The sequence below is a fragment of the Neoarius graeffei genome, chromosome 18 (genome assembly GCF_027579695.1).
Source record: "Neoarius graeffei isolate fNeoGra1 chromosome 18, fNeoGra1.pri, whole genome shotgun sequence".
NCBI classification, from domain to species: domain Eukaryota; kingdom Metazoa; phylum Chordata; class Actinopteri; order Siluriformes; family Ariidae; genus Neoarius; species Neoarius graeffei.
Window position 1 is genome coordinate 46,209,925 of NC_083586.1, and position 67,859 is coordinate 46,277,783.

The 67,859-nt window shown below is 41.5% G+C and overlaps 2 protein-coding genes across 2 annotated transcripts in view; both read right to left on the reverse strand.

Moving 5' to 3' along the window:
- Positions 1 to 11,250: 11,250 nt before the first annotated feature.
- Positions 11,251 to 59,906, reverse strand: rab3da (RAB3D, member RAS oncogene family, a). Its single transcript, XM_060898933.1, has 5 exons — positions 59,620 to 59,906; positions 50,053 to 50,289; positions 15,405 to 15,523; positions 14,356 to 14,480; positions 11,251 to 12,506 (listed from the first exon to the last, which is right to left on the reverse strand). Exons 2-5 carry the CDS (start codon positions 50,287 to 50,289, stop codon positions 12,319 to 12,321), a joined length of 669 nt encoding a protein of 222 aa, XP_060754916.1. The 5' UTR covers positions 59,620 to 59,906; the 3' UTR covers positions 11,251 to 12,318.
- Positions 59,907 to 65,273: 5,367 nt separating this feature from the next.
- The window catches only part of pld6 (phospholipase D family, member 6), a gene marked incomplete at its 5' end in the record, with an annotated part of 13,970 nt that continues 11,384 nt past the window's right edge, over positions 65,274 to 67,859 (reverse strand). The window contains 1 exon segment of the mRNA XM_060898292.1: positions 65,274 to 65,554. Coding sequence (XP_060754275.1) covers positions 65,274 to 65,554 — 281 coding nt within the window.

A 67,859-nucleotide genomic window follows, 5' to 3' on the forward strand; every position in this document is an offset into this window, starting at 1 on the left:
TTATTCAGAACTGAAAATCGTGAAAAGGGTTTGTTGCTTTTGATGTGTGCGTGATCATATGCCATCCGCTCCGAGCTTATGTGCCGGGGCTCAGCCCCGGACAGCCCCGGCCCAATTTAACCCCTGTCTGTAGGTGAGGTTTAGGACCTGGAAGTAAAAAGGATGAATAAAGTTTAAAAGGGGTTTTAAATTAAGTCCTGTTCTGAGCTCAACAGCTTTATGATGACAGCTAACCTGATGATCTTATCTTACGTATATATTTACTTAGTTTCCTGGTTTTTTTCATGGTTATTGAACTCCTGTTTATTGTCTTATGGCTGTAACAAAAGGAAACTGTCTCCTACAGATTCCATAAAACCATTAGAGCTAGTTGGACTTTGAGACTGTTTGCTAACACGAGGAAAACTGCATTTGAGAGTTTGTTCCTGGTACAATCAGGAAACAATACTGTACTGTATGTTCAATATAGGATGCTGCGAGACACTTTGGTGATTTCCTATTTCTGTCAGGACAAAAAATAATCCAGTAAAAGCCAGTATGTTCTCTAAACTAGCCAGCTCAGTACAATTACACTGTATACAAATACAAATGGCGGCATTACGAACACCATCATTATATAAAAAACACTGTCATAAAAGTATCATAAAATTGTGATAAATTATGTGACAGTATGCTTTTCTGAGATGCTTTTCTTCGAGTAGTGAACATATTTCACGAGTGAGTGAAGCAAACAAGTGAATTATTTTTCATCACAAGAAGATAAACTTCATATCTTCGCACCACAGTGTAATATTCTTTATATTATATGGACACATCTGCCAAAAAAAAGCAAGTTAATCAAAATAATTTTAATTTTGAACTGGTTTGCCATTTTGACAACGCGTGGCTAGTCAGCAGGAAAACACTGGGAGTGATGTCATCAGAGTGAGGATATTGGAAAATATGTTACTCAATGTCCCAGATGTAGTTTATATGAAAAATATGAGTGGTGTATTTCCCAGTAAAACACTCATGTCTATAAAATAAATAACTATTAGATGGATGGATAGTTTGGATACACCTCCTAATTCATCCATCCATTATCTGTAGCCGCTTATCCTGTCCTACAGGGTCGCAGGCAAAGCTGGAGCCTATCCCAGCTGACTACGGGCGAAAGGCGGGGTACACCCTGGACAAGTCGCCAGGTCATCACAGGGCCGACACATAGACACAGACAACCATTCACACTCATATTCACACCTACGGTCAATTTAGAGTCACCAGTTAACCTAACCTGCATGTCTTTGGACTGTGGGGGAAACCGGAGCACCCGGAGGAAACCCACGCGGACACGGGGAGAACATGCAAACTCCACACAGAAAGGCCCTCACCAGCCACTAGGCTCAAACCCAGGACCTTCTTGCTGTGAGGCAACAGTGCTAACCACTACACCACCATGCCGCCCAGTTCTCATTCAGTGATTTGTCTTTATGTTTATTAATTAAAAAAAAAAACTTTCATGTCTTAAAGTAATGATGGATGTTGTTTCTCTTTACTTAGTTGACCGGTTCTTGACATAATATGGATTACTACGTTTGTGGAATCGGGCTATTTACTGTATTTTTATTATTTACTATTTACTATTTGATCTCAAACGCATTAAGAAGGCAAGAAACTCGTTCACGAATTAACTTTTGACGAGGCACTCCTGTTAATTGAAAAGCATTCCAGTTGACTACCTCATGAAGCTGGTTAAGATAACGCCACTAGTGTACAAAGCGTCATACTTTGAAGAATCTAAAATATGAAACGTACAGTATATATTTCATATTTTAGAAATATAGACTTTTTTGTCGACAACAAAATTGTTCCATGTGTTATTTCATAGCCTTGAAATGTCTTCAGTATTGCACTACAATGTAGAAAACAGACAAAATACAGAAAAACCTATGAATGTGTCTTATAGCCAAGAAGTATTTGTATTTTTGAATGAATTTCAGCAGTAGCATTATTTCTCAGAATAATACTTTCCATTAACACTGATGTACAGTACATTAGAAATTGTTTCCTTCCTTATTCCTGCTCTTGGTCTGACCTTCTTAGCTTTTTTGCAGAACCCTGTGACCCACACTAAACTTCAGCAGCTTGATAATGCATGTTTATAATTTCCTGCTCAAGTAGTTTGACGTAGGTTTCGTAGATCATTAATTCATGACCTTGACATCTCAAAATAATATTTATAGATGGGGTGTAAAGAGACAACAGAGGAACATCCTTATTACACTAATTAAATAACAGTGAACTGCTGAATCACATGAGAGAGAGTGTGAGAGACCTGGGTATACAGTATGTCAACTGAAAATGAGTCCAACATAAGTGAAAGATGGAGAAAGAGATTAATGTAATCTCGATTCAGGCTTTCATTATTACACCTCTACATACTTGTTTATGTGGAAATATAAATTTAATAAAGAACATCCATATACCATACAAATAAGGACAGCAAAAATCTCAAATTATTGCAAACGAGTAAAAATGTTGCTTACAAAAGTTATAATTGTAGATAGTAGATTGGACATTGAAGGGGCCCAAATGGGATGTTATTTGATTGAACATATCAATATAATTCTGTAAATGTCCAACATTTTTGTGGCAGTTTAGTTTGCAAAACCATTCCTCTATTATTTATTAATCCTACATTTGAATGATGACTATATAAGATGAGTTTAATTATAGCACTTAGTATTTTACTATGTTGGACTTGTTTTTTTGTTAGTCTTACAGCAGCTCATACTGGATTCTGCTTCATTTAAAAGCTACAGCTAAATGTGTTAATTTAAAGAAAGATGTGTGAAAAAAATATAAAGGTGTCTGAAGTTCTTACCTGTTCACAGGTGAATTCACTGGTCCAGGTATGGAGCGTTATGTCTGGAGCGTTATGTGCTGTGATGAACTGGAACCAAAAGGCTGTTTTATCTCACTGGATCCAGAGGGAGGGGTGTGAGACAGCCCCCAACACACACTCATATGGTCAAAGTTCACATTAAAACACCAGTGACCAAGTAAGAAATAGTGAGTCATCAAAAAAAAGGCCAATTGTTTTACTTCTTCTGAAAATAACGGACGTTTTTCTGTAACAGTAGAATGTGCTTCAGAATGAGTGCATATTTATTAACACTGGGCTTTGAGAGTTGTTAAAAGAAAATATCAATGACATATGTAGAGTTTCGCAAGTACTGAAATTTGTTTTGTTTGCAGACGACACCAATATTTTTGTTACGGTGAGAATTTGCAGCAGACTTTGGAGACAATCACAACTGAAATAAATAAACTAAAACTATGGTTTGACAAAAATAAATTATCATTAAATCTAAGCAAAACAAAGATCATGTTGTTTGGGAGACACAAAATAGATTGTAATGTAGAATTGATAATAAACGATACTAAGATAGAAATGGTACAGGAAATTAAATTTCTTGGTGTTATTTTGGATCATTAACCCTCATCCTACCATGCTATTTTACACCTTAATCTTACCATGCGGGGTCCGTTTGGACCCCAATACTTTTCTTTAAAATTAAAGCTTATAAAGACAAAATCACCAGATAAGTTTTGTTCAGAACATCTTGTATTAATAACAGCAATACACTAAAGGGTCCAAGGCATAAAGAACACACTTAACCTTCATCCTACCAGCCAATTTTACATACACAAACTACCAGGCGGGGTCCGTATGGACCCCAGGAGGGAATACCTTGAAATCAATGCAGTAAGAACCAATTCAATGCAGCAAACAGACATAACTTTATTGAAGAACAAAATCCACTATGGCTGAATATCAATGATGTATTATAAATGCAATAACATTGCAATAATATTGCAATAACTAGCATACATGTAGCAAATTATAGCGCCACAAAAAAAATTGGCATTATATACATGATTTTTGCAGCTCATGCAGCTGTAAAACATTCTGGATTACAACTTAGGTCTTTTCTTACAGAATTTAAAACAAAAAAGTAATTGTAAAATAATTTAGGGCTTTTGTTTTGCAGCCTGTGCTTATTGCAGCAGTGGGGTCCACACGGACCCCAAGAAGGAATGCCTTGGTAGTTTCATTATGGAACATAAAAGAAATAAAAGAAGTTAACTTTCAGTGTGCTATTCAATTATAAAATGAAAGACAGATAAACTTTACTCTGGGGTCCGGTTGGACCCCAGTAACAAATTAATTATACCTTCACAATGCAAAAAGCTGATCTTCCGGTGCTTTAGTGTTTTAATTAAGATATAAATTCCGACAAATTCATAAAACGGTGAGGCAGTATGTCGCATATTTTTAAAATGGCAAACAAACATATAGGTGCGGGGTCCAGATGGACCCCACTTGGTAGGATGAAGGTTAAGTCTGCTGGAAACCTCATGTAGGATACGTACGAGCAAAACTGGCAAAGTGCTCGGCAATTCTGTGGAAAACTAAACATATTCTTGATTGCAAATCTTTGCGTACTCTATATTACTCGTTATTTTTGCCATATCTGACTTACTGTGTCAAAGTCTGGGGAAACACCTACAAAACCACTCTGCAGCCGATATGTACAATACAGAAAGCAATAAGGACAATAAACAAAACAGGATACAGAGATCACACAAACTCACTATTCATAAAATCACACATGTTGAAATTTATGGATCTGGTCAAATTCAGAACAGCACAAATAATGTACAAAGCGAGAAATAATCTATTGCCAAAAAATATACAAGGAATGTTTAGTGAGAGAGAGGGGGGATATAATCTAAGGGGGGACCTAAATTTAAAAAAAAACAAAGGTTTGAACAAATATGAAAAGCATGTGCGTATCGAGCTGTGGGGTGACTTTATGGAACAGGCTGGAGACAGAAATAAAACAAAGTGCAAATATAAATCTGTTTAAAAAAAGGTACAAAAAATATTTTTAAACAAGTATATGGAAGAGGAAGTATGTTAACAGAGGATGATGAGGGATAAATCTATAAATAGAATAGGGTTGATTGTTATATTAGAACTAACTTAGTATATGGTATATATGGTATATATTTATTTATGGGGATAGTTTATATATTTATATTTACAGGGATAGTTATGTAGTAGATATTTATTTTTGTAATGCGCCTTGTTTTTGAGCCTGTGTTTCTTGTGTTTTGGGCTTTTATTAGGTTTTTTTGTGCTGAATTGTGAAGGCATTACAGTGGAGTAGGAACACCCATACCCCTGCTTTTTTATGTAGGTATCTAATCAATCAATCCCTTGACACAATGCATAAACTCTTGCAGATACAAATCAAGAGCTTCAGTTAATATTCACTTCAAACATCAGAATGGGAAACAGTGTGATCTCAAAGGGTGACTTTCTTTCACTGTGGCATGGGTGCTGGTTTGAGCCAGATGGACTGGTTTGAGTATTTCAGAAACTGCTGATCTCCTGCAGTTTTCACACACAACAGTCTCTCCATAGAATGGTGCAAAAAAACAACAACATTGAGTTAGCGAAAGTTCTGTGGGTGGAAACAAACGCCTTACTGATAAGAGAGGTCAGAGGAAAATGGCCAGATTGGTTTGAGCTGCCAGGAAGGATATAGTAACTCATAGCAACTCTTTACAACCATGGTGAGCAGAAAAGCATCTCAGCACGCAATAACAGAAGACCACATTGGGTTCCTCTGCTGCCAGCCAAGAACAGGACTCATCTCATCTCATTATCTCTAGCCGCTTTATCCTGTTCTACAGGGTCGCAGGCAAGCTGGAGCCTATCCCGGCTGACTACAGGCGAAAGGCAGGGTACACCCTGGACAAGTCGCCAGGTCATCACAGGGCTGACACATAGACACAGACAACCATTCACACCTACGGTCAATTTAGAGTCACCAGTTAACCTAACCTGCATGTCTTTGGACTGTGGGGGAAACTGGAGCACCCGGAGGAAACCCATGTGGACAACATGCAAACTCTACACAGAAAGGCCCTCGCCGGCCACGGGGCTCGAACCCAGACTTTCTTGCTGTAAGGCGACAGCGCTAACCACTACACCACCGTGCCGCCCCAAGAACAGGACTCTTCAAATCAAAAACAAGTTCCTATTCAAGTGACTGGTGCGTGTAGACAAATAAAAGTCTTATTTTGTTATTTTCAAATTCAAAATATCAAAAACTGTTCATTCAGTTTGACATGGCTCAACGCAAAATGGATAAATACATTTTGTACGTTCAACTTAAAGTATGAAGTTGATGCAGTTTAACTGGATTTCATGTAATAAAATTGACCTTAAGGAAATACAATACAGACGTTATCATAAACAGCAAATGAGAATGACGTTACTTATTTAAGTCACCTTTAAGGAAACATCTATAGTTGTTGTTTCCTGTACTGAAGACACATGACACAGGAATTTGCAGTCATGCGTCATATAGTTGTAAACTCTCCTCTGAAGTTGCAATTTATCAGTGGGACTCTTTGATAACTCAAGTAATGCAACTATATTTAGCATTATCTAATAATGATTGATGGAAAAAGTTAATGAATAAAAGACTGGCTAGTGATTCTGCAATCCTCCTCCTCTCCTGACGTTCTGAGGTTCAAGGTTCCTTCTTCAACACACTTTTATGCCTTATATTTTTATTTTTAAAAATGATGAGCAGGACAGAAAAAAAGGGATGGCAAGTTTTGCCTTGGTTTGTTGTTTAATTGATTTGACATTCCATATACTGATACTGGATACGATGTGTAAGTTCCTTTGATTTTGACCTCATTTTGTGTACAGAATATTTCATGAAGCCTGGATCTTATGGGAGCTACAATACCTGAACTGAACCTCCATCCATTATCCATAACCACTTATCCTGTGCAGGGTAGCAGGAGCCTATTCCAGCTGACTATGGGCGAGAGGCGGGGTATACCCTGGACAAGTCACCAGATCGTCGCAGGGCCGACATATAGAAATAAACAACCATTCACACTCACGGTCACACTTACAGTCAATTTAGAGCCACCAATTAGCCTAACCTGCATGTCTTTGGACTGTGGGGGAAACTAGAGCACCCAGAGGAAACCCATGCAGACACGGGGAGAACATGCAAACTCCACACAGAAAGGCCCCTGTCGGTCACCAGGTTCAAACCCAGAACCTTCTTGCTGTGAGATGATGGTGCTAATCACTACACCACCATGCCACCTGAACTGAACCTATACATCTCAGTAAGCTTTACCTGCATTACAGCTTTTCAATAATTTAAATGGACCTGAAACATTACTATGGGTTCTTAGTAAATACATCTAACAGAAGCATGCTCCATCACATAGAGATCTTTTAGTATTCTTCCCTGAATTGTGAAATGGATTAAGTTGATAAAAAAGAAATAAGTCTGAACCAAAGTAACTGATCATTTAACAGGCTTAAAATAAACCAACGAGTATAGAAATGCACACAATGCTGTAGCACTGATGTGTTAACTTCACCATGATCTGTTTGTTTGAACATTTGAGAGTAGACTGATCACAGTCAGAAAATTGCCAGTGCAGTGATTAGCTCGTCCGCCCATAGGCCAGGCCGGATGAGCTTATGTGATCACGCGTTGTCCATCCGTCCACAATTTACAAAATTCGCTACGCATCCTACAGGATTTATCGGATTTCGATCAAACTCACATATAATGTTCCCCAGGTGGGTGGGGGTGGGGTTTAAAGCTGTCAAAATGGTGGTGCCACCTGTCATATTTATGATTTTGTGGGCATCTGAAGTTTCTGGGTGACTTGTCATATTAAACGCTACTCTTTGTAAACTGTTGGGACATTTTCACTGAAACTCACTCAAAAGACTCTAAAGACACATTCCAACAAGAGTTGTTCACCGGGTGGCGCTACCTATCATGAATGAGGCTCCAGAGGGGTCACATGCAATTTCACAAAAATCACTACTCCTCCTACAGGAGTAATCACATTTTGATCAAACTCATACTGAATGTTCCACAGGTTGGTATATATAAAAGTTCTCAAGATGGTGGTAGGGGCAGCACGGTGGTGTAGTGGTTAGCACTGTCGCCTCACAGCAAGAAGGTCCTGGGTTTGAGCCCAGCGGCCGACGAGGGCCTTTCTGTGTGGAGTTTGCATGCTGTGTCCATGTGGGTTTCCTCTGGGTGCTCCAGTTTCCCCCACGGTCCAAAGACATGCGGATTAGGTTAACTGATGACTCTAAATTGACCGTAGGTGTGAGTGTGAATGGTTGTCTGTGTCTATGTGTTAGCCCTGCAATGACCTGGTGACTTGTCCAGGGTGTACCCTGCCTCTTGCCCATAGTCAGCTGGGATGGGCTCCAGCTTGCCTGCGACCCTGTAGGACAGGATAAGTGGCTACAGATAATGGATGGATGGATGGATGGATGGATGGATGGATGGATGGATGGATGAAGATGGTGGCGCCACCTGCCATATTTAACATTTTATGGCTGTTTGAAAATTTTGAGTGACTCGTCACATATTCCAACAAGAATTGTTCACCAGGTGGCGCCACCTGTTATGGATGCAGCTACACGGGGTCATATGCAATTTCACAAAAATCGTTACTCCTTCTACAGGATTGATCGGATTTCAAACTCACACTCAACAACAGGGGCCAGTATGTGCTACAGCCTCACTGAGGCTTTTTTTTTTTGCAGTGATTGTAGGTGTGTTAATATGTCACCAATATATGAAAACCAATCAACTTCTGATATGCAAATCGATATGCAAATCTATCACTGATTTTCATACTTCAGAATTTGTAATTTGTTAGGATATTTTTTTTCTTTTGTGAAAGTGCTACAATTAAGCAATGTATTATTCAATATGGAAAAACAACTTTTTAAAATATTGTTTTGGTTTCCTTGAACACGACTGGGCTGATTTCAGGAAACATATGGTATTATGATACTGGGCATGAAAAAAACCTTTTATGACAATCACAGTAAATACTTCATAACACGGTTATGATTCAAGGAAGAGAGTAGAGTGGTCATAGTGGGAAGTTTGTCAGTGCAGTAGGGCAGCCATGGTCTAAAAACTCGAGTTTGTTGATGGTGTAGTGGCTGCTGCTTTATGTCCTGGGGCTCCCTCATGTCTGTGTTACCTTCTGGCTCTCCCCTTTTAGTTATGCTGTCATAGTTAGTTGCCGGAGTCCCTGGTTGTACTCGGTGCAATATACTGTTCCTACTTATTCAGGTGACATTGGGCATACCTAACAACCTGTGTTTTCTCTCCCTCTCCCCTCCCCCCCAAATCTGTCCCTCTGAGTTACATATTGGTCCTGGGATCGAGACGCTGACCTCTTCTGCTCCTCGGACCTGCCTGATCCATCCTGGTGCCCTGTGTCTGGTTGGAGTCTCATCGCATCGCTCCTGTAGAGGACGGCCCCATGAGGACAGTTGAAAGTCACACTTGGAAGACACTCTGGACTCTTACAGTAATGCTTTTATGGCTGAGGACTACAGTTGACTTGCTAACTTTAGGACTGCTGTTGTCATGAACAGTTTTGCACTCGAGTTTCCATCAATGAAGAGTTACAACATCAACGAAACGGACTTCATGTTAAAACTGTTAATGTTATAGTCATGCTGTCTGTTGTTGCCCAAATGAGGATGGGTTCCCTTTTGAGTCTGGTTCCTCTCGAGGTTTCTTCCTCGTGTCGTCTGAGGGAGTTTTTCCTTGCCACCATCCGTCGCCACAGGCTTGCTCATTGGGGATAGATTAGGGACAAAATTAGCTCATGTTTAAAGTTGTTCAAATTCTGTAAAGCTGCTTTGCGACAATGTTTATTGTTAAAAGCGCTATACTAATAAACTTGACTTGACTAAAGGTTAGAGAAGCAGCTTTGGGACCAAAAGGTCACTGGTTTGATTCCCTGGACCAGCAGGGCTGGCTGAAGTGCCCTTGAGTAAGGCATCTAACCCCAGGCTGCTCTAGGTATGTTTTATGTCACTCTGAACATCAGCTAAATGCCTGTAATGTAATAATACCATCATATACAAGACAATTCTATAAAGTAAAGTTTTCCAGCAGATCACACAGCTTTGTATTTCCTCCATCCCAACATACTCTAATATCACTCTTCACTTTATTAATTTATAAGTAGCATAACATGAATAACATAAGATGAGCTTGAGCAAGAAAACATTTAACCACATCTCGATACAGAGACACACAGCAACTACATTCAGTGTCCACAAGGAGGCGTAACAGCTTTAAAAACACAGTATGAGCTGTCTAAGCTGAAATTTCTTGAACATTCTGTATCTGATCACAATAAGTATCTGATCCAGTGACTTAATTTGATAAGAGCAAACTCTATCATCTTTGTGGAGAAAATCGAATTCTTTTTCTACATTCAGTCTCTGTGGTATTGATATGACATCAGCCAGGTGTAAAATTGAATCTTTGGTTTGGAAATCTGAACACAACCTCCAGTTTCCTGCAATTTCTCAGATGCTGTAGCCTGAAAACTGCTGTGGTGTAACACTGCATGGATGTGTGGAGTATGACTGTGTGTATAATGGGACTAACCGGTCTCTATTGGCTCAGTGGTTCTCAACTGGTGGGTTGAAAGCAGGCATGAGCTTCTTATTTCTGTTCATATTTTAAACCTGAAACATGATATTAAACCATCTTGGGTCGATAATAACATTTTATTGAGCCAAATTGTGTTTTGTTTTTCTTTAAATGCACACTTACTGTATAGACACAGCAGTTTGGTAGCTTTTCACAACATGGCTTCCAAGCAAACATATTTTTATGGCAATTTACAGCAATTTTTATAACAGAGAAAACATTTATAAAATTTTGACAGCGTTCTATTTAAAATATCCCAGAATATAGTGAAAAGCAGAAATTCAGGTCTCTGTGGGACACCCGGAATATAACCAAAAATGGGGAAAAATAATCATGTGGGCCATTAAGATTTAACCAATCAGGACGGAATGGTGTCTTTACTTTCTTGTCAATCAATTAGTCATGTAGCTTGACAATTTCGAAAGTCTGAATGTGTTCTATCATAGGGGATGTGGCTTTAGTGGGATCACTGAAGGGAGGGGTTGTATTTGTTCACATGATCTCATCTCATTATCTGTAGCCGCTTTATCCTTCTACAGGGTCGCAGGCAAGCTGGAGCCTATCCCAGCTGACTACGGGCGAAAGGCGGGGTACACCCTGGACAAGTCGCCAGGTCATCACAGGGCTGACACATAGACACAGACAACCATTCACACTCACATTCACACCTACGCTCAATTTAGAGTCACCAGTTAACCTAACCTGCATGTCTTTGGACTGTGGGGGAAACCGGAGCACCCGGAGGAAACCCACGTGGACACGGGGAGAACATGCAAACTCCGCACAGAAAGGCCCTCGCCGGCCACGGGGCTCGAACCCGGACCTTCTTGCTGTGAGGCGACGGCGCTAACCACTACACCACCGTGCCGCCCTTGTTCACATGATTTGAGTTCGAAAACATCTAACTTTTCTAATTTATCCCAAAATCATTTGAAATAAAAAAAAATAAAAGCATGAAACCCACTTAGCTTTAGTCTCATTTAGCTTTAAGTTTAAGTATCAGGAACAAAGAGATTTCCCAGCTATTCAATCAGTACAGAAATTATTATTATTATGCCTTCAATAATGCAGTCTTTGTGGGTCAAATATTAATCTTACATGTTTATGTAGCTTTTTAGACCTTATTATATTTTACCTTGTTTCCTGTTTTAGTGCATGATGGGTGCAGCCTTTTACTGCAGTATCCGTTGTGTGAAATAAACTAGAAGGCCGAAAAGGTTGCATTTGGGTCAGGACTTAATGAAAAAGGACAAATGTTGGTCCTGAGGTAAGTCCAGCTGAGAACCACTGTGACAGGTTGATGCCTAATTTTGTAGTGTACAGCTGTGTGCGTATGTGTGTGTACATGTACTACACATTTACTCTATACACTTTGTTGCATTACTACTAAGTGGTCTATCCATAGAGTGTGGCTGTGTTGGACTAGGCGCGTGTGTGTGCGTGTGTGTGTGTGTGTGTGTGTGTGTGTACATACTACTGAAGACCAAATGTCCCTACAAGGATAGCAAAATCTGGCCATTTTGATCATGTGGGGACATTTGGATGGATTTTACACAAGGAAATTACTGTTGTGTTTTTAATTAAAAAACAAAAGTTTCCTTTTCATTACTGAGGTTAGGGTTAGGTTCAGGTGCAGGCACAGCATTAATTAACTCCAATAATAATTATGTCAATGGAAGGTCCTCACAAGGATAGTATGTGTGAGAGAGAGAGAGAGAGCGAACAATCATTAACACGAACAGCCATTTTGGTTAGTAGGGGGCGTGTCCTCGAGGCTGGGTTCTTTGTGATTGGCCATCAGGCATGGCTGTCCATCCATGTTCTCATTCATCTTGTCACAGATGATGTCAACAAGCCGCTCGAAAACCTGTTTTACATTAATGTTGTCTTTAGCGCTCGCCTCAAAAAACTGGAACCCTGTACAAACACACACACACACATTTTATATATATATATATATATATATATATATATATATATATATATATATATATATATATATATAAACCACATAGATCAGAATAGTGAAGGGCCTTTGTCTCCCTCTTTCTTTTGCAAACTGCAACATAAAAGAAATTATTTGAATGTCTCACATCTGTCTGCTGTGCTGGTGTTAAATCTATCTCATGACTCATCTTTGATCCTAAAACTCCTCTTGGCTTAGATACTCACCTCATCAGCAGTATTCTCTTTCTTAGCCATAGAGCATAACCACTCCTTTGCCAAACAGAACTCCGCAATGCAGACAAGTAAAATGTGTTAAAAAAAAAACACACACACAGAGAGAAAAAGACAGGGAGGGAGAGAATGAGAGGGAGAGAGAAGGAGTATGTTTCGAAATATGAAGGGATGGTATGGATTGCAATTCTGTCAAGCAGGAAAATTTCTGCATTTTATTTTGGAAATATTTAAAACTTTCCTTTGACATCATGGGTTTGTAAAGTAATCGTAAAATTCTCATAAAATTCTCACTGAAGCCCTTTATACACTACCGTTCAAAAGTTTGGGGTCACCCAGACAATTTTGTGTTTTCCATGAAAAGTCACACTTTTATTTCCCACCATAAGTTGTAAAATGAATAGAAAATATAGTCAAGACATTTTTCTGGCCATTTTGAGCATTTAATCGACTCCACAAATGTGATGCTCCAGAAACTCAATCTGCTCAAAGGAAGGTCAGTTTTATAGCTTCTCTAAAGAGCTCAACTGTTTTCAGCTGTGCTAACATGATTGTACAAGGGTTTTCTAATCATCCATTAGCCTTCTGAGGCAATGAGCAAACACATTGTACCATTAGAACACTGGGGCCAAGTTTACATTAGACCGTATCTGTCTCGTTTTCTTCGCGGATGCACTGTCCGTTTACATTAAAACGCCTGGAAATGCCGGGAAACGGGAATCCGCCAGGGTCCACGTATTCAATCCAGATCGTGTCTGGTCCGGTGCTGTGTAAACATTGAGAATACGCGGATACGCTGTGCTGAGCTCTAGCTGGCGTCGTCATTGGACAACGTCACTGTGACATCCACCTTCCTGATTCGCTGGCGTTGGTCATGTGACGCGACTGCTGAAAAACGGCACGGATTTCCGCCTTGTATCACCTTTCATTAAAGAGTATAAAAGTATGAAAATACTGCAAATACTGATGCAAATACTGCCCATTGTGTAGTTATGATTGTCTTTAGGCTTGCCATCCTTCCACTTGCAAGTGGTAAGTGGCGCACATGCCCGATATGCACTGAGATCTCACACACAGCGGCTCAGTCCCAAATCACTGCTCGTGCGCTTCACTCGCGCGCTCTGTGAGCTGCGCAGGGCCGGAGTGCGCACCCTCCAGAGGGCACTCGCTGTTTAGGGCGGAGTGATTTGGAGCGCAGGATGCCTGCGGAGCCGAGCGTATCCGTGTATTGGTGTTGCTGTGTGCACGCGAATCGTGTATTGGCGTTGCTGTGTGCACGCTAATCGTTTTAAAAACATTAATCTGATGAGCCGCTGATACGGTCTAATGCAAACCCCACCTGGAGTGATAGTTGTTGGAAATGGGCCTCTATACACCTATGGAGATATTGCACCAAAAAACAGACATTTGCAGCTAGAATAGTCATTTACCACATTAGCAATGTATAGAGTGGATTTCTGATTAGTTTAAAGTGATCTTCATTGAAAAGAACAGTGCTTTTCTTTCAAAAATAAGGACATTTCAAAGTGACCCCAAACTTTTGAACAGTAGTGTACTTTATACTTCTGTGTTGGTGTGTGAAACTCACCCAACTCATTAGCTAGTTTCTGTCCATCTTCTGTGGCCACCAGTCTGTCGTCCTCCAGGTCACACTTATTTCCAACCAGAATAACTTGAGAATTGTCCCATGAGTATGTCTTAATCTGAGTTGCCCTGAGACACATGCACACACATGTAAGATTAATTAAATCTACAAAATGGAATTGTCATGAATGTTTCACAATATGCGATTATATAAAATATAGTGTCTGTAAAACAGCTGACTTTTTTCCAGCTGCTTCAGTTTCTGCACCACTTTTGTGTTTCAATACAGCATCTACAATATGTACTGTACAGTACAACAATACAACATGTTAATGCCTCATTATTCCAGGTGTTGATCTTTTTGCCTGACTGATTAAAGGGGCCACGCCCACTTCAGTGGTTCTGACGGACACAGAGGCCACGCCTACTCCATGAGAACTGATAGATACTAAGGCCATATCTCTTCCAGTTGGACTAACAGGTACACAGGCCATGCCTCCTTCAGTGGTACCGACCAGTACAGAGAGTACTTTATGGCCAAAACTATGTGGACACCTGATCACCATACTCATATGTGCTTGTTGAACATACCAATACAAAACCACGGGCATTAATATGGAGTTGGTCCCTACATTGCTGTTATAATAACCTCCACTCTTCTGGGAAGGCTTTCCACTGGATTTTGGACTGTGACTGAGGCTTGTGACCCTGGGGGATCCTGCACTGGGGTGCAGTCATTGTTCCAGGTGTTCAGTACAGGACACTCGAGTTCCTCCACTCCAATCTTGGCAAACCATGTCTTCATGGCGCTTGCTTTGTGCACAGGAGCATTGTCATGCTGGAACAGGTTTGAGCTTTTAGTTCCAACGAAGGGAAATCTTAATGCTACAGCATACAAAGACATTCCAGACAATTCTGCGATTCAAATTTGCAGTAGCAGTTTGACAAAAACACACATGTGGGTGTGATGGTCAGGTGTCCACATGCTTTTGGCCATATATTCTATCACTAATAAAATTAGTGTTTGTAATTAGAGCACATAAATGGACTCACCAGTCCTGTACAGCGTAGAAAGACTCCTGGTTGGTGATGTCATACATGAGCAGGAAGCCCATGGCTCCTCTGTAGTAGGCTGTAGTGATGGTGCGATATCTCTCCTGACCTGCCGTGTCCTACAGACCACCAACACACAAACACAACTGAAGACAAATTTAATGTGTACTGTAATCTGAAAAAAGATTTACCGTTAACAGTAAGCCATACTGTTATAACTATTGACATGGAAAAAAAAACATTATTTTAAGTGTGCTATACCGTGAAAATGTGCTTTAAAGGTCTTAGGCAATGGTTGGAGATGAAACGTAGAATATCAAGTTTATTGTCTAGAAGAACGACCTAAAAAGTGAATTCAATCTTCCTAGTGTCTAATTTGCACCCTAAAATTAAATAAAATGGGTAAAAATATACTGTTTTGCCCAATTTCCGAAGGTTTGTTTACATCTCACTTATGCGCACTTTCACTGCCAGGGGACCGTCGTCATGACGTCATTCAAGCCAAACAGACCGGGAGCAGCTCTGTGTTTACCTGTGAACCGAGCACACGTGTACGGACTTTGGTTGTGAGAGGTTGTGTAAAATGTCTGAAAGTGATAGCGATTTTGAAGTAGGAACTCTCCAAATTAAATATCGAGAGGTGAAACCATATATGTATGAACCTATGGCTGTTGCGAAGCAATCGGTGAATGTGGCTCACTGGTTTGACCGTGCAGCCTCGGAATCGGACAGCGACTCGGCCGACTCTGATCGCGGTGACGCCGGACCTCAACAAGACTCGCACTCCAACGATTTATCCTGGTAGTTATGATAAATTCTTACTTTCGTCATAATACTAAATAAGAGCCCTTTTGAAGAATAATTAAACCGCCCTCCCTAGTGGATATAGGGAACGATTACTGGACAGTGCGCCGGTAGGCCACATTAGCCTGCCATCTGCGGCATTATACTATTTATAGCCAACTCTAAGCGAGGAAATATCCCTTTGTCTCATTTCCACAATGATTGTACAGGATCCCTCAGGATTCTTGACTTGTCAATTGCAAGCAAAAGTAAAAATGTTTGCCTCCAATCTTCTCCTTTTTGCTTGAGCATTGCTGCTCCGTTTCTTCTTTGACTGCTTGATTTTGTTTCACTCACACAATCCACTCTCTCCGCCTCGTCTCCTCTTCCGTAAAAAGCCAACCCTCAGGCTTCACGCGCACAATCCACTCTCTCCGCCTCGTCTTCTCTTTCGGAAAAAGCCAACCTACTCGCTCCGCCTCTTCTCCTTTTTCGGAAAAAGCCAACCCTCTCGCTCTGCCTCTTCTCCTCTTTCGGAAAAAGCCAACCTACTCGCTCCGCCTCTTCTCCTTTTTCAGAAAAAGCCAACCCTCTTGCTCTGCCTCTTCTCCTCTTTCGGAAAAAGCCAACCCACTCACTCCGCCTCTTCTCCTTTTTCAGAAAAAGCCAATCCTCTCGCTCTGCCTCTTCTCTTCTTCCAGAAAAAGCCAATCCACTCTCTCCGCCTCTTCTCCTTTCTTGGTAAAAGGTAAAAACTTCTTCCTGAACCGGTCCCGTTGTTACAGTTCACTGCACAACAATAAGGCATGGTTTTTCTTTGGAAGTTCCTGAACGCACATCTGCACTCAAGCTGAACGGCAATGCAAATAAATGGAAGTGGGCTCAACTCAAGCAGTTTGTTTGTCTTGAATGACGTCACGCGCCGAGTGGTCATGAAACTCGCCGAACAGAAATTCGCCGCGATCCGTACTAACTTATTTTAATTATTACTTATTAACAACACTTCTTGGGACCAGAAAAAAATTACAGAAGGTTTTTAACATATAAAGTTTCAAATGTGCATAAATTGAAAACCGTTGCCTATGACCTTTAAAGTTTTTAAAAACAGGGTGACCTAATTTCTAAGGAGGTGAAAACAGAGAAAAATATTGTTGTAAGCAAAGTACTGAACAAAGAGCAAACCTCTTAAAAAGAATCAGTGTGATTAAAGGTAGAATCCGGGATTTTGGCAGAAGTTAGCTGAAGTTGTCTTGAAACTCAAAATACAAACAAATACAAAACCTCCTTTCAGAGGTTCCCTCCAAAACTATATCCTCAAACCACTTGAATGCTAGTGCGAGAGAAAGAGCATTCTATTGACAAGCATCTTCAGATGCTCCTTGTCCTGATTGGTTGAATGTCTACATTTTTCCCCAAAGTTATTAATGGATAGTTTTAAAACAGCCTGAAATGCCACAAAGACATATTTATTTTCCTCTGAGCAGAGATTTTGTTGACAGCTTCTGGGATATGAGAATAACATCATCAAATATTACAAATGTTGCACTTAAAAATTACTTAGTGCACCTTTAATCAAAATATTTGACAGTAACACTTGGGTGTTGAAGCACCCAATGGCGTCCAAGTTTCTGATGGTTTGAGCTTATGCTGAAAAATTCTGAAGTTCGTCATTATTTTGTGCAACACACCAATTCCACTGGCAGCAAACCAGCTCCAGAGCATGATGCTACCACCACCATGCTTAACAGTGGGTGCAGTGTTCCTCTGTACCTCTGGTCCTTGTGGCCAAACAACTCAAACTTTGTCTCATCTGACCATAAAACTTTCCTTCAGAAGGCTTTTTCTTTGCCCATGTGGTCAGCCACAAACTTTAGTCTAGCTTGAAGCTGTCGATTTTGGAGCAGGAACTTCTTTCTTGGACGGCAGCCTTTCAGTCCACGATGATATAAAACACGCTTGACTGTAGACAGTGTTCCAGAAGCTTCCAGTTCATCTGGACTAATTTTCTCTCAGCTGAGGCTGACAGTTTGAGTCTTCTTCCAGCAAAGTGGCTTGGCAAAGTGGCTCCACCTCCCAGTAACTTGTACTTATGTACAATTCTTTGAACTGATGATCACAGAATCTGCAGTTGTTTAGAAATGGCTCCAAGAGGCATTCCTGAGATGTGTAAATGATCTATGATCCTCTTTCTCAGATCTGCACTGAGCTCCTTGGACTTTCCCATTGTACTGTGGGTCGGTCAATCCAATGAGTGCTGTCAAACAACCCCTTTTTTATGTTGGCACAGAGAAGCTACCAGCTGTAGTTAATCAGGTTCGCTAACAGGAAGTTAAGAGGCCTTGACCTTGGCAAGTTAAAAGACATTCTGGAAATTTCAACACCACTGAATTAATAATTAAAGTGGGTGTATGTAAATTTTTAACCAGATGTGTATAATTTTCTACTAAAGATGTATGCTGTACAATCATTCTGCCCCAGAAAAAGAACAGTTCAAAGACATAATTGGAAGTCCAATATTACTATGACATTCGTGTCCATGATGATACAGTAATGTCTAGGTGTAAACTTCTGATTACAACTGTATATATCTTTAATGTGCTGTTTGCAGATGTAACCATCATATAGTCTGTTATTTTAGGGGAACACTAACTCTGAAAGACAGATTCTCTTTCAGTCAGGGTTGAAGAACCGTTCTGAGAAAGGTTATCATGTATTTTTTATAACGTTCTACCCCAGACATAAACTCTGCAGCTTATCAAGACGCATGGATTGTTTTGGCTAAAAATGTCTGGAGAAATGGCAAACTATTGTACCGTTCTATTTGCTTGTTAAGACCTACATAAGGCCGTATTTCCGGGTCCGAGCTTTGTCTTCTCGACATGCCGCAGTGCTGTGTTCCTTCCTGTTTCAACAGATGATTCCAAAAAACTATGCAATTGTAATTCTACCACTTTCCTTGCAATGAGATTATAAGATTGATGAGATTAATTGATGTCCTCCGACATCATATGATTGACAACCTGGGAGAAAAGTAATTAAAGCAAGCTGAAAAAGTTGCTAGAAGTCACTATGGGAGGTGACTTGCATACAAATTATTCATCATAATCAATGGCATATCAAATTGCAAACAAGGGTATATGAATAAGGAAGGTGTTCACTTATAATATTTATGTTATTCCACAAAATCGAGTCGTACATGAGCTGATTGCCGACGAGGTGCGTAGCAAGATTGAGTGGAATAATTGTTTTATTCTATTCACATTCACTGAATGTTGAGAAACAGACCATTTTTATATTTTGCAAATTCAATAAATAAAAACTTTATGCAAAACACCTGGCAAAATCATTTCCACTTAGAATGTAAACAAACTGGTGAAATGACAGGAGCAACGTGTGAAAAATGCTATAATAATAATTCTTGGGGAAAATAGTTCTTACCATCAAATACTTTCATTCCATATTTTGTTGCTTTTTTAATTTTTTGGCGATTTGTTTTTGAATAGAATTTTTATTTCTCGGTTGGTTTAGCAACACACTCCGCCATTTTGTTTTTCTCTACTCACGGTATATGATCTGATAGCCTAGTAGCCAATCAGATCGCACAATTGCTCATATCCAGTGAATGTGGATAGAATAAAATAGAAAATAGTTTTGTATGAATAGAAAATAATAGATTATTGTTTATTTCTTTATTTATTTCTTATAGAAGGAAATCATGCTTGGTCATAACACTATGAACAAAACTTTCACGCACTGACATGATCTTAATCTTCCTCTCAGGAACGCAGACAAAAAGAGGGAGCGACAGTGAATAGCGCTGAAGGACAAATACTCACTTTTATTACATGTAATATCTCCAAAAAGAGTTTAAAATGAAGAATGAAGAGGAGAAAGCATGGGATAAACAGTGATGATCAGTTATTGGTTGTGGGAGGACCATGGTTATCAGTGACTGGTCTCAAGTGGAAGTCAGGTGTTGCACACCGATGGTGAATCAAGTGAATGTGGTTTCTGAACTCGTATAACAGCGGCTGTGATGTGAGTTTGAGAGTGGTATGGAATTCAAGACAATTGCTAATGCGTGCTGAAAAAGTCACTAGATTTGTCGCTAGGCTCTTTTTTGAATTAAAGTCACCAAATCTAGCAATAAAGTCACTAATGGCCCTTTTCCACTACCCTTTTTCAGCTCACTTCAGCCCGACACGGCTCGCGTTTCGACTATCTCAGAGCAGCACGACTCAGCTCGCTTCAGCCCTGCTTAGCACCCAAAACTCGCACCGTTTTGGAGTGGGGCTGAAGCGAGCCAAACCGAGCCGAGTGGGGCTAGGGGCGTGAGCAGACACTCCCCTGTGCACTGATTGGTGAGGAGGAGTGTCCTCACATGCCCACACACGCCCCGCGAGCACGCTGGGATCTGTAAACACCGTAAACCCAGAAGAAGAAGAATTACGAGAATTTCTGAAGCCTTATGCGCCTCGCCTCATCTATACGCTCTTGCCAGTATCTGTTCGCGTTGTCGGTGACAACAAGCCACAGCACCAAGACCAGCAACATTAACGACTCCATGTCCTCCATGTTTATTGTTTACTCTCCGGGTTGTGAGACTACCGCTTAAAAGGTCACTGATGTCACTGTTTGCGCCGCCTAACGACATCACGTGACGTCCACCCACTTTCGCTAACTCCACCCAATGTGTCCACCCACTTCCAGCCAGCACGGTTCAGCGCGGTTGTAGTCGAAATGCAACTCCAACAGCCCCGCTCAGCTCGACTCAGCCCAACTCAGCACGGCACGGCTCAGCCCGACTCAGCCGCGTTGGTAGTGGAAAAGCGGCATAAGTTGGCAACAGTGAAGCAGCATTTGGACCCTTAAATGGCTATTCACGTCAGACTTAACAAGAAGATATCAGAACAAACAGGATGCCCGCCTTCATGGTATAAAGAAGCCTGAGTGGTAACAGTTGCACCTTTAAATGATGAAAAAAAAGCACTTCTTGCTTCTATTATGTTGTATATAATAATAGTCGACAGATATTATTTTGCAATCAAGCAGAGAAGAAATCGTTTAAATTTCAAGTGCCTCTGAATTCAAAAAGTGATTTTAAATGATTAATTCATTTTTTTAGTTCAATTATATAGATTGGTATTCAGGTCAAATTTGTAAACCCTTATATTTCTTTGATATTTAAAGTCTTTCTCAGTACGTCCTTTTGCTAATGCCCAGGTCAGACGGCAGGCTGCAACTAGTTTTCAACTACTTGTTTCTACCTGCGATAACAACATTGCAGGTACACGCAAGACTAGTTTTGCGTCGACGCACGACGACACAGATAATGGCAGTGTTGCAGAGGGTCTTTAGCAGAGACAGGTTGATGCAAGTGGATCACGATCTGTTCGCATTTCAGCTGCGATTTGTTTCCAATCAGTGCAAATAGCATGTTGAGGCAGGCGGTCGTGCAATGCTTGAGCAACCAATTGCGGGTTGAAAAAAGCATGATCGAGTCCAGAAATGCAGCCCCGCAACAGGAAAGAGCTCTCAGCTCAAAGAACACAGTTCAGAAGTTTAAAAGTTCAAAGCGTTTCCGCGTCAGGAAAACAACGCGCTCACAGTCCCAATAAAAGATGTCCACAGAAGAGCGAAATACTCCACAGCATGCAGCAAAGCAACAAAATAATAAATTACAAAAACCAGGGTAAAAAAGGGGCGAAAAACCATATCCTGAGGCGAAGATAATCTCATCTCATTATCTGTAGCCGCTTTATCCTGTTCTACAGGGTCGCAGGCAAGCTGGAGCCTATCCCAGCTGACTACAGGCGAAAGGCGGGGTACACCCTGGACAAGTCGCCAGGTCATCACAGGGCTGACACATAGACACAGACAACCATTCACACCTACGGTCAATTTAGAGTCACCAGTTAACCTAACCTGCATGTCTTTGGACTGTGGGGGAAACCGGAGCACCCGGAGGAAACCCACGCGGACACGGGGAGAACATGCAAACTCCACACAGAAAGGCCCTCGCCGGCCACGGGGCTCGAACCCAGACCTTCTTGCTGTGAGACGACAGCGCTAACCACTACACCACCGTGACGCCCCAGGCGAAGATAATCCTGCACCAAATGAATATCCGAGCGGTACAATATAAAGTCGTGGATGAGCTGATGAGAGACAGGTGTGCTGGCCGCAGCGCGGGGAAAGCTCGGGGAAAACCGGGGAATGGGGTGAAAGATTGCATCAGGACCTAGATGTTCGTGGCTGGCTCTTGACAAGATTCAGCTTAAAAACTCTGCGTCTCGCAATACGTCTGACCACAACGAAGGATTTGACGCAAAACGCCTGCGTCCACCTGCAGTCGCCACCCGACCGATCGCAGGTCGCAGCATGCGTCTTTCTGCCGTCTGACCTGGGCATAAGCTAGAAAATGTAGCAAGTATTTGTGGCAAACAAAACGGTTTTGGCTATGATGGTATACTTATTAACAGGTGAGGTTCCTGTTGAATAAATTGCGGAGAAAGTGACAAGATTTCAGATCCTGTTCATGTCGACTTTTGAGAAATGTGAGCAAGTTTACAACAGTGGACTAGTCAGATAGCTAACAGGGATAACAAGGAGACATGTGGGCATTTCCAAAATGCACATTCATAGATACTGGTATATTTAAATTGTAAATGTATAAAGATTTTTTTATGTGCATTTTTTTTATATTATATGGACACGAGTGTTTTACTGGAAAATACGTCATTTGTATTTTTCATACGAGCTACATCCGGGACATGGAGAACCAAAACAGTGACACAAATCTCTATATGTCGCTCGTGAGGAAATCAATGAATTGTTTTGATAAATTTGGGTACTTTTTGTTTGTGAATGTGTCTATATATATATATATATATATATATATATATATATATATATATATATAAAAAAGAACATCACGTGTTGGCTTGAAGATATGAAGTTTATCTTCACGTGTTGAAAAAATTTCATTTTTCATACAAAATGCATTGTGGATCTGAGTGACATATTTCTTTATATATGTGTATATATACACACACACACACATAAAACATGAGATTAATTAAATGTTTGTTAATTTTGTACCTGGGGCGGCACGGTGGTGTAGTGGTTAGCGCTGTTGCCTCACAGCAAGAAGGTCCGGGTTCGAGCCCCGTGGCCGGCGAGGGCCTTTCTCTGCGGAGTTTGCATGTTGTCCGCGTGGGTTTCCTCCGGGTGCTCCGGTTTCCCCCACAGTCCAAAGACATGCAGGTTAGGTTAACTGGTGACTCTAAATTGAGCGTAGGTGTGAATGTGAGTGTGAATGGTTGTCTGTGTCTATGTGTCAGCCCTGTGATGACCTGGCGACTTGTCCAGGGTGTACCCCGCCTTTCGCCCGTAGTCAGCTGGGATAGGCTCCAGCTTGCCTGCGACCCTGTAGAACAGGATAAAGCGGCTACAGATAATGAGATGAGATGAGAGTTTTGTACCCATCAAATAAAATACTTTAACCTGTAGACTGAGCTTACTGCATCCTACGCCAACGGTCTCAGTGGCTGGAACTTGAGACAAAACTATATATAATAATAATTTATTTCATGCGATTTTATTTATTCAGTTTTAATAAAACAAGTGTCCCATTCTTTGTGTCTCCAATTCTGCAAACTGCTGAATCAAGATGTGTCAAAAATTCCAGTGAAACATAAATGATTTTATCAAAACAGAGATATCACCATCAGATACACTTGGTCTGAAGCTCTTTACAGCGTTATGCTGCCTTGTGATAGAATATTTGACTCCGTTTTTGAGCAAGTTTTATTAACATCAATAAGCACACTCCAGAAGAGCAGCAACTGGAGAACTGCAGTAACCAGGCAACTCCTTTTAGTTTCTGTGAAATTGTACAACTGTAGAATGGCTTGACCTTGCATATGGTGTGTGTGTGCTATTGGGTGTCAGACAAAACACACAAAAGACCCCCATCCCCTTCTTTCAACAGAGATAAGCTCAGCCAGCTGTTTACACACACACACACACACACACACACACACACACACGACCAGCAGCCTAAGGCCAAGTTTACATTAGACCGTATCTGTCTCGTTTTCTTCGTGGATGCACTGTCCGTTTACATTAAAACGCCTGGAAACGCCGGGAAACGGGAATCCGCCAGCGTCCACGTATTCAATCCAGATCGTGTCTGGTCCGGTGCTGTGTAAACATTGAGAATACGTGGATACGCTGTGCTGAGCTCTAGCTGGCGTCGTCATTGGACAACGTCACTGTGACATCCACCTTCCTGATTCGCTGGCGTTGGTCATGTGACGCGACTGCTGAAAAACGGCGCGGACTTCCGCCTTGTATCACCTTTCATTAAAGAGTATAAAAGTATAAAAATACTGCAAATACTGATGCAAATACTGCCCATTGTGTAGTTATGATTGTCTTTAGGCTTGCCATCCTTCCACTTGCAAGTGGTAAGTGATATGCACTGGGATCACACACACACAGCGGCTCAGTCCTGAATCACTGCTTGTTCACTTCACTCGTGCGCTCTGTGAGCTGCGCAAGGCCGGAGTGCGCACCCTCCAGAGGACACTCGCTGTTCAGGGCGGAGTGATTTGGAGCGCAGGATGCCTGCAGAGCCGAGCGTATCCGTGTATTGGTGTTGCTGTGAGCACGCAAATCGTGTATTGGTGTTGCTGTGTGCGCACTAATCGTTTTAAAAACGTTAATCTGATGATCCGCTGATACGGTCTAATGTAAACATGGGCTAAGGTGGGGTTTACATTAGACCGTATCAGCGGATCATCAGATTAACGTTTTTAAAACGATTAGCGCGCACACAGCAACACCAATACACGATTCGCGTGCACACAGCAACGCCAATACACGGATACGCTCGGCTCCGCAGGCATCCTGCGCTCCAAATCACTCCGCCCTGAACAGCGAGTGCCCTCTGAAGGGTGCGCACTCCAGCCTTGCGCAGCTCACAGAGCGCACGAGTGAAGCGCACGAGCAGTGATTTGGGACTGAGCCACTGTGTGTGTGATCTCAGTGCATATCGGGCATGCGCATCACTTACCACTTGCAAGTGGAAGGATGGCAAGCCTAAAGACAATCATAACTACACAATGGGCAGTATTTGCATCAGTATTTGCAGTATTTTCATACTTTTATACTCTTTAATGAAAGGTGATACAAGGCGGAAGTCCGCGCCGTTTTTCAGCAGTCGCGTCACATGACCAACGCCGGCGAATCAGGAAGGTGGATGTCACAGTGACGTTGTCCAATGACGACGCCAGCTAGAGCTCAGCACAGCGTATCCGCGTATTCTCAATGTTTACACAGCACCGGACCAGACACGATCTGGATTGAATACGTGGACGCTGGCGGATTCCCGTTTCCCGGCGTTTTAATGTAAACGGACAGTGCATCCGCGAAGAAAACGAGACCGATACGGTCTAATGTAAACTTGGCCTAAAGAAAAACCTTGATGTCTAGGATTCGTCCACTTTGATACGTTTATGTTCATTTGTGCATTATATAAAGGTAACAAAAAGCCATCTCTTTCCAGTAACACTCATTACATCACACTGTGCTTCATTCAGAAAATATTTTTTTGCAGTTTGTTGTAAATCTCTACCACATATTACAATACTAGTAGACATTTTATATCTTTAGATGTAAAAATATAAAGCTTTGGTTCAAGGAATGAAATGCGACCCTTGACCTGGATTTTAATGTGGTTATAATGTCAATTGCCTGTTAACATTTAATGGTAAACTGCAAAGCTAGAAATTAATACAAACAATGAATGATTAACAAAATGTGATCGACGAAAATACTTAGAAAGTGTGTAGAAAGTGGAACAAAAAGATTTTCTGACAGGTTAAACATTATCAGTTCATTTGTTTACAAACATGAGAATTACTTCCTCATTTACATAAGCACTGACGTCGATATATTTATATAAAAGATATTTTGTACTAAATATAAGTCTACGTACAGTGGTGCTTGAAAGTTTGTGAACCCTTTAGAATTTTCTGTATTTCTGACCTAAAACATCATCAGATTTTCACACAAGTCCTAAAAGTAGATAAAGAGAACCCAGTTAAACAAATGAGACAAAAATATTATACTTGGTCATTTATTTATTGAGGAAAATGATCCAACGAGCAGCAATGCTCTTTTTGGAGAGCAGTGGCTTTCTCCTTGCAACCCTGCCATGCACACCATTGTTGTTCAGTGTTCTCCTGATGGTGGATTCATGAACATTAGCCAATGTTGAGAGGCCTTCAGTTGCTTAGAAGTTACCCTGGGGTCCTTTGTGACCTCGCCAACTATTACACGCCTTGCTCTTGGAGTGATCTTTGTTGGTCGACCACTCCTGGGGAGGGTAACAATGGTCTTGAATTTCCTCCATTTGTACAGAATCTGTCTGACTGTGGATTGGTGGAGTCCAAACTCTTTAGAGATGGTTTTGTAACCTTTTCCAGCCTGATGAGCATCAACAACGCTTTTTCTGAGGTCCTCCGAAATCTCCTTTGTTCGTGCCATGATACACTTCCACAAACATGTGTTGTGAAGATCAGACTTTGATAGATCCCTGTTCTTTAAATAAAACAGGGTGCCCACTCACACCTGATTGTCATCCCATTGATTGAAAACACCTGACCTCTAATTTCACCTTCAAATTAACTGCTAATCCTAGAGGTTCACATACTTTTGCCACTCACAGATATGCAATATTGTATCATTTTCCTCAATAAATAAATGACCAAGTCTAACATTTTTGTCTCATTTGTTTAACTGGGTTCTCTTTATCTACTTTTAGGACTTGTGTGAAAATCTGATGATGTTTTAGGTCATATTTATGCAGAAATATAGAAAATCCTAAAGGGTTCACAAACTTTCAAGCACCACTGTAAAACAAATTTTAAATAAAAACTATGTATTGTTCACTTAAAACCACATACTGATTATTTTTTAATAAATAATCATCTGGATGTCGATAATTGTGGAACAGTGTCGATAACTATGGACAAAAGTGATAATAATTGTGAGACGGTGTCATGTGATCTGATACACTAAGTAATCGGGAATCAACTTTTTTTTCCCAGTGGAAGTTTGAGTAATTATTCATGCACAATTTACGTATTGAAAGTCTTTTCTACTTTTGCAATGGCCAAAAGATCATTAAGGTTTCGATAACTGTAGCCGCCGCTCTATTTAACATACATACAGTGGTGCTTGAAAGTTTGTGAACCCTTTAGAATTTTCTATATTTCTGCATAAATATGACCTAAAACATCATCAGATTTTCACACAAGTCCTAAAAGTAGATAAAGAGAACCCAGTTAAACAAATGAGACAAAAATATTATACTTGGTCATTTATTTATTGAGGAAAATGATCCAATATTACATATCTGTGAGTGGCAAAAGTATGTGAACCTTTGCTTTCAGTATCTGGTGTGACCCCCTTGTGCAGCAATAACTGCAACTAAATGTTTCCAGTAACTGTTGATCAGTCAGGTTTAATTTAACACAGTTAAACTGAAGGGCGGCATGGTGGTGTAGTGGTTAGCGCTGTCGCCTCACAGCAAGAAGGTCCGAGTTCGAGCCCTGTGGCCGGCGAGGGCCTTTCTGTGCGGAGTTTGCATGTTCTCCCCGTGTCCGCGTGGGTTTCCTCCGGGTGCTCCGGTTTCCCCCACAGTCCAAAGACATGCAGGTTAGGTTAACTGGTGACTCTAAATTGACTGTAGGTGTGAATGTGAGTGTGAATGGTTGTCTGTATGTGTCAGCCCTGTGATGACCTGGCGACTTGTCCAGGGTGTACCCCGCCTTTCGCCCGTAGTCAGCTGGGATAGGCTCCAGCTTGCCTGCGACCCTTTAGGACAGGATAAGTGGCTACAGATAATGGAAGGTAGCAATGGGGCTACATGAACCTGAGGGCTATATATTTAACCAGGCTTGTAGTACTCAAGTCCAAGACTCAGACTCAAGTCCGACTCGTGTCCTAATTTTAAGGACTCATGGCTTGACTTGGACTTGAGCACTGATGACTTGGACTCAGACTCATGCATTAACTGCATTCGGGCTCGTAAATTGGAGACGAGGACTCAGATTTTTTCTTTATTTTTTGTAACATGCCATAATTATTTGGAATAATATTTATAATATTTCTCATCTCATCTCATTATCTCTAGCCGCTTTATCCTGATCTACAGGGTCGCAGGCAAGCTGGAGCCTATCCCAGCTGACTACGGGCGAAAGGCGGGGTACACCCTGGACAAGTCGCCAGGTCATCACAGGGCTGACACATAGACACAGAAAACCATTCACACTCGCATTCACACCTACGGTCAATTTAGAGTCACCAGTTAACCTAACCTGCATGTCTTTGGACTGTGGGGGAAATCGGAGCACCCGGAGGAAACCCTCACGGACAACATGCAAACTCCGCACAGAAAGGCCCCTGTCGGCCACTGGGCTTGAACGCAGGACCTTCTTGCTGTGAGGCGACCGCGCTAACCACTACACCACCGTGCCGCCCTTACAAGAATAATAATTCTTGAAAAATAAAAAAGATAAGTTCTTAACATCAAATACTTTCATTCCATATTTTTTTTTGGGGGGGGGTTGTTTTCAAGTAGAGTTTTTATTTTGTCCTCAGTTGGTTCAGCAACACGCTCTGCCATTTTGTTTTTCTCTACTCACGGTACATGAGCCGATAGCCTAGTAGTAGAGTAGCCAATCAGAACATGCGATTGTTCATATCCAGTGAATGTGGATAGAATAAAACAGTCATTCCATTCAATCTTGTCATACATGGCTTATAGCCAACTCGGCGCTACACACCTTATTGGCTATCAGCTCATGTACAACTCAAGTTCATGAAATAACTATTAAATGCCTCAGTTGTGGAAAGAATGATGTTAGCATTCACTATGTTTACATGCACACTAATATTCAATAGTTATTCCAAATACAGGTAGTCGTTGACTTAGGACTGCGTTTGGTTACGACTGACCAGTCGTAAACCGATCGGGTCGTAAGTCGGCCCATGTTAAATGAACGTAAGTATATTGTGATGTGTAATGATATTGTAATCATCTTAAAGTCTTATTTTATCAACATTTTCTTATTTCATTACCTTGGCTCATTATTTGGTTTAAGTCAAACACTGCATCCTACACTGCGTACAGTGCAATTCGTTTAATATGTGCAAAACAAAAAATATGAAATACAGGTGTGAAAAATAGAAAACATTTTAGTTTGAAACATACCAAAATACAAATGTAAAACATAGCAAAATACAAAACTTAGTGACCGCTGGCATCACTGGTGCTTGGCTGTGGGTCGTCTACGTCATCATCAGCTGTTGCAGCGCTCGGGCTGGCGGGAGGATTTGCTCGTTTCATAAACCAGGAGCTGGGGCGGAAACTGTATGACGGAGCATGAGAGAGACTGCGCATGTGCCTGGAGCTGGGGCGGAAACTGTTGTACGCGACGAGAGGCTGCCGGGAGCTGGGGCGGAAACTGTTGTACGCGGCGAGAGGCGCTGCCGGGAGCTGGGGCGGAAACTGCTGTACGTGGCGAGGGGCTGCCGGGAGCTGGGGCGGAAACTGTTGTACGCGGCGAGAGGCGTTACCGGGAGCTGGGGCGGAAACTGTCATACGCTCAGCTAGCTCAGCTGGGAAACACTTGCCAGTCATAACCAGACGGTCATAAAGTCGATCGGTCGTAAGTCGCATTGGTCGTAAGTCGACGACTACCTGTATGACAATATCTGGAATTTGATACAGGTCATGTAAACGGCATATGCCTTTTGATTTTGTGCATTTGGTCTTATTTTGAATTTAGCATTTTTCAAATAAGACATGGGACATGCTGATACTGTTCAGGTTTTAGGAAGTTTATTTGGACATGTATACAGTGCATTCAGAATATACATCTCAACTGAGGTTTTTTTTTTTTTATGGCAGTTTGTGAGTCTTGTGCTCCTGACTGTTTCCAGTTAAATCTGCGTCATACACAAACCAACATGGGGCATTTTACTGTAATTGGAGTACACATGGCTGCATGTACAGTAAACGGAAATTTTAGTGGAATATTTATTTTCATTAGCCATGTAAAGGGCTTAGTTAGAACATTGTCTTTTTCGGAATAAAGGCCAAAAAAAAAAAAAAAACCGGAATATTTTGTGCATGCAAATGTAATAATTCATTTTTGCACAAATCCTGAAATCCCAGTTGTGTCAACCCATAAAAAGATGTGAACTACATACAAGTACAGATTAAAAAATAAGTAAATAAAGCAGGATGTAGCCCACATTCATAATACATTTACCACATCAGACCAAAAAAAAAAAAGCTATCTTTTGAATACATCATATCTAGCCTTTCAATCCAGTAAGTGCTCATGTCTACACTGAATAAAACAACTAATCGTGGGGTTGTTAAAATTCATGTTGTTTGAATTCATTTCAAATTAATTCTGGGGTGGCACGGTGGTGTAGTGGTTAGCGCTGTCGCTTCACAGCAAGAAGGTCCTGGGTTCGAGCCCTGTGGCCGGCGAGGGCCTTTCTGTGCGGAGTTTGCATGTTGTCCGCGTGGGTTTCCTCCGGGTGCTCCGGTTTCCCCCACAGTCCAAAGACATGCAGGTTAGGTTAACTGGTGACTCTAAATTGACCGTAGGTGTGAGTGTGAATGGTTGTCTGTGTCTATGTGTCAGCCCTGTGATGACCTGGCGACTTGTCCAGGGTGTACCCCGCCTTTCGCCCGTAGTCAGCTGGGATAGGCTCCAGCTTGCCTGCGACCCTGTAGAAGGATAAAGCGGCTACAGATAATGAGATGAGATGAGATTAATTCTGTAAATACAGGCTATCCCTTTCCAAAGTATGTCATGGTCCTACCTGTGGGCTTCTCTCTTCAGGTACATCTCCACTCAGCATTACCAGCCACGCCCGCACTCACTTCCTCTTATTAACTTTCAGTGACTGTCATTGGCTGTCGCTGATCACCTGCTTCCCCCTGGGTGTATTTAAGCTGCAGTTCTCCCTAGCCTCAGTGTCAGAGTGTCTGCAACTCTCAGCCTGATAACCTGCTCTGTGTTCCTACTACTCTTACTCATGAAGATTTCCTGTTCTGTCTGACTCTGTCTGCTCTCCAGCCCTGGTAACCTGATCTGCCTTCTGTTCTGTTGACTCTGCCTCTTGCCTGCTCCTCCTGTACCTTCGCCTGATCTCCAGCTCGCTCAGCCCTACAGCCACACCTCTCTGACTACACCTGGTCTTGTCTCATCTCTGCTGCTAAGCAGGGTTGGGCCTGGTCAGTACTTGGATGGGAGACCTCAGATGTCACCACCAGCCATCCCTGCCTCTCTGTTCTCCTGCCACTGGACTTCATCCACACACATTCTTTCAACTCCCCTTTCCCCTATTATTAATAAACTGTGGTTTGAGTGCATTTGATTTCCTCTCCTGTCTGTTCCGTGACAAAGTAATTAAATTACAAGTGAAATTAGGATGTTTAAAAGAAAGTAAAGCATATTTGAGCTTGTATTTACGGGGCGGCCTTGAGCGAGGTACCGAACCCCTGACTGCTCCCCGGGCGATCTAGTGTGGCTGCACGCTGCTCTGAGTGTGTGTGTGTTCACTGCTTCAGATGGGTTAAATGCAGAGGATGAATTTCACTGTGCTTGAAGTGTGCATGTGACAAATAAAGGTTTCTTCTTCTTCATAGACAGATTTCCATGACTTTCCATTAGCCTTGTAGGCTTCCTTGTAAAGAAGCATACCCGATAACTTATTTTTGCGACACTGTTCCTTTAAGTCTGGTTGAAAACTCAGGAATCGCAATGGCAATACAGTTTAGCACAGCATTCCTAAATTCCACTGATATCCAGGTGAAATTCCACACTCCGTGGACATGTGTGCGGTTAAGTATTATTGTGTTACATGTACTGTAGTGTAATGTGCAATGTTTACTTTCTGCCACAATAGTACAGCTAAACCCAAGTCAAACTCAATTCTTCCTTTCAAATGTCTCCTCCCTTAAGTAAACCAGAAAGCAGACAGACACACACACACAAAATGAGGGTAAGCAGGAAGAGATAAACACAAATTCACTTCGCTCTCAAATGTGGATTATGTTTAAACACTATCGTCACACATGAGCTTATATCATCAGAAAGCTCTGAAAAGTAACTCAGTCCATGTATACTGACTCTCCAACAAGTCTCCGGATTCTCCACACCCTCAAGACAAGTGATGTCTGAGTCATAAGCGTGTCGTTTTTTCGATTCTGTGCTCAGGGTTTGGTCTGTCTGGGGTTTTGCATGTTCTCCCACCTCAAAAATACAGACTGGTAGCGCTATATTACCACTAGGCGTGTATGTGTGTACACGATGTCCTTAGGGTGACCACCGACATGAGTCTGTAAGTTAGGACACTTGTGTCCAAAAGTGAGGACAAAGGCCCTAAAGTTAGGACACCGTCGCGTTACGGGGGGGGGGTAAGAAAAACTTATAAAAAAACGTATGAAGTCAATATATATTTATTAACTTGGAACACCTATCAAAAAGAGAAATGTGGAAAATGATGGTCAAGACCATGTCAACAAGAAACATCACTGTAAAGTCACTGTAAAGAGTTGTGTCCATCTATAGACACTGAAAAAACAGTCTTTGCCATGCCGTAGGCCAACATATTTATTCACTTGAAAATGACCATCAAAAAGAAAAAAAAAAGAAAAATCGAAAAATGAGTCAAGAAACATGTAGGCCTCCTGTCATTTAGCCTACTATACTGGCCTTGGCTTATCCACAGGAACTAAACTAAAAACTAGTGCTGTCAAGCGATTAAAATATTTAATCGCGATTAATGTCGCGACAGTCATAGTTAACTCGCGATTAATCGCAATTTAATCGTACATTTTTGTCACATAAAAAAACATTGTAATTCTCTTATCAGCATAAAAAAGTGAATGGGCTTGCTTTGTACCAATGTTTTTTTTTTTTATTGCAAAGCATAACACGTCTTGACACAGCCACTGCAAAGTGAAACCTAAGCCGAGCACCGGCGCGAGGCTAGCAAGAGAACCAGGAGTGAAATGATCTACTGTTTGAGTTAGTCTACAACTAAAGAGAGAGAGATAGGTTACACAGTGACGGTAGGCTTGACATGCTTGATTATAATATAAAGTACACTATTATATTAAGTTTAAGTTGTTCGTTGATAAATATTGCATTGAATCTGATCTTTACTGTTTCAGCTCACTTAACACATTTTGTACTTTTACACTTTCTGCCTGTTGATGCGTCGCGCTGTCCAATCAGAGACGGCCAAATTTGCATATTACAGGAAGGATTTCTGGGATAGCATTGAGTTTACAGTTCAGAGGGATCTGGCTTCTTTAGACGCTGTCTTCTTAAAACTGAATAAATATTTAAAAAGAGCCAAATGAGCCAGTCTTTTGAACGGCTCTTTTCAAAGAACGGATCACAAAGATGCGGATCCCATCAAAGAGCCATAAATCCCATCTCTACTAGCGCGCCCTGCCCGCGCTGGTTCTTGGGGGGGGGGGGGACTCTGGTTGTGCGGGGCGTGGCATTACAGTCTAGCTGCTATCGGTTTTCTAACCAAAGTCTCTGTTCCAAGTTCCTGGCAGTTTCAAAAGCTTATGAAAAACCTACATCATGCCACAGAGCGTTAATCTGGCGATAAAAAAATTATCGCCGTTAAAATTGAGTCAATTTAACGCGTTAATAATGCGACATTTTTGACAGCACTACTAAAAACAAAACATTGTTGTGTTCATTTATGCTCATCCAAAAAATATCAAAAAGAAAAACATGAAAAATGACAGTCAACCATGTCATTTACATTTGGCCTATAACCTTGGCAATACATTTGGCATTCCCTCTGTGGCGGTCTGTGTCCGCGTGTCTGTCTATCGCACCTTTCCCTCTGCTCCCCACATCAATGTCAATGCGACAGAGCTTGCAGAAGGCGAAGTGTTCTCCTCTTGCCGACAAAACGATGCTCTAAGCATCAAGCATTTTTAAAGGATGTCTTTCGTTTCGGCATGAGTATTGTTCAACAGCATGCGTGCCAACATTCATAGGTTTTTCCATACAAACATTCGCACTGCGCGCGCAGCTCGGAGGAGCAAAAATCAGTCAATCGTGTGAGCGCAGCTTTTGAGTGACAGCAGCTTCCAGACAATCAGAGGCTGCAGAGGCTCCATCAGCTGCGTGCACAGCGCGAATGTTTGTATATGTCTGTGAAGATTCTCAATCATCCAGGTCATAGTAAACTGTGGGTGGTAGAAATGGGCAACTGGACTTGCTTGAAGATCCTTGAAAACGTTTCACCTCTCGAAGGAAGCCTTTTGGACGAGAGGTGAAACGTTTTCAAGAATCTTCAAGCAAGTCCAGTTGCCCATTTCTACCACCCACAGAATGTTTGTATACGAGAAATCCCTGTAGGCTATCTTTGCCTGTATGTCATCGCAGAATAGCAAGTGTAAATAATGGGCGGGGATTTGTGACGATTGATGCAACGGTGGCGGCTGAGGGTCCGAAATGAGGACAAAATGTAAAAAGTGAGGACGCGTGACAGACGTCCGGACAGACGGCTCTAAAACCGGACTGTCCGGACGAAATCCGGACGAATGGTCACCCTAGATGTCCTGCAGTAGACTGGTATCCCATCCAGGGTGTGTCCTTGCTATGCACCCAGCCTTCCTGGGACCAACTCTGGGTCTACTGCAAGCCTGACCAGAATAAAACAGTCACTGAAGATGAATGAATCCATCAATCAATCACTCAGGAAAAGAACAAATAAATGAACAAATGAAGTAAGGAATGAACAAACAGTTACTTTCATTGGGCTGTTGTCACTCTGATGTTATTTGTCTCTTTTGGATGTGCTGTTGTTTTCCTTATGGGTGTAGCCTGTTCACTACTGTTTGACATTTCAATAAGAAACAAGTGTTGCCAGGCAAAACAAACCTCGCCTGGTAGCACTTACTGTATAATGAATATGAAGGAAGATATCGTGAAAAAAAAATAGGTACCCTATGGGTCCATATGGCTACTGCTTATAAATAAAATTGTTTTCTGATCCCATGTCCATACAGTAAATATAGCATATATATATATTTACTCTATGAGTCAGTAGCCACAAAAATGAAGCGTAATCCAAAAATGAACGATTTAAAAATTACAGAAGTAAAATATACCAAGTGTCTGTACTTTATATTATTCTACTCTTACCTCTTACAGTTTTCGAAACTGAAACCTCTGAACCGAGGCTGACATACACTACCGTTCAAAAGTTTGGTGTCACTTTGAAATGTCCTTATTTTTGAAAGAAAAGCACTGTTCTTTTCAATGACGATCACTTTAAACTAATCAGAAATCCACTCTATACATTGCTAATGTGGTAAATGACTATTCTAGCTGCAAATGTCTGGTTTTTGGTGCAATATCTCCATAGGTGTATAGAGGCCCATTTCCAGCAACTCTCACTCCAGTGTTCTAATGGTACAATGTGTTTGCTCATTGCCTCAGAAGGCTAATGGATGATTAGAAAACCCTTGTACAATCATGTTAGCACAGCTGAAAACAGTTGAGCTCTTTAGAGAAGCTATAAAACTGACCTTCCTTTGAGCAGATTGAGTTTCTGGAGCATCGCATTTGTGGGGTCGATTAAATGCTCAAAATGGCCAGAAAAATGTCTCGACTATATTTTCTATTCATTTTACAACTTATGGTGGTAAATAAAAGTGTGACTTTTCATGGAAAACACAAAATTGTCTGGGTGGCCCCAAACATTTGAACGGTAGTGTACACACACTGTCGCCATGACCCAAACTCTTATTTCCCAGAAATGGCCCGGCGCTAGAGCTCAGTGGAACGCACTTTCCCTTGGTAATAAGCATAAACGTCTGAAAGCGATTTCTTTAGTCTAGTCCATTTATTTCAAATGGTGAACCGAATTGTATACACTCACCGGCCATTTTAATTGGAACATGTGTATGCGCATGCGCAGTGCGCAATCATTACACTTACATTCTTACAGCACGATGACATAGTGGCTAGCGCCTCTATATGAGGTAGTAGCCACAACAAAAACGATTGTGACCTTTTTTGGTGACCTTGACTGGATGATGCTCAAAATTTTGGAGGTTCTATTTGAGACCAATGCCCATCCATCCTGAAAGTTTCATGAAGATTGATCCAGCTGTTTTCCCGTAATATCGTTTACAAAAAACAAAGAAACCCGACAGAAAACAATACCTCACCCCCTGGTGGACTCCGTCCTGGGGCGAGGTAATTATAACAGTTATTATCCACATTCACTGGATATGAGCAATTGCATGCTCTGATTGGCTACTCTACTACTAGGCTATCAGCTCATATACAGTGAGTAGAGAAAAACAAAATAGCGGAGCATGTTGCTGAACCAACCGAGGATAAAATAAAAACTCTACTCAAAAACAAAACTGCAAAAATACAAAAAAGCAACAAAATATGGAATGGAAGTATCTGATGGTAAGAATTTTTTTAAATTATTATTTTTCAAGAATTATTATAATAGCAATTTTCACAAATAGAATAGAATACCTTTATTGTCACTGCACAAACGTTCAACGAAATTTAGTTCATCATAGGAGAGCAAAGCCACTGCATATGTGCACACCACCGCTCTTGGGCATTTCAAACCAAGGCTGTCCTATGTTAACCTAACTGCATGTCTTTGGTACTTATCATTTGCTCCTGTCATTTTTCCGATTTGTTTACATGCTTCATCTTTAAGCGTTAAAATTTGTTGAATTTTTTTTAGACTGGTTCAAAAGCTCAAAAAAAATTGAAAATTACAGAACTGAAATGTCCAAGGAAGAATTAAATAAATGTCTAAAGCTATTCTATACCATGGTACGACAGCAAGACGGCACTTTCTACAAAAAACAACAGCACTAAAGTCAATTTGTTGGATGTTTTGTATAAAGTTTTAATTTATTGAATTTGCAAAAAATAAAAATAAAAATGCTCTGTTTCTCAAAATCCAGTGAATGTGGGTATAATAAAACAATTATTCCACTCAATCTTGTCATACATATACGACTCAATTTCGTGGAAAAACTTAATTATTCTATCCACATTCACTGGATATGAGCAATCGCGCACTCTGATTGGCTACTCTACTACTAGGCTATATATACTGCGAGTAGAGAAAAACAAAATGGCGGCGTGTGTTGCTGAACCAACCGAGGACAAAATAAAACTCTACTCAAAAACAAAACTCCAAAAATTGTTGTCAGGTATTTAAAAGAAATAGCTAAAGGAATTTAAAAGGAATAGCTAAAGGAATTTAAAAGGAATAGCTAAAATAATATATCTAATATATTAAAATAATAACCCCCCCCACCCCCCAATATCTCCTGTTCCACACTCTAGCCCAGTCGGTGGTGGTAATGCATCTTTAAGTTGGTTTACCAACCGCCAAAAAAAACCCTAAAGAAGAAGAAGAAAATGCAAAAAAATACAAAAAAGCAACAGAATATGAAATAGAAGTATTTGATGTTAAGAATGTATCTTTTTTATTTTTCAAGAATTATAATTCTAGCAGTTTTCACAAATTGCTACTGTCATTTCGCCGGTTTGTTTACATACTAAGCAGAAATTATTTTGTTGGACGTTTTGTATAAAGTTTTTATTTATCAACTTTGCAAAAAATAAAAATACAAATGCTCTGTTTCTCAAAATCCAGTGAAAGTGGACAGAATAAAACAGTTATTCCACTCAATCTTGTTGTACATGGATTATAGCCAAATCAGTGCTACGCGCCTCATCGGCTATCAGCTCATGTACAACTTGATTTTGTGGAATAACTGTTATTATTTTTTTCGTGGTCCAAATCCTGCGCTTTGATTGGCTGGCGAGCGGGTCCGTATCCTACGGTACGGACCCCGGTTACGGACCCCGGTTACGGACCTCTGGCGACTCGCTCGTTCACAATAACAACAAACATAGTAGCAATTTTTGTCAACATTTATTTTCACATTTCTCAGGAGAATAGCATTCATTTTACAGCATGGATAGCGATAAAGACAGTCTTCACAACGAAAGCGAGTTTTACTACCCTGAGGAAGACGAAATAAAAGAAAACATTTCAGGAGAAAGCTAAAAACCTGTAACTGTTGTTAACGCCGAGCAAAAACATGGCTGAATCCTGAATGACTCAATTTTGTATAAATAGGGGACTACATAGGTGGCAAAATGTAGTTTTTTTCCTGCCATGGAAGTGCACTTGTATACCGAGGAGGAAGCAATTTGCATTACAGCTGTGAATGAGGATTCAAAATGGTGGCTCGGCTCGGTTTTCCCTTTTGGGCGCTCTCATTTTCTGTTAGAATTTGGTAAAGAAAAAATTAAATATATTATTTACCAGCTTAAGGTCGGTCCGTATGGTGAAATACCGTGACCTCGGCCTTGAATACTGACCTCGCTCAGTACTTTCAAGACCTCAGTCACGGTATTTCACGATATGGACCTCGCAGCTGGTAAATAACGTGTGGAGTTTGCATGTTCTCCCCGTGTCCGCATGGGTTTCCTCCGGGTGCGCCGGTTTCCCCCACAGTCCAAAGACATGCAGGTTAGGTTAACTGGTGACTCTAAATTGACCGTAGGTGTGAATGTGAGTGTGAATGGTTGTCTGTGTCTATGTGTCAGCCCTGTGATGACCTGGCGACTTGTCCAGGGTGTACCCCGCCTTTCGCCTGTAGTCAGCTGGGATAGGCTCCAGCTTGCCTGCGACCCTGTAGAACAGGATAAAGCGGCTAGATATAATGAGATTTATATATATATATATATATATATATATATATATATATATATATATATGTGTGTGTGCATTAATATCTACATCTGAAGTCTGCTTATAGCTGGAATTGCAGTACTGTGTCACAAATTTACACTGGGTGGTGCCTGGTGGATAGCTAGTGCGTTAAAAACTGTTGTTAGGTTAATATGCATTTCTTATATCTTTGGGGAAAAATATATAAGAATTTTATGTGTTATAATAAGTATTATGAATTTTACATGTCTCACTCCAGTAGGTGTTTATCTCAGCACTGACTCTCTGTCCACTCTCAGTACTGCATACTGAAATTAAGGTCGATGTTTCCGCGTGCATGACTCTGCACTTTATAGTGCGCTACCTCAAAAGGGCACTGTGGACCAGTTTCACTCAACAGCTCAAGGCTGTCTCGCTTTAATCAGCCACATCAGGTTTCCTTCCTGCTGCACAGAGAAGCTGTAGGCAAGATATGCTTTCATGCTGCTCTGAAATCAGGCCTTTCTGTTTAAATAGCTCCGTGCTGGCTTGATAAGGAAGCCTGTTAAATGGGAGCACAATGTAAGATAAGGTATGCTATGGTCACTCATGGATCACACGTTCACATCTGTCTGCCATGTTCAGATGACAAACACACAAACTCTGGAAAAAAGTCGTTAAAGCTAGTTATCTAACTAATGTTTAGAAACCACTGCAATACTTATTTAAACATCTCATCATCTCTAGCCGCTTTATCCTGTTCTACAGGGTCGCAGGCAAGCTGGAGCCTATCCCAGCTGACTACGGGCGAAAGGCGGGGTACACCCTGGACAAGTCGCCAGGTCATCACAGGGCTGACACATAGACACAGACAACCATTCACACTCACATTCACACCTACGCTCAATTTAGAGTCACCAGTTAACCTAACCTGCATGTCTTTGGACTGTGGGGGAAACCGGAGCACCCGGAGGAAACCCACGCGGACACGGGGAGAACATGCAAACTCCGCACAGAAAGGCCCTCGCCGGCCACGGGGCTCGAACCCGGACCTTCTTGCTGTGAGGCGACACCGCTAACCACTACACCACCGTGCCGCCCCGTCCTCAAAAGTTATTTAAGTGATTGTTAAATGGCTGTGAATGAAAATCTTGACAGAAAATTAGCCATTTGTGCTGGTTGTGACATTACTGTATTTATACATTCATGAAATTAACTGCACATCATTAAAGGCAAGGAACATCTTTTTTTTTTAATTCAACCCATACATGTCAAGTTATACGGTTTTCCTGTATTTTGTACGGTAAAATGCGATTTTTTTGGCTAATACGGCGTACACTGATTTTTATATGGGAAAATTACGTTTTGTATCAGAGATTTTTCCGTTACTCCGAGAAGATTTTCTTAGCATCCACCATTTATTTTTTCAAACACACGTGCCCGATGAAACGAAACTATTTTCGATTTATGTGGTTTTATAGTTGCACGTGGTTTTCTCGGTCATTTAAGTACATCGGCTCGGACTGCCCAGACTTCTGTGACGGCTGCAGAAGTTATGTTCTGCCAATTTCTCGTGGAACACACTGTGGCAGACCATTTTTCGCAGCTAGCGAAAAAAAAAAAGTTCCCCAATTCAAAGACCGCACAGGTAAGCATTTGTGATTTATCTATTTATTTATTTATTTATTTATATATTTTTAAATTTTTTACTGTTTGCATGTAGGAAAGCTTCCTCAATTATCATGATAATTTAGGGAGGCGATACTGGGAATCACCGTTTATACAATGGCAACTGTAGTTACCCAGCAATTTCTGGTTTCGCTTCCCTAAACATTTTATTTGCTGATAGACATTATATGTAGACGCAGATGACCAACACCCGTTCCTACCATCAGTCGTCAGTAAACTGGAAAAGTATTGAATGAAGAGTAATGGTGGTAATGACCGTTGGTAACCTGTCTCGAAAATGTGTAGTAGGGGATGGAAGCAATTTAACACCATCTACATGTTTGCCGTGCTCTGATTTTCTTTTATTGACCAGGAAAATAATAGATGTATATTGGGGAAAGGTCTTCGATGTAAAAACTGCTCTGGATGTTGCCAGGTTGCCAATGCTGAAACAACTTTTTACTGCTTTGCTGTGCCTCCGACAGAGCAATGCAGATAGTGAGAGGGCTTTTTCATTGGTTAGGAAAATTCATACTGAGGACAGAAAAAATCTGGCTGTAGACACATTAACTGCATATCTGCAGATTAAAATGAACTGTGATGAGGAGCTACAACTGCTACCCAAGCAGTGATATTATAGCTAGTGCCAAATCTGCAACATCTTTGTACAGCAAAGAACACTCCAAAAAAATTTTAATTCTTGTTATAAATTACTGGGAAGATTTTCAATTTAACTTCATAATTTATTAATATTTTCACTTATCCTTGTTTACATAATATACTTGAAAAAATTTCAGTCATCTTTAGTTGGATCTACAGTGGTGCTTGAAAGTTTGTGAACCCTTTAGAATTTTCTATATTTCTGCATAAATATGACCTAAAACATCATCAGATTTTCACACAAGTCCTAAAAGTAGATAAAGAGAACCCAGTTAAAAAATTGAAACAAAAGTATTATACTTGGTCATTTATTTATTGAGGAAAATGATCCAATATTACATATCTGTGAGTGGCAAAAGTATGTGAACCTTTGCTTTCAGTATCTGGTGTGACCCCCTTGTGCAACAACAACTGCAACTAAACGTTTCCGGTAACTGTTGATCAGTCCTGCACACCGGCTTGGAGGAATTTTAGCCCATTCCTCCATACAGAACAGCTTCACCTCTGGGATGTTGGTGGGTTTCCTCACATGAACTGCTCGCTTCAGGTCCTTCCACAACATTTCGATTGGATTAAGGTCAGGACTTTGACTTGGCCATTCCAAAGCATTAACTTTATTCTTCTTTAACCATTCTTTGGTAGAACGACTTGTGCACTTAGGGTCGTTGTCTTGCTGCATGACCCACCTTCTCTTGAGATTCAGTTCATGGACAGATGTCCTGACATTTTCCTTTAGAATTTACTGGTATAATTCAGAATTCATTGTTCCATCAATGATGGCAAGCCGTCCTGCCCCAGATGCAGCAAAACAGGCCCAAACCATGATACTACCACCACCATGTTTCACAGATGGGATAAGGTTCTTATGCTGGAATGCAATGTTTTCCTTTCTCCAAACATAACACTTCTCATTTAAACCAAAAAGTTCTATTTTGGTCTCATCCGTCCACAAAACATTTTTTCAATAGCCTTCTGGCTTGTCCACCTGATCTTTAGCAAACTGCAGATGAACAGCAGTGTTCTTTTTGGAGAGCAGTGGCTTTCTCCGTGCAACCCTGCCATGCACACCATTGTTGTTCAGTGTTCTCCTGATGGTGGACTCATGAACATTAGCCAATGTGAGAGAGGCCTTCAGTTGCTTAGAAGTTACCCTGGGGTCCTTTGTGACCTCGCCGACTATTACACGCCTTGCTCTTGGAGTGATCTTTGTTGGTCGGCCACTCCTAGGGAGGGTAACAACGGTCTTGAATTTCCTCCATTTGTACACAATCTGTCTGACTGTGGATTGGTGGAGTCCAAACTCTTTAGAGATGGTTTTGTAACCTTTTCCAGCCTGATGAGCATCAACAACGCTTTTTCTGAGGTCCTCAGAAATCTCCTTTGTTCGGGCCATGATACACTTCCACAAACATGTGTTGTGAAGATCAGACTTTGATAGATCCCTGTTCTTTAAATAAAACAGGCTGCCCACTCTCACCTGATTGTCATCCCATTGATTTGAAAACACCTGACTCTAATTTCACCTTCAAATTAACTGCTAATCCTAGAGGTTCACATACTTTTGCCACTCACAGATATGTAATATTGGATCATTTTCCAAATTAAACAAATGACCAAGTATAATATTTTTGTCTCATGTGTTTAACTGGGCTCTCTTCATCTACTTTTAGGACTTGTGTGAAAATCAGATGATGTTTTAGGTCATATTTATGCAGAAATATAGAAAATTCTAAAGGGTTCACAAACTTTTAAGCACCACTGTAACACTGCTTGTGGTGTCAACACTTTTTTTCTCAAATGGAACTTTTACTAACTGTGACATGATTACATATAATTTATTACATGTAACCTACTATTTTAATTAACATACCTACTTAGTACTACTGTTATATTTCAAGTAATTTTCTTTGGCGGAATGTACAGTAATATTGTCGGTGATGTCAACACTTGTCAAATAGAACTTTGTGTAATTTTTATGAACTATTTAATATTAATACATTTTATTTGCAAAATTTACATCAATAATTCTGGTATTACTGATACAATGTATATTAAATAATTAAGTTTATAGTTCAGTCATTCTCTTTAGTTGATAATTGTTTACTTGACTGGACATATAGTCCTTTTTAATTCAGTTGTTTTCTCTGGGATCTAAAATTTCTTTTTATTCACTACATGCTTATTTGATCCCTTTAACTTGATGCAATGTGGGCGGCACGGTGGTGTAGTGGTTAGCGCTGTCACCTCACAGCAAGAAGGTCCTGGGTTCGAGCCCCGGGGCCGGCGAGGGCCTTTCTGTGCGGAGTTTGCATGTTCTCTTCGTGTCTGCGTGGGTTTCCTCCGGGTGCTCCGGTTTCCCCCACAGTCCAAAGACATGCAGGTTAGGTTAACTGGTGACTCTAAATTGACCGTAGGTGTGAATGTGAGTGTGAATGGTTGTCTGTGTCTATGTGTCAGCCCTGTGATGACCTGGCGACTTGTCCAGGGTGTACCCCGCCTTTCGCCCGTAGTCAGCTGGGATAGGCTCCAGCTTGCCTGCGACCCTGTAGAAGGATAAAGCGGCTAGAGATAATGAGATGAGAACTTGATGCAATGTGATAATACACCTATTACAGTAGAAGTGTATAATGTGGAATAAAACAATCGGTGCTTTGGATTAGGTATATATTGGAATTTTTCTCGTGTATAAGGGCTCATGGGTGTATGTAAGGGAAAAGTACAGATTTTATAAAGGCATGGGTAACTAAAGGTTGACATGTATGTCAACCACTAAAACCTCCTGTACAGTATTTTGGAATCAAATGAAGAGATCTGAGGTAATTCTGAGAGCTTTCTGAATGAAATTGACAGATAGTTACATGACAGTGTGTAGGAGCCTATAATAAATTATAAATCTCCCTGACTACTACTACAAGGAATTAAAGAAAAAGATGAACATCAACAACTTTATTTATCACACGTACACTCAAGCACAGTGAAATTCCTTTCTGCATTTAACCCATCTGAAGCAGTGAACACACACACACACACACACACACACACACACACACACACACACACACACGTGAGCAATGAGTACACACACATACCCAGAGTAGTGGGTAGCCATCCTACAGCACCCGGGGAGCAGTTGGGGGTTAGGTACCGTGCTCAAGGGCACTTCAGCCCAACTTCAGGCCATGGCTGCCCCATGTTAACCTAACCGCATGTCTTTGGACTGTGGGGGAAACCGGAGCACTCAGAGGAAACCCACGCAGACACAGGGAGAACATGCAAACTCCACACAGAAAGGTCCCCGTCAGCCGCTGGGCTCGAACCCAGAACCTTCTTACTGTGAGGTGACAGTGCTAACCACTACACCACCGAGTATACAATTAACAGTTATTCCATGAAATCGAGTCGTACATGAGCTGATAGCCAACGAGGAGCGTAGCGCCGAGTTGGCTATAATCCATGTATGATGAGATTGAGTGGAATAACTGTTTTATTCTATCCACATTCACTGGATTTTGAGAAACAGAGCATTTTTATTTTTAGCAAATTTGATAAATAAAAACCTGCGATGACCCGGCGACTTGTCCAGGGTGTATGCCACCTCTCGCCCATAGTCAGCTGGGATAGGCTCCAGCTTGCCTGCGACCCTGTAGAACAGGATAAGCGGCTACAGATAATAGATGGATGGATAAATAAAAACTTTATACAAAACGTCCAACAAAATAATTTCTGCTTAGAATGTAAACAAACCGGCGAAATGGCAGGAGCAATTTGTGAAAAACGCTGGAATAATAATTCTTGAAAAATAAATATAAAAAGATACATTCTTACCATCAAATACTTTCATTCCATATTTTGTTACTTTTTTTGTGGTTTTGTTTTTGAGTAGAGTTTTTATTTCGTCCTCCATTGGTTCAGCAACACGCTCCGACATTTTGTTTTTCTCTACTCACGGTATATGAGCTGATATCCTCGTAGTAGAGTAGCCAATCAGAGCATGTGACTGCTCATATCCAGTGAATGTGGATAGAATAATATGCAGTATATGCCTCAGTGTTCATATTCCTAACACAACTGATATGTGATCATTAATTTTCAAGCCATGAGTTCAATCATTGACCGTAGGTGTGAATGTGAGTGTGAATGGTTGTCTGTGTCTATGTGTCAGCCCTGTGATGACCTGGCGACTTGTCCAGGGTGTACCCCGCCTTTCGCCCGTAGTCAGCTGGGATAGGCTCCAGCTTGCCTGCGACCCTGTAGAAGGATAAAGCGGCTAGAGATAATGAGATGAGATGAGATGAGATGAGATGAGATGAGATGAGATGAGTTTAATCATTTCCACAAACACATTTATATGTTTTTGTGTCTTATACATTACAAAGAAATAGAACAGCACTAACGGGTACATTACTACACTGATGAAACCTTGGCTATACTCACACACACTAAATATGCTAAATAATTAATTGACAGAAGATGGCCAATTTCCCTTCTGTGTATTGATTACATTAGTGAATCAGCGCACACATACAGACAGGCCAGTCAGGATTTCTTACTGCCAGAAGCACTAACACATCTCAACCAGACAGCCTAAAGAGCCTGAACCTCCCCCCGAAGACGTGACTGTTGTTTATCTCTGTGTCTGTTTCACGATAGTACAGACTGACTAAACCTAGCCGTGTCTCCGTTTGAGATTAATTCCCCAAATCTGCTTAGTCACTCCCATCCTGCTCTCTTACACCAATAACACTTTCAGTATTTTAGTATTTTAGTTTAATGATTTATAACGACTTCTCTCACTTACTTTGTGCACCCTAAAATTAAATACAGATATCAGACATTAAGACAATATGAGAGTAACCATAACACACTGTATTCTATAGTGTGTATTTGTGAGTGAAAGTGGCTCAGTGCTTTCAGTTAATGACAGCTGGTTTGCCGGAGGGAGAGCTGAAACATGAACTGATGTTCTTGGTTAATATTATTCTTCTCCACCTGTGAGCATTGTAGTCAGAAATCATAACACGTTTATAGACGAGCAAAAGTCATTCCATTCTGATGAAAGAGTAGAGAAGAATTTTCTGTTTTAAGTCACTGATAAATTGTGCACAAAATGACCAGGCTAACATGAAGTTTTATGGAAATGCAGCATTTATGACAGAATCAGGCTACATGCCACCCTTCCTTCACTGGGACTTACGCATACGGAAGCCACGCCTCCTTCACTGGGACTTACACATATGGAAGCCACACCTCCTTCACTGGGACTTACGCATACGGAAGCCACGCCTCCACACCTCCTTCACTGGGACTTACACATACAGAAGCCACGCCTCCTTCACTGGGACTTACACATGCAGAAGCCACGCCTCCTTCACTGGGACTTACACATATGGAAGCCACACCTCCTTCACTGGGACTTACACATATGGAAGCCACCCTTCCTTCACTAGGACTTACACATATCATATGGAAGCCACACCTCCTTCACTGGGACTTACACATACAGAAGCCACGCCTCCTTCACTGGGACTTACACATATGGAAGCCACGCCTCCTTCACTGGGACTTACACATACAGAAGCCACGCCTTCTTCACTGGGACTTATGCATACGGAAGCCACGTCTCCTTCACTGGGACTTACACATATGGAAGCCACACCTCCTGCACTGGGACTTACACATACAGAAGCCACGCCTCCTTCACTGGGACTTATGCATACAGAAGCCATGCCTCCTTCACTGGGACTTATGCATATGGAAGCCACGCCTCCTTCACTGGGACTTATGCATACGGAAGCCACGCCTCCTTCACTGGAACTTACACATATGGAAGCCACCCTTCCTTCACTGGGACTTACACATATGGAAGCCACCCTTCCTTCACTGGGACTTACACATATAGAAGCCACGCCTCCTTCACTGGGACTTACATATATGGAAGCCACGCCTCCTTCACTGGGACTTACACATATAGAAGCCACGCCTTCTTCACTGGGACTTATGCATACGGAAGCCACGCCTCCTTCACTGGGACTTACACATATGGAAGCCACCCTTCCTTCACTGGGACTTACACATATGGAAGCCACGCTTCCTTCACTGGGACTTACACATATAGAAGCCACGCCTCCTTCACTGGGACTTATGCATACGGAAGCCACGCCTCCTTCACTGGGACTTACACATATGGAAGCCACCCTTCCTTCACTGGGACTTACACATATGGAAGCCACCCTTCCTTCACTGGGACTTACACATATAGAAGCCACGCCTCCTTCACTGGGACTTACACATATGGAAGCCACGCCTCCTTCACTGGGACTTACACATATGGAAGCCACGCTTCCTTCACTGGGACTTACACATATAGAAGCCACGCCTTTTTCACTGGGACTTATGCATACGGAAGCCACCCTTCCTTCACTGGGACTTACATATATAGAAGCCACGCCTCCTTCACTGGGACTTACACATATGGAAGCCACGCCTCCTTCACTGGGACTTACACATATGGAAGCCACCCTTCCTTCACTGGGACTTACATATATAGAAGCCACGCCTCCTTCACTGGGACTTACACATATGGAAGCCACGCCTCCTTCACTGGGACTTACACATATGGAAGCCACGCTTCCTTCACTGGGACTTACACATATAGAAGCCACGCCTTCTTCACTGGGACTTATGCATACGGAAGCTACGCCTCCTTCACTGGGACTTACACATATGGAAGCCACCCTTCCTTCACTGGGACTTACACATATAGAAGCCACGCCTCCTTCACTGGGACTTACACATATAGAAGCCACGCCTCCTTCACTGGGACTTACACATAAGGAAGCCATGCCTTCTTCACTGGGACTTATGCATACGGAAGCCACGCCTCCTTCATTGGGACTTACACATATGGAAGCCATGCCTCCTTCACTGGAACTGATAAACACAGAGCCATGCCTCCTTCACTGGGACTTTCACATACAGCAGCCACGCCTCCTTCACTGGGACTGACAAACACATAGCCAAGCCTCCTTCACTGGGACTTACAGATATGGAAACTACACCTCCTTTACTGAGACTTACAGACACAGAGGCCACGCCTCCTTCGCTAGGACTTAGAAGATACAGAGGTCACGCCTCTTTCCTAAGACTGACAGACACAGAAACCACACCTCCTTCACTGAGATTGACAAACAGAGGCCACATCTTTTTCACTGGGCCTGACAAACAGAGGCCACACCTACACCACTGGGACTGACACACCCAGAGGCCTCCTCTTCTTTACTAAGGCTGACAGGCACAGAGGCCACACCTCCTTTATTAAGGCTGACAGACACAAAGGTCTTCACTGAGAGTGACACACAGAGACCACACCTCTTACACTGGGAGTGACAGACAGAGTGGTCATGCCTCCGTTATTAGGATGACAGTGGATAGAGTGAGAATGCAAGGAAAGGAAAGCACAATGGCAAAGGAAACTAAAAGCTATAGGGAGGGAAAGTGAAACACAGCGATCCTAGTGGTAGCGCTCCTAAGCTGAGAGCCATACTGTTGAAAATCCCATAGATCCGATTTTTTAAAAAATCCCACGAAGTTATGACGTGGAACTTGTACACCCCCCAAAAAATATGTTGTATATGTTGGGATTATCTACTAACTGTGAAAGTATCAGGTGAAATTTCGCTGTCTTTTAAAAGATCGAAATTGCGCCTAACCTGTCAGAAATGGACTACAACCAAACTGTCTAGTCAGAGTCGCTCATATTACGTCAGCAGTAAGCTTAGCTATCTGATCTGTAATGGTTATCCCCACGGGGGATGCATTTCTTACTGGTACAGAAATACTCCGCCAACCACGCTATACAAATCGGCATGTTGATGTAGGCTGCTCGCCGGCCGCTACCTGCTACAGATTTGGAAAGGCGCTAGACTTGCGATGACGTCACATACGCAACGTCGGGTCCGTGTAGTCTTTGATCAGCTTATTAAAAAACATTCAAAACAATTCAAATTGGTGGAAAAAATAAAGTATGATCACCAGGATCGATAGAGCTGCCCGACATGCACAACATATGGAAGCCATTGTCTTAACTTTGAAGTCTCATCTCATCTCATTATCTGTAGCCGCTTTATCCTTCTACAGGGTCGCAGGCAAGCTGGAGCCTATCCCAGCTGACTACGGGCAAAAGGCGGGGTACACCCTGGACAAGTCGCCAGGTCATCACAGGGCTGACACATAGACAACCATTCACACTCACTTTAGAGCCACCAGTTAACCTAACCTGCATGTCTTTGGACTGTGGGGGAAACCGGAGCACCCGGAGGAAACCCACATGGACAGAACATGCAAACTCCACACAGAAAGGCCCTTGCCGGCCCCGGGGCTCAAACCCAGGACCTTCTTGCTGTGAGGTGACAGCGCTAACCACTACACCACCGTGCCGCCCTAACCCAAAATGTAATTTTTTGAAAAGATATTCCCATTCATTTTGCCATAGAGGTTGGAACGCATCCAGTAGGGGTCGATGAGATTACTTTCCCTCCCTATAAAAAAAAGACAGTAAACTAAAAATAAACTGGAATTCAGTCACCATTACTGAACAGCTAAAAAAATAATCATACTGAAACTGTAGCGTTTGATGTATTTCTTCATGCTTTGCCTATCACGAATGTGTACAATATATCCCATCATTCCCACTTACCCAGATCTGGAGTTTGATGCGTTTCTCATTGCGGTACACAGTTTTGACTTTGAAGTCGATGCCGACGGTGCTGACGAACGCCGGGGTGAACGAGTCATCTGCGTAGCGGAACAGGAAGCTGGTCTTTCCTACGCTGCTGTTACCAATGATAAGTAGTTTAAACATGTAGTCGAAGTTCTGGTCAGCTGCATCCTTCTGCACCGGTGTCTGCTGCCGGGGGTCATTCACTGACGCCATCTACAAGATCGGAGGTCGGTGGTATTAGGGAATGGGACATAAGGTATATAGTAAAAGTGTGACAGTATACCCTAAGAAGATTTGAAGCAGTTTTACAATTAACAATGTCTTATGCCAGGATATTTGATGACATCATACACCCTCCCCAAGTTTCTTTTTACATCCTTACTATCGTAATAGTATTTAATACCTTATGTTGCTAAACCAGTGGCTATAAGCTGATCACAGTGGGAGAAGGTGACATCTGTGATAAATACTATATATAATGGTCTTCATCAAGCACAACTGTCATTTGTATCAGCAAATCTTCTTTAAAAAAAAATCTATGGTTTAGCATAGTTGTCTTACACTTGTAGTACTTGCAGTATTTGCTGTACCTTAAAGTGCATATCACGGGTAAATTCAGGAGCAAGATCAATGTAATTCTCCTATTTTATATTAAACTTTGGTCAAATATCTGTCACATTTTGCATTTTGTGCAATTTTTTTTACCTTGCGCAATACCAGAAAAATTCAGTTGAAATCAAGGCATTTGAGGCGAATTGGTCCGCCTCTGAAAAAACTTGGCATTTGGATTTCCCGGGAAACATTGATTTTCGTGACGTCGCGTGCGGGACGCCTCCCTCTGAATCCTACGTCAGCGCTGGTTTGTTTATGAGAAAACGACCTGGTGGTTTTCTGCAAATTTCTTCAACGTTATCGCGTAATTATTAAAATGGTTAACAGATGTATCGTAGGAGGGTGTAGCAACACCAATCTTGATGGGATTAGTACTCATCGTTTCCCACATTGCGCTCAGGTGACAATTCCATATTTCAATGCAAAATCGCTAGCTGCTAAACTTGGTCTACACAGGCTGTGCACTGAAACCGTGCAAGCTCTCACAGCCTGCTGGCGCTTCCGCAGGTGATGTCACGAATCTGGCTCCAGGCTCCCTTGGGATTTTTCCAGACGCGTTTTGTTATTTTATTTTTTTCTGCTGTAGACAGATGACCTTGTGCAAAATTACCCTTCTGGATGAGTGTGTATAGGGACATACTTTCATATTAAAAAAAAAACAAATTTGGTCCAGGATATGCACTTTAATCCCCTATATTGTCTTCTTTGGTGCACTTAGTCCAGTCCTGGAGACAATATTCAGTCCCACTATATGTATACGTCTATTCATGGTATGACAATAAAATCTTCTTCACTTGTCTCAACTTGACATGGCCTACCCAGTGCCTCCTTTCACTTTCCTTCAGTTACTCATCTTCATTTTCTTCTCACTCCTTTCTTTAATCTTCCACTTCATCTTTTGTTGTCTTTTTATTTCTCCCTCAGTTCTCATTTGCTGTAATCAGAGACGCTGAGTGTGATTTTCCCCCTGATTGGGCTTGTTTCTCTGAACACCAAATCAGCACAAACCATCCAGACCAGAAAGACAAACCAGTCAGTGCACTGCCAGCAAACACACCCATGAACTGTCTTTCCCCATCATCTGCCAAATTCAGAGAATTATAGAAAAAGCCTTACTCAAAAACACCAGAGCCATTTAAACAGCTTCAATCAGTTGAAATGCTGAAAATAAGTGCATAATTTTTAATATATTATTAAGATTTATATATTCATCTCTCTCATATTATTGCTATGCAAAAAACTACAATGCCTGCCCAAATGATCAACACTTAATCCAAGTTTCAACAACTGCCCAGGGCCTAAAGACCTCATTAAAAAACTAATCAACACCTGCTTAAACACCTACCCAACAACTTGAAAAACCTCCTCATCACTGACACAACAGCTTTAATACCAGCCCAATGCCTTGAACACCAGCTCAACAGCTCTATCACCATCTCAAGGGATTTAACACCTCTCCAATGCTTTTAACGTGTCTCCTTTAAAGGTCATAGGCAAAGGTTTTCAATTTATGCACATTTGAAACTTTATATGTTAAAAAACCCTCTGTAATTTTCTTCTGGTCCCAAGAAGTGTTGTTAATAAGTAATAATTAAAATAAGTTAGCGCGGATCGCGGCAAATTTCTGTTCGGCGAGTTTCATGACCACTCGGTGCGTGATGTCATTCAAGACAAACAAACCGCTTGAGTCGAGTCCACTTCCGTTTACTTGCATTGCCATTCGGCTTGAGTGCAGACGTGCGTTCAGGAATTTCCAAAGAAAAACCATGCCTTATTGTTGTGCAATGAACTGTAACAACAGGACCGGTTCAGGAAGAAGTTTTTACTTTTTTCCGAGAGAGGAGAAGAGGCGGAGAGAGTGGATTGTGCGCGTGAAGCCAGAGGGTTGTTTTTTTCCGAAAGAGAAGAAGAGGCGGAGAGAGTGGATTGTGCGCGTGAAGCCAGAAGGTTGGCTTTTTCCGAAAGAGGAGACAAGGCAGAGAGAGTGGATTGTTCGCGTGAAGCCAGAGGGTTGGCTTTTTCCAAAAGAGGAGAAGAGGCGGAGAGAGTGGATTGTGCGCGTGAAGCCATAGGGTTGTTTTTTTCCGAAAGAGGAGAAGAGGCGGAGAGAGTGGATTGTGCGCGTGAAGCCAGAAGGTTGGCTTTTTCCAAAAGAGGAGAAGAGGCGGAGAGAGTGGATTGTGCGCGTGAAGCCAGAGGGTTGGCTTTTTCCGGAAGAGGAGAAGAGGCGGAGAGAGTGGATTGTGCGCGTGAAGCCAGAGGGTTGGCTTTTTCGGGAAAAGGAGAAGAGGCGGAGAGAGTGGATTGTGCACATGAAGCCAGAGGGTAGTTTTTTTCTGAAAGAGGAGAAGAGGCAGAGAGAGTGGATTGTGCGCGTGAAGCCAGAGGGTTGGCTTTTTCCAAAAGAGGAGAAGAGGCGGAGAGAGTGGATTGTGCGCGTGAAGCCAGAGGGTTGTTTTTTTCCGGAAGAGGAGACGAGGCGGAGAGAGTGGATTGTGCGTGTGAAACAAAAATCAAGCAGTCAAAGAAGAAACGGAGCAGCAATGCTCAAGCAAAAAGGAAAAGATTGGAGGTAAACATTTTTACTTTTGCTTGCAATTGACAAGTCAAGAATCCCGAGATATCCTGTACAATCATTGTGGAAATGAGACAAAGGGATATTTCCTCGCTTAGAGTAGGCTATAAATAGTATAATGCTGCGGATGGCAGGCTAATGTGGCCTACCAGCGCACTGTCAAGTAATCGTTCCCTATATCCACTAGGGAGGACAGTTTAATTATTCTTCAAAAGGGCTCTTATTTAGTATTACGACTGTAGGTACCATCCGTCTAAGAACTACAATAGCCCGTCTCTTTAAAAACTACATTTCCCATCAGCCAACTTCTGCGTTGACCTATGTCACGCGTGGGCGGGATCACCTACGTCACATCCTACAGGAAGGCATAAGGGACCCGGAAATCCGCCATACTTTCTCTTTCCATCTGGACCAGCGGTCTGCAGGCACAAAGAGATTTTTGCTCCGGCAAGCAAACCAGATAAGACGTCTTTTTCTCCTTTCTTGCAAGAATCAGAGTTTTGCGCTTTTCTTTGTTTACCTTTGGCCACGGTAGACTCTAAGATCGGCGATTTTTAAACTCAGCTTGAGTTACAACCGGTTTTTTTATTTCTATTATCAAGTACGTACAAACTGCCGCCATGCAGTTAATTTAAAAGTTAGAAGCGACCAAAATTCCTCCTAATTAAAGCGCTGTGCACGTTATTCTGATCAGAGACTTTTCATCACGAAAGACCATCGGACCAAGAAATTCTCTGCGCTTTCTACAGAAGCAACTCACGTGCTTCACAACGGAAACTCCAGAATCTCGGAACATCTCTTCATAATCCTGCTAAAGGCAAGATATTGAGTAAGACTTGGCATTTGGGCAAAAACCTAGTCTTAGGAATTAGCTTTTATTGAAGTAGTGTGAATTTAAACTCAGGAACGGTTTAAATGTGTGCACTGTAAACACGCAGCGTGTTGAATTGATTATTATTTTGTTTTAATCTCTCAGTTGTTTTAATAGATAGGCTGTGCATGCTTCTCTTTATTCCTCACTAACACTTTAATTTCCTTATCACACATTTTGACCTTATCAAGGTTTCAGTGGATTCAGTACTGTTATAAGCTAGTGAAATTAGCCTACGGCTAATTTCTTTTGTCCCATTAGCATCCAAAGCTAAGTGTATTGTCTTAGAAACACGTGGCGGTCCTCCCCCACACACATAAACACACCTTAGCTAGCATTCCTTTGTCTTAGCTAGCGACACAAGGCTAATCTGTGTCTCCACGTGGTCAAACACACCTCAGTTAGCATCCCACGCTAGCCTTTCTTTTGCTAGGCCATAGGCCTTACCACGTGGCCACCAGGCCTTTCACACACAAACACATGCTAGCTAGCATCCCTTTGTCTTAGCTAGCGACACAAGGCTAATCTGTGTCTCCACACGTGGCCAACACATCTTAGCTAACAACCAGAGCTAAATCCTTTGTTCTCAAACCCCACGTGGTGACACACCCTCCTTAGCTAGCAACACAAAGCTAATTCTTTTGTCTTAGCAACCAAAGCTAACTCCCTTGTTTTCACTTAGAAACACGTGGTCAACTCCCATACACACACTAGGGCTGTGCGATGTCCCCTTAATTGGCATCGACGATGTTTACAGTGCAAACATCGTGATGGACGATGATATCGTGGGCGGGGGGGATTTTAATACCACGTTATTAAATATATTATTATTATTATTATTATTATTATTATTATTATTAAAAGTATTAGATACTCATCCGAGGCTTTGGCACGTAAAGGAAAAAAAAGCGCTAGGTGATGTGGAATATTTGGCCTTGACAACGGATATGTGGTCCAGCTGCAACATGATGCCCTACATGTCAGCTACCGTACATTATGTGGACCGAGAGTGGGCAATGCAGTCCAAATGCCTGCAGACGAGTTTCATGCCAGAGACGCATTCAGCGGACAATTTAGAAGACGCATTGCCCGAGACACTTGCCGAATGGAAAATAGAGGAGAAAAAGATCGCCTGCATAACAACGGGGCGAATATTGTCGCAGCCATCAGGCAATTGAAATGGCCGTGGTTAAGTTGTTTTGGGCACAATTTGAACCTGGCCATAACCAACTCGCTTGCGCAACAGAGGGCCAGTACAGACCGAGCGTTTGGAGTTTGCCGAGCAGTCAACACTGTGTTTGCGCACAGCTGGCTTCGGAGAAATGAGCTGCGCAAAGCGCAGGTGGAAATGAACCTCCCCGAGCACTCACTGATCACGGCAAGATATTAATCTGCTCTAACAATGAAAGACTAGTATTCAAACTAACTACACTTAAGCTATTACTCATTGTTTATTTACACTTATCAATTGAAGATGCGTTTCGGCCTTTAGTGCGCACTTGAACGCGCTAATTTTTCCAATTTATTAGTGTTTGAATTATTGCGCCAGCTTTTAAAATCATGATTTAATATTGTTGTTTTTTTTTACTGTCTTTACATTTATCAGAATCACCTTCATTCTTCCATTTGGTTTGACATTATGGCTTAGAGTGGACCATTTTGAGTCTGAAAGTAGGCCTATTTACCAGATTAAAGTTATTTGACTTCTGCCGAAGTCTGCGCTTCACTGCCGTTTGATAAGGTGCAATATTTCCCGACTGTTAATAGTGGCTATTTGTTTGAACAACATGACAAATTTTACATTAAAAGTATAGTGTAGGCTAAAAAATGAAGTTGAAATGTATTATTAGTAGCATACTGTATTTGTGTAACCACGTTATGTTCACTAGCACGTCCCTGCACCATAGCCTACGTGAACAAGCGGTAATAGGATATTACTTTATAATGATTTATATAATTATGTATTTATATATGTTATATAATATATTTATATATTAAACAAAACTAACTAACTAAACTAACAAAAAACTAACTTTTTAGGTTAAATAGGCCCAGATGATACCGTATATGCATGTTTATGACAGGAGGGGGCGTGGTATCACGATGGTGGCTCTCCATCGTGATGGATGACCACCATCGTCGATGGACGATGGCATCGTCTATCGGCACAGCCCTAACACACACACACACTACATGTTTCATGTTTAATTTCTTTTTTTTTACACACACACAAACACACACACGCTCATCAAGTATATATCATATTTGTATATATTTCAACTGCTATTATTCAATTTTTATCATTGTTATAATAAATTCATTTATTATTGAAACTGTGTTTATTTGTGTTCCGATATTTCTGAAGTCATCCAATCTCAAAAGAATTCAAAGGTGCATATGATTTATGTGATATGGTAAGTGATCATAATAATTTGGAATATACCATAATTTAGCTGTTTGGTAATTTATTATTAAGCACCAAAATTAATGGTATTATTTAATGAGATTGATTCCATGAGTGAGTTAATGATAATATGAGACTGATTCAATGAAAACGATTCAATGAGACTGATTCAATGAGAATGATTCAATGGTATGATTCAAATGAGACTGATTCAATTTTAATTATTAACCTTCAGATTTAATGAGATTGATCACTCACTTAATAATTACCAAATGCACCTACACGACGAAAGTTTTAGGGTGCAAATTAGACACTAGGAAGATTGAATTCGCTTTTTGGGTCGTTCTTCTAGACAATAAAGTTGATATTCTACGTTTCACCTCCAACCATTGCCTAAGACCTTTAATCACTGGTCCACTGCCTTTAACACCGGCCTAACATCTTTATAACTGGCCCATTGGCTTTAACACCTCTCCAATTCCTTTATCAATGCCCCAATGCCTTTAACACATCTTCATTGCCTTTAATCACTGGTCCACTGCCTTTAACACCAACCCAACATCTTCATCACTGGCTCATTGGCTTTAACACCTCTCCATTGCCTTTAATCACTGGTCCACTGCCTTTAACACCAGCCCAACATCTTTATCACTGGCCCACTGGCTTTAACACCTCTCTAATGCCTTTATCACAGGCCTAACGTCCTTAACACAACCCCAACATTTTAAGTACCAGCCCTACATTTTTAACATCTGCCCAACATCTATAATACCAGTCTTTAACACTGGCTTGACACCTTAAAAACTTGCCTAACACCTTTAAATCCTGCCAAAAGGTTCTACTTCTGTGCAAAGATTGAACACCTTCGCAAAGCCTCAATAACTGCACCACACCACTCTAAACTTTGACAGCTGTCAAATTCTTTGACGTCTGCTCAACACTTGCCAAAGGCTCAGCACCTGGTAAATAGTATGTACCGTATGTATAAATAGTACCCTGAGGGAGTCACCAGGATCTGACACACCTTAATAAAAGAAAGAGCTGAGTTGGGAAAGTAATTCGTTTGGTATTACAGCACAGACGTGTCCCAATTCATTCTATATAAACAATTTTTGACTGAATAAACTGCATACATTGCTCCTTTATGCTCGTTATGTGACATGGAATACTGTGATTTCAATTATAAAAGTATAAGAAGACAGTTCTAAAAAACACTCTAGTTTTTTAAACAATAAAACCTGGAGGACGTCTTTTATAACCTACAGGACTGAGCTGCTCAGCATTGGGACCCAAGGTACACATCAGCTATACATCACTTTTTTTTTGAATGCATAGTTAAAACTAGATAGATAGATAGATAGATAGATAGATAGATAGATAGATAGATAGATAGATAGATAGATAGATAGATAGATAGATAGATAGATAGATAGATAGATAGATAGATAAGAAAGTATGTACATTAGCTCATAAAACAAATCCGAATTGTGTGTGTGTGTGTGTGTGTGTGTGTGTGTGTGTGTGTGTGTGTGTGTGTGTGTGTGTGTGTGTGTGTGAGATAAAGGGTTTTGTGTATTGGTGGGGACTAAGTTAGGGTGCTAACCCGACCCCTTAGCATTTTTTTTCTCCACCAGGATGGTGTTAGTGCTGGGTCCAGTGCCAATTCTGCCTTGGCTCTGTTTGAAACCGACCTGCATTCTGATAGATTTGAGAACGAGGCATGTAATGATATATTACGTGATGATAAATCACAATACAAATGTATGAATTATGAAAAATAAAATTAATTAAATTGGTTTTGGTGCATTATTAATTATTAGTTAATGATTTATAATAATAATTATATAGGGTGCATAATTAAAAATGATTAAATGTGAACAGAAGGTCCTCACAAAGATAGTAAGACCATGTGTGTGTGTGAGAGAGAGAGAGAGAGAGAGAGAGAGAGAGAGAGATAATGGGTTTTGTGTATTGGTGGGGACTAAGTTAGGGTGCTAACCCGACCCCTTAGCATTTTTTTTTCTCCACCAGGATGGTGCTAGTGCTGGGTCCAGTGCCAATTCTGCCTTGGCTCTGTTTGAAACTGACCTGCATTCTGATAGATTTGAGAACGAGGCATGTAATGATATATTACGTGATGATAAATCACAATACAAATGTATGAATTGTGAAAAATAAAATTAATTAAATTGGTTTTGGTGCATTATTAATTATTAGTTAATGATTTATAATAATAATAATTATATAGGGTGCATAATTAAAAATGATTAAATGTGAACAGAAGGTCCTCACAAAGATAGTAAGACTGTGTGTGTGTGTGTGTGTGTGTGTGTGTGTGTGTGTGTGTGTGTGTGTGTGTGTGTGTGTGTGTGTGAGATAAAGGGTTTTGTGTATTGGTGGGGACTAAGTTAGGGTGCTAACCCGACCCCTTAGCATTTTTTTTCTCCACCAGGATGGTGTTAGTGCTGGGTCCAGTGCCAATTCTGCCTTGGCTCTGTTTGAAACTGACCTGCATTCTGATAGATTTGAGAACGAGGCATGTAATGATATATTACGTGATGATAAATCACAATACAAATGTATGAATTACTATGAAAAATAAAATGAAAGTAATTAAACTGGTTTATTAGTTAATGATTTATAATAATTATTATATAGGGTGCATAATAAAAAATGATTAAATGTGAACAGAAGGTCCTCACAAAGATAGTAAAACTGTGTGTGTGTGTGTGTGTGTGTGTGTGTGTGTGTGTGTGTGTGTGTGTGTGTGTGTGTGTTAATGACTGACATTAAGCAGAACCCACACTGCTGGAGTGATCCACACCCTTTATGGCTCAAACATACAATGATTAAAAATCAAACATACATGCTTACATGAGGTTCGCTGAGTGGTTGAAATGGTCTATAAAGATATAAGTTATACTTTAGATTCAAAAAGGAATAATCATTTAAGCCCAGAGCTCAACAGGCTGTATTCCAGCACCACTTCCATATGGAGCATCAGGGCACAACTTCACCAAGCTGAGAGCACATTTTCATCTTATATTCATGGAAAACAAACTTTATAAGAACTTCACCCACCTTACAGTAGCTCTCAGCTCGATCTATTCCGAACAAAAGTCAGTCAGTGTTCCTTCTGCTGTCTCTTAGGATATCCTCCTCTTCCTCTTCTTCTCCGGCGATCTTTCTATCACTCCTTTTTACTGCAACTCCATTAATTAAACACGGATCTGGGTTTAATAATCAAATAAAACAAAACAAAGATAACGTCTCCACTTGGTGTCTTTATTCGCCTTTACAGTACAGTACAGTACGTCGGCACACTTTATCCTTCCAGCTTCGAACGCACTGACGGCCAGTGAAGACCGTTCCCAGATCAGAAAGGAAACTAATCAGGGTTGCCAGATAATCGCTATTACTCTAAACAACTCCACCTTTTATCTAATCACTCTAAATGCCTTTTTTTTTTAACGACAGTGTATTCTAGATATTGTTTCTAGGTTAGTAAGCATTAGGGTGCATCAGTTGCCCTCACTTTCATAAAATCTGATGCATTTTTGTTTGGGTGTTCCTTTTCACCACCCTTACGAAAATCTACCATGGTTTACTATGGTTTTACCATGGTTTTTATGTAGTAATCATGATTCTACCATGGTATCTCATGGTTATTCTAAGTACTATGAACCAACCATAGTATTACTATGGTTCATCCATGGTAGTAACCATGGATCTACTATGGTATTTCATGGTGATTCTAAGTACTATGAACCAACCATAGCATTACTGTGGTTTATCCATAGTACTGCAGTAGCTGTGGTAGCATCATAGTTGTATGTGTAATAGGTCATAGTAACTACGAAATTAGTTTAAAAAGGGATAGTATGGTTTTTAAAAGGATGCACTAACTGTAGTATTACCATGCTTTCGTCCAACAGTCAATGCTGTAGAGAAGGATCTCGATTAACAGCCCAGATACATTAACATTTACTTAGAACCTAAAAATTTAAGTGAACATTGAGGTAAAATGCACCATGGTTTTCATGGTTACCCCAAAAAAAACATGAAAACCATGAATAACTATAAACCATGGTAAAACCATGGCTAGTTTTCATAGTAAAACCATGGTTAATTTTCATAAGACACCTGTAAAATTTTTTGACCATATTCAAAAGTCTAATGGTGGCACCATGAGGTTCATTTTTTGCCAAAAAACGCTTATTTTATGTTTTCGCGTAAGGTTTGAATCACAATGTTGGACTCCATTTATTGATTTCTTGTGAGCCAGAGATCATGTTAAGAACCTTTGCAAGGGATTGAGAAGCATTAATGTGATTCATAATACATTTGTATTGTTTAAAAGTAGTTGAACAATGATTCAATGAACAGCTAAAACTCAAACTGTGCTTGATAATATATTTAGAATATGTACTAAAAATGTGTATCTAAGATATTTGGTACACTCTTTAAGGTGCCATAATGTTTCATGAAAAGTGATCGAAATTTTGTCATAAAAGTCATAAAATAGCAGCTTTTTCCATAACTTTGAGCTCCTGGTGCCACCATTAAACTTTTGAATTTTGTCAAAATATTTCACCCAGTGTGTTTTCTTACCAAAAGGAACATAAAAACAAAAATGCGTCATGATCGGAGGAACTTTTCATTTTTAGGGGGCAACTGATGCACCCTAGTAAGCATATTACGTTTAACAAATATGAAGTAGTAAATGTTCTGGAAAAGTCTGTGTGAGTAAAAGTATAAGTTTATGTTTAGTGTGTATTTTACCAATCTGGTAACGGAAACACCACTAAAGGTGCCAGTGTAGCTAATCAGGCAGTCAGTGCTCGAGCATGACGTCACACTGATGAACAGTTCATTCACAAATTCGCAGACATCCAGTGTGTGTGTTTTTGTTTATAGACCACTGCAAAATTATCACTGTCTCTGGTTTTACTATTGATAGGTTTGTGTTTGAGGAACATGAACAGCTTTGTTTTATTCCATCAACTACTGACAACATTTCGCCCAAATTACAGATAAAAATATTGTCACTTACAACATTTGTTTGCAGAAAAGGATATGTGGTCAAAAGAACAAAGGTGAAGGTGTTTTCGGTGGTGTAGTGGTTAGAACTGTCGCCTCACAGAGGGCCTTTCTGTGTGGAGTTTGCATGTTCTCCCCGTGTCCGCGTGGGTTTCCTCCGGGTGCTCCGGTTTCCCCCACAGTCCAAAGACATGCAGGTTAGGTTAACTGGTGACTCTAAATTGACCGTAGGTGTGAATGTGAGTGTGAATGGTTGTCTGTGTCTATGTGTCAGCCCTGTGATGACCTGGCGACTTGTCCAGGGTGTACCCCGCCTTTCGCCCGTAGTCAGCTGGGATAGGCTCCAGCTTGCCTGCGACCCTGTAGAAGGATAAAGCGGCTAGAGATAATGAGATGAGATGAGAACATTTGTTTGCAGAAAAGGATATCTGGTCAAAATAACAAAGGTGAAGGTGTTTTGGGCAGTACGGTGGTGTAAGTGGTTAGCACGGTCGCCTCACAGCAAGAAGGTTCAAGCGGGGGCCTTTCTGTGTGGAGTTAGCATGTTCTCCCCGTGTTTGCGTGGGTTTCCTCCGGGTGCTCCGGTTTCCCCCACAGTTCAAAGACATGCAGATGGCCTTGGGGGCGGCACGGTGGTGTAGTGGTTAGCGATGTCACCTCACAGCAAGAAAGTCCTGGGTTTGAGCCCAACAGCCGGCGAGGGCCTTTCTGTGCGGAGTTTGCATGTTCTCCCCATGTCTGCGTGGGTTTCCTCCGGGTGCTCCGGTTTCCCCCACAGTCCAAAGGCATGCAGATTAGGCTAATTGGTGGCTCTAAATTGACTGTAGGCATGAATGTGAAGGTGTGTGAATGGTTGTTTGTCTCTATGTGTCAGCCCTGCGATAACCTGGTGACTTGTCCAGGGTGTACCCCGCCTCTCGCCCATAGTCAGCTGGGACAGGCTCCAGCTTGCCTGCGACCCTGTAGAACAGGATAAGCGGCTACAGATAATGGATGGATGGGGTGGCCTTGGGCTGAAGTGCTCTTCAGCAAGGCACCTAACTCTCAAGTGCTCCCTGGGTGCTGTTAGCATGGCTGCCCACTGCTCTGGGTAAGTGTGTGCATGTGTGTGTTCACTGCTTCAGATGGGTTAAATGCAGAGAGGAATTTCACAAGTGTGTGATGAATAAAGTTCTTCTTCTTCAGACGTTAATCAATTCAGAAATCAATATTTGGTGGAGTAACCCTGACATTTAATCACAGCTTTCATGCTTCTTGGCATGCTCTTCACCAGTCTGTCACATTGCTCTTGGGTGACCACTCTTGGTGCAAAAATTCAATCAGCTCAGCTTTGTTTAATGGCTTGTGACCATCCATTTTCCTCTTGATCACATTCCAGAGGTTTTCAATGGGGATCAGGTCTGGAGATTGGGCTGGCCATGACAAGGTCTTGATCTTGTGGTCCTCCATCCACACCTTCATTGACGTGGCTGGAAAACCCAATTCTTGGAGTGAGGGAACATTGTCAGAGCAGAAGGAAGTTAGTTTTCTTCCAGAGTAATTTTGTACATGACTTGATTCATGTGTCCTTCACAAACAAAAACCTGCCCCATTCCAGCCTTGCTGAAGCACTGAGTATCGCCGATCCTCCACCAAATTTCATAATGGGTGCAAGACACTGTGGCTTGTAGGCCTCTCCAGGTCTCCGTCTAATCATAAGACGACCAGGTGATGGGAAAAGCTGAAAACTGGACTCATCAGAGAAGATGACCTTACGCCAGTCCTCGCTCTACAGTCCAATCCTTATGGTCTTTAGCAAACCTCAGCCTGGGTCTTCTTTGCTTCTCATTGATGGTCTTTTTTTCTAGCTTTGCATGACTTCAGCCCCACCCCGAGGAGCCCGTTTCAAACCGTCCTTGCCGTGCACAACAATCCTACGGTTGTTGAGTGATATTCAAAGGAGTTGACAATCATCCTGGTCAGTGGAGAGTCGTTTTCGTCCTCTGCCTGTCTGTAACTTAGTTGTCCCCAATGTCTGCTGCTTGACCTTTTTCTTATGAACTGCCATCTTTGAAATTTTGAGAATGGAAGCAACCTGACGCTCTGTATCCCTCTGCCAGTAAAACCAGAATTGAACCCTTATTTTTCTCACTGAAAACTTTTCTTTTTAAACTCTTTTGGCATGATGAATAAATATTTTTGTATTCCAATTCAATTTAAGGTAATATTAGCACTGCTTTTGCCATCCAAGCTGGTCCTATTGCAAGAGGATAGTGATGACCACAGCAGTGGTTAATATACCTTTTTTCTTTAAATAAGATTTGATTGAGGTGATCACCTAATCAGGGTCTCATTAAGTAAAATGAGGTGCGCTTGTGTTGGTATTCCAGAACAGACACTGGAATGAAATGGCTGCCATGCATAAAGATGCTGATTTAAGAAAAAAAAAATGAAGTGGTCTCTTAGTTTGTTTTTTTTTCCAGAGCTGTGTGTATATGTACAATATAATATATATTTTATATATGTACACATACACTCTTCAAAAGTTTTTGAAATCAGATGATGATTACAGGTTAAGGAAACTTTTAAATATTACAAATGGCATTGGGTGGCACGGTGGTGTAGTGGTTAGTGCTGTCGCCTCACAGCAAGAAGGTCCAGGTTCGAGCCCCGTGGCCGGCGAGGGCCTTTCTGTGTGGAGTTTGCATGTTCTCCCCGTGTCCATGTGGGTTTCCTCCGGGTGCTCCGGTTTCCCCCACAGTCCAAAGACATGCAGGTTAGGTTAACTGGTGACTCTAAATTGACCGTAGGTGTGAATGTGAGTGTGAATGGTTGTCTGTGTCTATGTGTCGGCCCTGTGATGACCTGGCGACTTGTCCAGGGTGTACCCCGCCTTTCGCCCGTAGTCAGCTGGGATAGGCTCCAGCTTGCCTGCGACCCTGTAGAACAGGATAAAGCGGCTAGAGATAATGAGATGAGATGAGACAAATGGCATCTTTAAAAAGAAACTGCTACTGTGTATGCAGTTTGGTATACATCCCATAAATATGTCACCCTTGTTGTGGCTTCAAGAGTTTATCGGTTGGATAAAATTTTATTGAACCACTTTATCTAATTTAAGGTCCCAATTTCATGACTGAATAGCTAGGTTGAGCAATGAAATTCCTGGCTGCAACACACACACACACACACAAGCTTGTTTCAGATGAAAAGACACAATAGAACGGGAGGAGAATGTTTTGGCACAAAGTCAGATTTAGGCCAATAAAAGCAGATTTATTTTGCTTGAAGCATTGCAGTTTAGTTCTCCCCAAGGAGGATGCATTACTCTCTTCCCTTTTTGCATCAGATTCAGATTTTAAGCACAGTAACAGATACTGAGCATGGCAATCAATATGTATTTAACATCTGTCCACCATTCAATATCCTTGAAGTGGATATGTAGTTAAAAGAATTTAAAAAATATATATATTTCAATCAATCAATCTTCTCTACATCCCTGAAATATTTAAATGATCTACTATAAACCTAACTAAATTCTAAAGAAAACTGAATACTAAAATAAGACAAACAGATTCTGTAAAACTTGTAACAATTCAAATAATTTCCTTGAAATTCTATAACAAACCCAGAGTGGAAAAAAAAAATTCTTAATCTAATCCTTCTAAATAAAACACAACTAATTAAACATGCCAAAACCAGCTAACTGTGTCCAGCTACTCCTCTCTGGTGGAAGCCAGCACTCCCTTCGTGCTATTCCTGCTGTGTGTTTGTGGTGGGTGTTTGGCAGGGTCGTTGGCCTCCCACAGCTTGTTGAACTCGTCCTCATAGGGTCGAACGAACTCCGGCTCCTCGGTCACGATCACATTCTCATTGTTGCTTTGCACCGCTGCCATGGTCCAGTTGAGGGAGCCGGTGATGAGCTTTCTGCCGTCCAACAGCGCAAATTTATGATGCATGTGCATGCTGATTCCCAACCCGTGCCTCACACAGATACCTGAAGATGGTAGGTGTTACAAGTAGAAGAGATGAGAATAAAACAGAGCTGCGTAATTTTTGTGCATCTCATAGATACCATGATCTACACTGCATGGCCATAAATTTGTGGATGCCTGACCATCACACCGATATGCAGTTCTTCTCCAAACTGTTCCCACAAAGTTGGAAACTCACAATTGTATAGAATGTCTTTGTATATTGGAGCGCAGGTGGCCAAGTGGTTAGAGCGCTTGACCGCTAAGCGAACGGTCCCTGGTTCGAGCCTCGGCTCGACGGGGATCTGGGGCTCGCTCCCTGTCCACCCAGCAGTGAATGGGGACCTGGTGGAAACACTGGGGAAGTTAAAGGCGGCGAGGAAAGGAACTGGCCACCCTACCTCACTATGCCAATGGCCCAGGACAAGTGCGCTCTCTAACAGGCACTCCCCCAATGTACGAATCGTATATGGGACCCCCCTTTGCCCTTGTATATTGTCGCTTTACAATTTCCCTTCACTGGATCTAAAAGGAGCAAACCTGTTCCAGCATGAGCACAAAAGTGAGCTCCATGGTTTGAGAAGGCTGGAGTGCAAGAACTCAAGTGTCCTGCACAGAACCCTGACCTCAACCCCACTGAACACTTTTAGGATGTATTGGAACATCGAGTGAACCCCAGGTCTCCTCACCCAACATCAGTACCTGACTCCACTAAAGCTCTTGTAGCTGATATGATCGTAAATCCCCAAAACCACACTTCAAAATCGAGTGGAAAATCTTCCCAGAAGAGTGGAGGTTCTGATATTAAAGCTACACAGGTGCTAAACTGGCAGTTTTCCTTTATTTGTTAGCTACACTTCCTTTGCAGTTTCAAACTTTGGATACTAAGCCTACTTTGGCTGATCAACTACATTTGAAGTAAGAAGAAAATTATAAATATTATATTTTGCAGAAGGGCGGCATGGTGGTGTAGTGGTTAGCACTGTTGCCTCACAGCAAGAAGGTCCAGGTTCGAGCCCCGTGGCCGGCGAGGGCCTTTCTGTGCGGAGTTTGTATGTTCTCCCCGTGTCCGCGTGGGTTTCCTCCGGGTGCTCCGGTTTCCCCCACAGTCCAAAGACATGCAGGTTAGGTTAACTGGTGACTCTAAATTTTTTTTTTTTAAAAGATTTTTTGGGGGCTTTTTTCACCTCTATTGGATAGGACAGCGCAGAGACAGGAAACGAGCAGGAGAGAGAGATGGGGAGGGATCGGGAAACGACCTCGGGTCAGAATCGAACCCGGGTCCCCGGATCCATGGCATGGCGCCCCATCCACCCGAGCCACGACGCCCCCTGGTGACTCTAAATTGACCGTAGGTGTGAATGTGAGTGTGAATGGTTGTCCGTGTCTATGTGTCAGCCCTGTGATGACCTGGTGACTTGTCCAGGGTGTACCCCGCCTTTCGCCCGTAGTCAGCTGGGATAGGCTCCAGCTTGCCTGCGACCCTGTAGAACAGGATAAAGCGGCTAGAGATAACGAGAGGAGATATTTTGCAGAAATAGTCTGTCTTATGACCTGTAACTGTCATAGTTTGTTTTGTTATTTTTTGTTTTCATTAAATAGCATGTCTGTAATGTCCAAGAATATGTTTGTGTTTAATTTGATATTTACGCTGGGTCATGTTGGGTCAGGCAACGTCAGGTGTTGCACACGGACATTATTAGGTGCCGTACCACTCGCCTAGGTGATGGACTTGACTATGCTACAAGCCGCGGGCTAGTTTGAAATGTGTGATGTTGTGTTTTAAGCTTCCCTCTTCAGTTATACGTAGCCAGCGAGGTATGTTTGTTTCTTTGTCTTGCTGTTTTTGATTTATATTGCGTTTTATCTGGGTTTATGATTTTTTCTATTGATTTTGCGTTGTGTTTGTACTGTCAGTTTGACGGTGGATGAAAGATGAATGAAGTGGATTTTATGGATTACGTTATTAAAAGATTGATCATCCATCAGTAACTAAAACTTGGCTCAAGCGTGATTCCTGGAGGGCGTGATATGACCATTACATTCTAACTGTAACTAATGCTACCCATTCATCACCGGTGAGTTAATAATTTATTATTTTGCACTGTAATGTGACTGCATCAGAAACCCAGAGGTGTTCACGGCTGTAATTACACCACCGCACAACTTCATCATGTTCTGTCTTATGCTGTGCTAATTATGATAGTAAGCCATATGATCATTCATCTCTTTACTACAATTATTCACTTTTATAATAACTTCCTATTTGGCCCCATTTAACTAAATCAGCCTACTTATAAAACCCATCCTAATGGTTTTAGTAGTGTG

Excerpts from the sequence above, each read along its gene's own strand:
- rab3da (XM_060898933.1), bottom strand. The coding sequence starts at position 50,289 with ATGGCGTCAGTGAATGACCCCCGGCAGCAGACACCGGTGCAGAAGGAT. Across the intron at positions 14,481-15,404 it reads TTCTACGCTGTACAGGACTG|GGCAACTCAGATTAAGACAT; the intron begins GTGAGTCCATTT and ends CATGTGTCTCAG. Across the intron at positions 12,507-14,355 it reads GAAACTAGCTAATGAGTTGG|GGTTCCAGTTTTTTGAGGCG; the intron begins GTGAGTTTCACA and ends GTGTTTGTACAG.